General features: G+C 33.6%; 6 protein-coding genes across 11 annotated transcripts; 1 reads left to right on the top strand and 5 right to left on the bottom strand.

Moving 5' to 3' along the window:
- The first annotated feature begins 16,175 nt into the window (after positions 1-16,175).
- LOC141711949 (histone-lysine N-methyltransferase SUVR3) lies at positions 16,176-19,578 on the top strand. Of its 2 annotated transcripts, XR_012571490.1 has the most exons (4): positions 16,176-16,820; positions 18,009-18,782; positions 19,300-19,335; positions 19,440-19,578. XR_012571490.1 is itself a non-coding variant. In XM_074514682.1 (2 exons), the coding sequence occupies exons 1-2, from the start codon at positions 16,211-16,213 to the stop codon at positions 18,395-18,397; spliced, it is 999 nt and encodes a 332-aa protein (XP_074370783.1). In that variant the 5' UTR covers positions 16,176-16,210; the 3' UTR covers positions 18,398-19,029. The 2 variants fall into 2 exon arrangements, 1 of the variants encoding a protein (XP_074370783.1); XM_074514682.1 differs by lacking the exons at positions 19,300-19,335; positions 19,440-19,578 and having other exon boundaries at positions 18,009-19,029.
- Positions 19,302-21,123, bottom strand: LOC141711950 (LOB domain-containing protein 20). Its single transcript, XM_074514683.1, has 2 exons — positions 20,464-21,123; positions 19,302-19,788 (listed from the first exon to the last, which is right to left on the bottom strand). Exons 1-2 carry the CDS (start codon positions 20,818-20,820, stop codon positions 19,432-19,434), a joined length of 714 nt encoding a protein of 237 aa, XP_074370784.1. The 5' UTR covers positions 20,821-21,123; the 3' UTR covers positions 19,302-19,431.
- Positions 21,124-21,604: 481 nt separating this feature from the next.
- LOC141711947 (putative inactive leucine-rich repeat receptor-like protein kinase At3g03770) lies at positions 21,605-27,862 on the bottom strand. Of its 4 annotated transcripts, none has more exons than XM_074514681.1 (10): positions 27,449-27,862; positions 27,274-27,357; positions 25,518-26,861; positions 25,033-25,166; positions 24,620-24,860; positions 24,274-24,479; positions 24,156-24,196; positions 23,674-23,785; positions 23,052-23,316; positions 21,605-21,927 (listed from the first exon to the last, which is right to left on the bottom strand). In XM_074514681.1, the coding sequence occupies exons 3-9, from the start codon at positions 26,851-26,853 to the stop codon at positions 23,059-23,061; spliced, it is 2,328 nt and encodes a 775-aa protein (XP_074370782.1). In that variant the 5' UTR covers positions 26,854-26,861; positions 27,274-27,357; positions 27,449-27,862; the 3' UTR covers positions 21,605-21,927; positions 23,052-23,058. The 4 variants fall into 4 exon arrangements, with proteins under 4 accessions (XP_074370782.1, XP_074370780.1, XP_074370779.1 ...); XM_074514679.1 differs by lacking the exon at positions 21,605-21,927 and adding an exon at positions 22,292-22,707; XM_074514678.1 differs by lacking the exon at positions 21,605-21,927 and adding an exon at positions 22,292-22,675.
- A 5,881-nt stretch (positions 27,863-33,743) lies between these two features.
- Positions 33,744-36,108, bottom strand: LOC141710626 (plant cysteine oxidase 2-like). The gene is made up of 5 exons (XM_074513188.1): positions 35,756-36,108; positions 34,759-34,880; positions 34,455-34,614; positions 34,157-34,360; positions 33,744-34,032 (listed from the first exon to the last, which is right to left on the bottom strand). Exons 1-5 carry the CDS (start codon positions 36,003-36,005, stop codon positions 33,893-33,895), a joined length of 876 nt encoding a protein of 291 aa, XP_074369289.1. The 5' UTR covers positions 36,006-36,108; the 3' UTR covers positions 33,744-33,892.
- Positions 36,109-38,546: 2,438 nt separating this feature from the next.
- LOC141711946 (membrin-11-like) lies at positions 38,547-42,305 on the bottom strand. The gene is made up of 4 exons (XM_074514677.1): positions 41,902-42,305; positions 41,100-41,220; positions 40,872-41,021; positions 38,547-39,127 (listed from the first exon to the last, which is right to left on the bottom strand). The coding sequence occupies exons 1-4, from the start codon at positions 42,144-42,146 to the stop codon at positions 38,966-38,968; spliced, it is 678 nt and encodes a 225-aa protein (XP_074370778.1). The 5' UTR covers positions 42,147-42,305; the 3' UTR covers positions 38,547-38,965.
- A 1,064-nt stretch (positions 42,306-43,369) lies between these two features.
- On the bottom strand, positions 43,370-50,732 carry LOC141711945 (protein RRP6-like 1). Of its 2 annotated transcripts, none has more exons than XM_074514675.1 (14): positions 50,034-50,732; positions 49,451-49,606; positions 48,643-48,801; positions 48,467-48,550; positions 47,519-47,598; positions 47,376-47,426; positions 46,917-47,025; positions 46,473-46,555; positions 46,315-46,360; positions 45,869-45,956; positions 45,608-45,777; positions 44,910-45,185; positions 44,686-44,793; positions 43,370-44,401 (listed from the first exon to the last, which is right to left on the bottom strand). In XM_074514675.1, exons 1-14 carry the CDS (start codon positions 50,589-50,591, stop codon positions 43,544-43,546), a joined length of 2,826 nt encoding a protein of 941 aa, XP_074370776.1. In that variant the 5' UTR covers positions 50,592-50,732; the 3' UTR covers positions 43,370-43,543. The 2 variants fall into 2 exon arrangements, with proteins under 2 accessions (XP_074370776.1, XP_074370777.1); XM_074514676.1 differs by having other exon boundaries at positions 44,934-45,185; positions 50,034-50,730.
- Positions 50,733-71,644: the final 20,912 nt, after the last annotated feature.

Raw genomic sequence — 71,644 nt, 5'->3', positions numbered from 1 at the left:
TGAATGGGTTATGTCCTAGTGAATGTGATAAAGTCTCTTCATGCAAATCAGCTAAAGAGATATGGGATACTCTGGAATTGTATCACGAAGGATCCAAGAGCTTAAAGAAGGTGAAATTGAGCAAACTAATGAATGAGTTTGGAAACTTCAAGCTTCAAGACGGAGAAACTATTCGAGAAAGTCAAGCTAGATTCCAGATAAATCTGAATGCCTTAAAGCAGCTTGACAAACATATCCCACAAGAAGAAATCAACATGATTATACTTAGTGCTGTGCCATTTATCTATGAACCAAAGGTAACAGCTCTAGAATCCTCTCCAACTATAGATACTATGGATCAATTGGCTGTTTTTGCAGAATTGGAACAATTTGAAAGCTAAATCAAGGAAAGCCAATCAAGTTCTATGCAAGCTCCAGTTGCTCAAATGAAGCAATTAGCTCTTTACACTAATGATAGCTTACTGGAATCTGAAGATGAGTCAGACGAAGAACTAGCTTTAATATCCAGGAAGATCAGTTGGATGATCGAGAAGAAGAACAAGCTGAAAAGAGATAAAGGCAGATTTTCTAACAACAAGAAGCCCAACAAGGATTCTAAAGATCAGACATGCTTTGAATGTGGAAAGTCAGGCCATTATAAGCGGGACTGCTACAAATTGAAGTCAAAACAGCAAACTGTCTTCAAGGATAAGAAGAAAGCTAAAGCTCTAATGACTTGGAGTGATGATGACTCGGTTTCCAGTGATGATTCAAGTGGAGACATGGTCAATCTTGCCCTAGTTGGACTTGATGATGATTCTGTTCGAGGAAATTCAGAAAGTGGATACCTAGAAAGTGATTCAGAAGAAGATCAGAGTGAGGTAAACTCTTGTAAATATAATTTATCTTCTAAAAATATTGTTTTGGAACCACTAACTATGCAGGAATGTGAGAATGTATCTATGGGAGAATATTATTCTCTTGAAGCTGAAAATAGCAAGCTAAAAGAGAAGAATAATTATCTCAAGACTATGGTTCAAGATTTGATGAGCAAAGTGGATACTTGGATTGATAAGAAGGTACCTACACAAGCTGACAATGAGGCTGAAATCAAGGATCTTCAAGCTAAAGTTAGTCATGTGGAAAACTTCAACAAAATTCTCCTCAAAAGAAACAAGACTCAATTAATGGAGATCACAGAGTTAAAGAAGGAGATTGAAGCAAGGGATGAATGTTTGGAGCTGTTCAAACTCAGAGAATCAATAGATGCAACACCTTCAAAACAAGCAGAAGAACCATCTCAGCAAGCTGAAATCATAAGTCATCAAGCTGAAAAGATTGATCTGCTCACAAAGGAAGTTGAGGATCTGAAAAAGGGCATGGGATCGTTTGTTCAAGGAGAAGAAAGTTTCAAATCAATGATGAACAACACAAATATTCCATTGGACAGAGAAGGAATTGGAATGAATGCAAACAAGAAGGACAAAGCTCTAAGATATGAAGGAAAACATGGCATACCCTATGATTATGATATGCCTTGGAAGATATGCAACAGATGTGGAAAGAAAGGGCATCTTGAAAAACATTGCAAAGTTCAGAATGGACAAAAAACATACCATGGAGGAAACAAACAGAAAACAGCTTACTATGGTCACAATGGCAGAACAAAGACTGCTTATTATCATCAGGCTGGCAGAGTTAAATCACCTAGATTTATCCAAAAATGGATAAAGAAATCTGATTTACATGTTTTATATATTTTATCTGCTAACCATGTCGGACCCAACAAACTTTGAGTACCAAAATGTTGAGTTGTTTTATTTGTTTTGTAGATGTGTCTTGCCGCTCGAGTCAAATCAACTCAATGGATTTTAGATAACGGACGTACTAAACATATGAGTGGAGACAAAGCACAATTCTTGAGTCTTCAGATGAAAAAGGGTGGAAGAGTGACTATTGGCGATATCAAAACTCTTCAAATCCTTGGAAAAGGTAAAATAGGTAATAAACACATTTCAATTGATAAAGTTCAATATGTTAAAGGCCTTAAATATAATCTGCTTAGCATAAGTCAGTTATATGATGATGGTCATACTGTTAACTTTGGTATTGCTAAGTGTATTATTACTATTGGTACTAACAAAGTCCCCCTAGTTGCTAGAAGGGAAGGAAATATATATATTTTGGACTTTGAGTTGCAGAAAACAGCTTGTTGTCATGCTGCAATAGACACTGATCCTTATGTTTGGCATAGAAGATTGGGTCATGCTCACATGGACTTGCTTAACAAGCTTTCAAAGAAGAAGCTAGTCAGAGGTTTACCCAAAATCAAGTATGTCAAGACTAAGGTGTGTTCGGCATGCCAATTAGGCAAGCAAATTAGAAGTACTCACAAAGCAAAGAAAATGGTATCTACTTCTAAACCCTTAGAACTTTTACATTTAGACTTATTTGGTCCAGAAGCTTATAAAAGTATAGGAGGTAAGCAATATGGTTTTGTAATTATTGATGATTATTCTCATTTTGCATGGGTATTGTTTCTTATAACTAAAGATGCTGCTTTTAATGAGTTTGAGAAACTAATTAAATTACTTGAGAATAAGCTCAATACAAAGCTTGTAGGAATAAGGAGTGATCGAGGTGGTAAATTCCAAAAAAACTTTGTTACTTATTGTGAAGAAAGAGGAATATCACATGAATTTTCGGCTCCAAGGACTCCACAACAAAATGGTGTGGTGGAACACAAGAATAGGTCACTGCAAGAGACAATAAGGACTTTGTTGCAAGAAAGCAAGTTACCTAGAAGTTTTTGGGCAGAAGCAGTCAACACAACATGCTATGTTCTGAATAGAGTATTGATAAGACCTATTTTGGACAAGACTCCATATGAATTGCTCAAGAAAAAGAGGCCCAACATCAGTTACTTCAGAATCTTTGGCTCAAAGTGTTTTGTGCTCAAGACAATTGGAAATGATGGTAAATTCGATGTTAAATCTTATGAAGCTATTTTTCTTGGTTATTCTATGAATAGTAAAACCTATAGAGTTTATAATTTGTCTAAGCATATTGTTGAGGAATCTATAGATGTTACTTTTCAAGAACCTAACAATGATCTTCCAAGAGACGAGGAAGATGATGCAGGTGAAGCTGGACAACATCAAGCTGAAACAGAGAAGGCTTCTCCAAAACAGCAAGCTGAAATAGAGACTGATTCTGGAAAACAGCAAGCTGAAATTGAAACTGCCTCAGGAAATCAGCAAGCAGAACCTTCTACTCCAGTTGATGATGCAATTGTAAAGATGGCAAATATGACTCTTGATGGTCCTAGAGGAAATAGAGCAAATGATAAAATACCAATCTATGATGGTGAAGACTTAGCTCCTCCATCTAAGATAAGGAAGACCTCATATGAAGATATTGCAAAGCATTCATTGCCAAAAGCTACACGGACAGTGAAGAATCACCCTCCAGAACAGGTTATTGGTGATATTTCTGATGGTCTCAAGACAAGAAAAGGCACTGCAAATTTTTGTGCTTATGCTCCATTTTTAGCTCAAGAGGAACCCAAGAATGTCAAAGAATCACTTGAAGATGAAAATTGGATCACGGCTATGCAAGAAGAACTCAATCAATTCGAACGATGTGATGTTTGGAAACTGGTCAAGCCACCAAAGGGTGCTTCAATCATTGGTACAAAATGGATTTTCAAGAATAAAGTGGATGAATTTGGTACTGTTACTCGAAATAAAGCAAGGCTCGTGGCACAAGGGTACAACCAACAAGAAGGCATTGACTTTGATCAAACTTATGCTCCAGTAGCTAGATTGGAATCAATTAGGATGCTTCTTGCTTATGCATGCTCCAAGAAGATCAAGCTACATCAAATGGACGTCAAAAGTGCTTTTCTTAATGGATTTCTGGAAGAGGAAGTTTATGTTAAGCAACCCCCTGGTTTTGAACATGAACAACATCCGGACTATGTTTACAAGCTCAAGAAGGCATTATATGGCTTAAAGCAAGCACCAAGGGCTTGGTACAAGAGGCTTAGTAAGTTTTTGATCAAAAATGGCTTAAATGGCTTCATTCGAGGTAAAATTGATCCTACTTTATTTACCAAGCAAAATGGTAATGATATTTTGATTGTCCAGATATATGTAGATGATATAATCTTTGGATCCACTAATGATTCTATGTGTGAGTGGTTTTCTAAGTGTATGAGCAGTGAATTTGACATGAGCATGATGGGTGAGCTCAATTATTTCTTGGGGCTCCAAATTAAACAATCTAAAGATGGAATTTATGTGCATCAATAAAATATGTCAAGAATTTGCTGACCAGATTTGGTTTTGACAATGTCAAGCCGAAATCTACACCAATGAATCAAAACAGCAAGCTGACATCGGATGAAAAAGGTAAAGATGTTGATATCAAGAAGTATAGAGGTATGATTGGTAGTCTTTTATATCTTACTGCTTCTCGGCCAGATATTATGTATAGTGTATGTGTTTGTGCTCGTTTTCATTCTAAACCTAAGGAATCACACTTAAATGCAGTTAAAAGAATATTTCGATATTTAAGTGGGACTATTAATCTTGGGTTATTTTATCCTATTACAAGCACATTTGATCTTATGGGGTATAGTGATGCTGACTATGCAGGTTGTCAAACTGATAGAAAGAGCACAAGTGGTGTTTGTACATATTTAGGACAAAGTCTCGTATCTTGGCAGAGTAAGAAACAAACTTCAGTTGCATTATCCACAGCAGAAGGTGAGTATTTGGCAGCTAGTAGCTGTTGCTCTCAAATTTTGTGGATGATTCAGACTCTACGAGATTTTGGAATCAAGTGTGGCAAAGTTCCAATCTATTGTGACAACACTAGCACCATCAACATATCAAAAAATCCGGTTAATCACTCAAGAACAAAGCATATTGATGTTCGTCACCATTTCTTGAGAGATAATGCTGCCAAAGGTAAGATTGAATTAGTTTTTGTACCTACTGAATATCAATTGGCAGATATCTTTACAAAACCCCTTGGAGAAGCAAGATTTTCTACCATTCGAAGGGAACTTAGCATGTGCAATGTATAATGGCAAGCTATCATTAGATATTTGGTAATGTTGGCTTACAATCATTTTTCATGTTAGCTTACTATGATGGGTTATTTAAATGACATTTTTGTGTTTATTTTTTTAAATTATGATATTATCTGTTTAATTATGTTTAAATATTAGCAGGATTTGCTGATCTAATTGTTAAATGCTTAAAGTGCTAATTGTGGTGTTTTAGATAGATTTAAGATGTTATTTTGATAAGTGTTAGAATTAGGATAATTATTATTTGTTTTTAAATCTTATCCTAAATTCTTCCCTAAAAAGGCTATCAAAAACACGGGTTAGGGTTTCACTTTTTATTTTACTGCCGCTCAGTTATTTTTCTACTTACCGTCTTCTCTCCAACATCATCGCAATTTGATCTCATCATGGTTCGAGCAACAAGGAAATCAGGTCTTCTCGCCAATCGTTCTGTCTCTAAACAAGATAACACTGTGGTTGATTTGGGAAATGAAAGTGCCGATGAAGTGTCTCAAACTCCTAATTCCAAGAAGCTCAAGATCACTCTATCATTTGACTCTCCGGATTTGGAACAGAGGTTCACTGAGAATGCATTGGATTCTCGTCCCATTCTTCCTGGTATTCCAGTCGTCGGTAAGCTTCTTCAACAATCTGGTGCTTTAACTTTGTTTAAGACTGTTGGTATGGATAATTTTGTGCTTGAATTACCGAAAGTTTATTACCCTGATTTAGTTCGTGAATTTTATGCAAATTTGCATGAGGATAAGTTTGGTAATTGTGTGTCCACAGTTCGTGATAAGTGCATTCGATTGAACCCTCCTTTTCTTAGCTCATTAATTAAGTTTGAGAATCCAATTGAGATTGAGGTTTTTACTGGAAAGGGTTATGTTGTGTTACCTGATTTTTCTATAATGGATCAATTTAAGTTGCTGTTAGGGTCTGATAGCAATATGGAAGAAAATCCCCAACCTCCATCCACTACTTTAGTCACTCCAATGGCTCATTTTCTGTTTAAAATTTGTCGTGCTAATGTGTGTCCTAGAGGTGGAAACAAATCCACTTTCAGTTGTCAGGATGTTACTGTGGTTGCCATGATTTTAGCCGGTAGGGCTTTTGACTTGTCTCATTTGATTCTCAAGAATATGCTAGCTGCTGTGAATCAGAAGAAAATAGGTTTGCCTTATGGGTTGTTATTATCCAAGATTTTTGACTCGTTTAAGATTGATCTTAAGTCTGCTGATAAGTTGTCTGTCAAGGAGGTGTTGGATGCTAAAACCATAGCAATGTCCAACCTGCATATTGAAAATGGTGAGTTGGTCAGGATCATTCCTACTCTACCTACTGAAACCCCTGCTGTAGCTGAGCCCTCAGCCTTTACTCCAACTGCTGAGATGATGCAATTGCTTAAGGGTATTCAAGATGACAATACTCTGCTTTTTGGACATGTGGCTGCTACTACAGAGCAAGTGAATCAGCTGAAGACTGAGATTAAGGGATTGAAAGATATTATGGTTAACTTCATGTCTGCAGCAAAACCCTCGGCTTCTCAATCAAATGTTATTTTGGAAACTGGACTAGATGATTTGGTAAATGCTGCTGGAGATATGGAAAATGAAGATCAGCTAGATGCTTATTTTTCTCCAAAGGATGATGCTGTCAACACTTCTGATCAGCCTTCAACCTAGATCTTTTTGATGATTTAAGGGGGAGAAATTTAGGAGACTTATTTTATGCTTATGTTTATTTCTGTTTGGTTATTAAGACTATCTTCTGTTGACTTATGGTTAAAACTTTCTGTTGACTAGTTGGCTTATGAGTTGGCTTATGTTTAATCTGTGGTTTGCTACTTGGTTTGTTACTTGGTTTAAATTGACTTTTGGTTTTTTAAGACTTGATATAATGATTTATGCTGGTTGTTAGTTATGATTGGATATTTGGATATGCATATGTGTCATTTATATTAATTGCAGTAACATGTTATAAGTTTTTGAGATATGCATAGATTTAGGGGGAGTTTTTATAATTCTCCTAAATGTGTGTAATCATCAAAAAGGGGGAGATTGTAACTCCTTAGTTTTGATGATCACAACACAGCAAGCCATCATGTTGTTATTTGAGAATGGTTGCAGGTTATAACAGCTTAATATCAGTGTTGTTTAAGTATCATGACAGCAAGTTATCATTAGACAGTGATATATTTCAGCAAGCTATGATCAACAGTGTCAGAATAACAGCAAGCCAAGATGCACAGTCCAGATTCAACAAGAAAGTCGAATTTCATGGAGATTTTATAGGATCTTCATATATATCAGTTGTAAGGACTTCTCTAATATAATATACGTGCATGATATATATAGAGCTCTTTTATAAAATATTTTAATCATTCAAATTGATTTCCTAAAGAATAGGAGTTTGTTTCTCTTTCAAACTCTTTCGTCTATCTTCTGATTAAAACGTTTTATCCTCTACTAAATAGAAGAGATATTTTCTGAACGTTGGACTTCTGTATTTCTTTCAATCTAACGTACACATGAACGTTGGAAAATCATCCCAACGATCTTACACGGTAGGATTGGATTCTAGCCGTTGTAATTTGTTGAGGCTGTTTTCAAATGTTAATGTATGGTTATATATATATATGTGGTTTCTTGCAGTTTTTAAAAAGGACGACTTGGCAAGCAAGAACACATACAACTCCTGATCTTTATTGATTTCAAAATACTCTCGAGCTCCTAATTATATACACGTATTTTATTGAAGAGAATCTATAGTTTGAGTTGTAAACTTTATTATTGATTTGTATTGTTCAAATTGTATTGATTAGTTGTTGGATAAGTTGGCTAAGGGAAACAAGGGTTTAGTGGTACTTGCTAGAGGAGTTTGTACTACGGGGTAGTATAGTACTTAGAAAGCAGGTTCTTAAACAGGGTTTCAGCAAGCCATTATCAGCAGCTGGGATAAAGGGAGATATATTGTTGTATCTTGTAGTTGTAACCTTCATTGATCAATAATATATTCTCTTACCAAGTTGGTAAGGGACCAGGACGTAGACCATAGGGGCTTAGGGGTCGAACATGGCTAAAATTCTTGTGTGTTCTATTTACTTTCCTGCACATTATTTTCTGCATTGCATTTAGTCATCTCAGCTTACTATCATTGTCAGATCATAGTTCAGTTGATAAATCTCAGTAAGCTATTATCGGGTAAAATTTAAAAGTAATCATAATTAATCATAATCACCTATTCACCCCCCCCCCCTCTAGGTTCAATTTATTCAATAACTCTGCTAAAATCTTCGTGCAAATAAAATCAGTCAAAATCATCAATAATCATTCAAAATTAATAAATTGATATAAATTCTCTAAAATCTAAATTGAATACAGAGCCTTAATTTGTTTAGCCAGATGCATGTTTATCCGCTTATCCTGTATATACTCTCGTCCCAGGGATGCACAACAGTTCAAAACGGAACGAACTGAATCGGGCACGAGGGAAGATTGGAGTTTTTCATAATTACGACTGAGGACCAGATCACTTATATTCGAACCTGGGATCAGATTGGTTTAATTAATTTTTATATAAAATTTTAAATTATATAATTTACTTTTTATTATTCTTTTAAATTTATATATATAAAAAACTTATGTTACTTCGTACGAATATAAATTTTTTAAAATAACCATTTATCTTATTATAAAAATAAATATTAATTTTAGATATATGAATATTAATACTTTATTACATGGGGTATGAAATTTAGTAATTTAAATTGTATAATTAATATGTTTTATTATATTAATTTATTTTCTATTAATTTGAAATATTAAAATATGATATATATAAATATTTAATTTTTATATATGACCCATAAAGGAATGGGGACTGGTCTGGTGCTAAATTATACGTCCATACAAGAACCAGAATTTTGTGTATCAAAAGGGTTTTTTATTGTGTAATCAAGTAGATGTGTTAAGCGTGTAATCTTATAATTTTAGTTAATTTTGATTGATTTATATTTATAATTAATATTAATAGATTCATGTATACACACAAATTTTTACCTATCAATGTCCATAAAATATGGAGAGAAGAGAGAAAATAGAGTTTTATTATTATAATAAAAGAGAGACTTATATAAACACCAACCCAACGATAAAAAAAATATCTTAACAATAGGATAACACTATCCAATTATAAAAATATTATATATGTTAAGAGGAGACCCATAACTAACTAAATTATATCCTATATATAATTGGAGTAAAGGAGATAAAATGGTATGTTTTGGTAGTTAGGGGTAATATTGTAATTAAAGATGGGTGATTACATTGATAAAATACAAAGCCGCAATACAGGTGAATACAGGTGTGATGTGCTTAGCTGATACATTGATAAACCTAAACCTAATATGAAAATAATAATAAAAATAATAATGATACATTGATAAACCTAAACGTAATATGAAAATAATAATAAAAATAATAATTTTAAGTCTTCTTAACAGTATGATTAGTTATTATTCTTTTTATTTGTAATTTCAAAAATATTCTTAATTTGAGAATAACTTTGCAAAATCATTAATCTACATACTATAGACAAATATTCTTAATAATAAAACTATTACAATAAAAAATTGAAATACAAAATTAATAAATATTGTATATTATATTTATTTCATTTATTTTAATATTTTATTATAATACTTAATAATCTGTATAACAAATACAATAGATAATTATTTAATAAATTAAAATATAATTACACATTCTTAAATGATATAAATAATATTAAAAATATTATATATAATACAAACAACATTTATCATAGTAAAAATAAAACTAAGTAAGATTTAACAAATCATTTGTTAATCGGTTTAAAGTAGCTCATTTAAAAAAAGTAGAATGTGTAAGTTTGAATAAAAATATCTATAAAAAGATTATTTTTATTTTTTATTTTATAAAATAAGAAACAAATTTAGATTATATTTAGGTATAAATATTACAAGCGTTTTGTTTCATTTAAGGATTGTCTTTTAAAAATTTTAGAGTATATGAATTTTATAAAATATAAAAATTATAAAGAAATATAATAATAATCATAAAAAAACTATTACAGTACATAATTGAAAAAAAAACTAATAAAATAAATTTGAAATTACTATCATAAAATGTAAAGTACTTTTTTCAAAATCATTATCGGAACCGAAAAATTATAAAATATTGTAATAAACCCGACAAGATTAAAATTCCAAATAACTTTCCAATTTTTGATCAAACTCCACTATATAAATAAAAAAATAACTACGTAAACATATTATGTGAACTATAATTATATATTCTTAAATAATCTAGTATAATATTAAAAATATTATATTATATATATAATGAAAACAATAATTTGATTTAAAATATTTATAAATAGATTATTTTAATTTTTCTTATTAAATAAAGAATACATTTAAACTATATTTAGGTATAAGTAATACATGTGTTTTGTTTTGTAAAAAGAGAAAATTATAGTTTGTCTTTGAAAATATTTAAATCATATGAATCTTATAAAACTTTGAAAAAGGGAAGAAATATAATAATAAAAAACTATTACATTTCAAACTTTAAATATAAATCTAATAAAATACATTATTATACCTAAATATATAATTTAATTATTTAGCAAAAAAATATATATATATATATAATTTAATTATTCTATTATTGTATTACATAATATGTAAATAATTAAAAAATTGAATTATAATTATATATTCTTAAATATTATAAATATTATTAAAAGTGTTATATATATAATGCAAGTAACAATTATCTTAATAAAAATAAATACAAGTAACAACCAACAAATTACTTGTTTATTGGGTTAAGGTAGTATCATTTTCTTAAAAAAAAATTGAAATAGGTAAGTTCGATTAAAAATATTTTTGAATAGATAATTTTATGCATTTATATTGTATTTAAGGATAAATATTATATTTGTTTTGCTTCATTTGATAAAATGGAAAATTATTTTAAAAAATTTAGCGCACATTAATCCTATAAAACATAAAAATTAGGAATAATAATAATAATAATAATAATAATAATAATAAAACAATTGAAATTAAAAATTGAAATACAAATATTATAAAATAAATTTAAAAGTACTATGAAAATTAGGTGTAAAATATTTTTTTCAAAATTATTACTAGAACCGAAAAATTATAAAATATTATTACAAACGCGGTAAATACAAATCTCAAACAACTTTTCAATTCATGATTAAACTTCATAAGATTAGGAAAAGAAAATATATAAATAAAAAAATAATTACATAATCATATTATGTGATATGATTAAAATATTCTTTTTGCAAATTTGTGATGTGAAAAAAATCAAACAAATAAACTAAACTATAATGCATATGTTATGTTTTAGTTATTAATGTCAAATATAAAAATACAATAATATGATCATCATGTAAATAAAGTTATTTGAATAATTAAAATAATAGTATTTTTGATAAAAAACTATTGATATTAAAAAGTAAATAACCCAACTTATTTTGTAAAAAAAAAAATCTTATATAAAAAATAGTTATAGTTTGATCATCATGACTATAATAATATAATATTGTAATTAAGATTTAGTGATGAGGACTAATATTATAATTAGTAATTAATCATTAAAATATAATATAGGGTCACACATCACCCCTATGTAATCATTATCATTTAAATAAAGTTATTAGAATAAAAAAATAATAGTACTTTTGGTAAAAGATATTTATATCAAAAAGTAAATAAGCCAACTAATTTTGTCAAAAAATAATTCTTATGTAAAAAATTATTTATAAATTTTAATGTGCATGGCACAAGTGTAAAATTAATTTTTTATATTATTAAATAATGAAAATATTTACTATATATTTGGTTATGAATATTACAAATGCTATAAATAATAAATTTTAAAAAGAAATATAATAATTATAAAAAATTAATACAACTTAAAATAAAATACAATTTTAATAAAATAAAAAATAATACAATTACAAATTATGTTTTTTAAATGTTATTACAAAAACTGAGAATCTAAAACATATTATTAAAAACACACTTGAAAAGTAATGTACAAACTACAATCAACATTTCAATTCAGTGACCAAACTCCTTTAATTATGTGTCACAATCAAATTTAAAAATGTAATAACAACTAAATGAACAAGTTTGAAAAATATTTTTTTTTGAAAAAGAAATCATTTAAAAAGAAATATGAACAAATATATATTACATGTTATTAGAATGTTAAAATATTTAAGAATAAAATAAAATAATAATTATGCATAATTGTGAAATACAATTATACATATTATTAACACTTTAACAGCCGTAATTTTTATAAAAAATTATTAATATATTATATAAAGGTTGTACTGATAAAATATAAAAATGTAATAATAAGTAAATATATAACTAAAAAATTTAAGGAATAAAATTTTTGCATTAAAATTTAGTAAAATAAAAAATAATTTTAAATTTTAATTTTTTTATAAAAAATATTTAGAATCATCCCGTACATTGCACGGGTATAAAGTTAGTAAAAGATAAAATAGAATAAGAGAGAAGTTGCGGCTATTATTGATCAAGCGAAATTTAGGGCACGGAGAGGGCGAAGTCATCATATTTCTTGTAGCCGAGATAAACAAACTAGAGTTAAATGCAACCTGAGTATCTAAAGTTTGATCGTGATGCAATTTGTATACCTTCATTTTAATATATTGCAAATGGTGTACCTAGACTTTAGAGAAACAGAGCAAAATGTGTATATCTCTAACTTGCAACTTAACGGCGTTTCTGTAATTTTAGATCACAAACATTATTGGATATCATCTTACTGGTGGTTCAAATTTTGTAACGTACGTATTTACCTATTTGGATTAAATATGTATTATACATTCATCTCTAAATATATATACATGTTATTTTTGTTTTAATCATTTTAATTTTTTTCGTACCATAAGTCTTACTTTTTATATATCTAATAAATTATTTATATAATCAAATTTTATGATTTACTCATTTTCGATATTTTAGATCTAAGTCATAGTTTCCTAATATTAGTATAAATATCTGTATCAATTAATAATAATATTATTACTAATATCCATATTACTAAAAATTTATGATTTACCTTTTTCAACTAAAATATCAATTACCTTTTTTTGAATTAAAACATACCCCCTAGCACCCATTTCTTTACAACTTTTTCTTCAATGATTGACACACTTTTTAAAGCTAAAATAAAGTGCAGTTTTATAATTTACTTTTTTTTTGTTTAAAAATTTCAACATTATATATAATTAGAAGTAATTTTTAAAAAAAAATTAAACAGTTATATTTTATAAGAGCATTAAAGTGCGTGTCAAGTTTCGTCACTTAATATAAATCAACTTATCATCTTGATATTCTCGTAAATTTCGTTTTTACTACAATTTTTTCTTTTTCTCCTAGCATCAACTTGCTATATTCTATTTTTTTAGCCTATAAAATATTACAAATACAGGTATCTATAAATATTTATCATCATTCATAAGATTTTTAAAATCAACTCTATTATCATAATATTCTTCAAAAACTCCTACTTTCTATTTAAATCAACTTTGCATCTTCATATTTTTTTTTTAATATTATTTCTCCTCTTTTTCTTAAAATCAATTTACTATATTATATTTTTCAGAAAATTTTCTTTTAAGCCTATGAAATATCACAAAAACAAATATTTATAAATATGTTTTCTCACTATTTTTAAAATCGTTATATAATTATATTACATATTATATATGTTATAGTAAAGAAGAATACGATGACGGTTGGGTGACGCTTCTCATATATATTTCTATAATTTTCTCAAAAATTTATATTATTAAGTAAAAAAAAATATTACAGTGATAATTGACTAATAAATAATATGATTTTATGATATTAAAAGGTGGTTGCGAAGCGCGACACAATAAACTTGTTATTAATAACTAAACAATTACGTTCTTCTAGTATGACACATTACTTCTTCTTTTTTTCTAATCAAACTTCACGTCGTTTACAAAACTTACATGTTCAATGCAATTTTAAAAATAAAAATATAATAATTATTAATCAAGTAGTCTTTTCCAAAATGAAAACCTTTTTCAAATAAAATATATTATCTTTTTCATTTTTATTGTAACAAAGTCACATTCTTTTCCAAACATAACATGGATAATTTTATTTAATAAAATACAATAATTGTTAATTACCCCCTTTCAAATTTAAACACAATATAAATTTAATTCAAATTAATAATGTAATATTAAATTTTTTAAATTAAATTAAATTAAAAAATCATAAAATATTTAAAATCACATAAATACATACATATACATATATTAAAACACATTTGATAATCTAAATTATATACAGACACAAATTTAACATATAAACTCTAAATCTCAATTACAAGTCTCTAAATAAACGAGTTCGTGACACCTTAAAAAGCTATCTATAAATCATTCAATTAAAAAAGAAAAAACAAGACAGAAATGTGAATATCAGCGTGTGTTTTTGGGAGTGGGGTCACACTTATACACTTGTGACCTTAATTTTGTTAAATTGCTAAAAAGCTACTGAGTCTTAACCTCCATTGCAAAAGGAGTTAACGGAAGCAACGCATACTTTATGATTTTATATATCTGTGGGTTATCAGATATAGAAAACGATATGAATTAATCTTAGTACACAAGTTGCTATAAGTGAAATTTTAGGTACACAAGTTGCACAATTTTTAATTAATAGCTACACATGTTGCCTTTTACTCATCAAACTAGCATGCCAAATTTGATCCATTTATTAATATGTTACATATAAAAAATATGTTTATTTTTAAAAGTAAAAATTTATTTTAATTTAATTATTTATTTTAACTTTCAAACAAATTTATAATTTTAAAATAAACTCATGTATCTCTTATAATATTTTCTTCGTTAAACTCATTTTACATATTACAATAAAGTGATACAATTAATTTATCAATATTAATTTTTATTAATATATATGTCTTTTTAAAAGTGAACACTTTATATCCTTATTATATAATATGCATAAAGGATCTTATTCAAATATTTGGTAGTTATAGTCCATGTACTGTCAAAACAATTTCAATCGTTGGATCATAAAAGATGTTATCTTAGCCATTAAATTATAAAATTAGATTTAATAATTAAAATATAAATACATTCACTCCTAATCCTTTACAAAGTCTTTTACAACCAACAATAAATAAATATTTTAAATTAAATAAAATAAAAGATTTAAACTGAAAAATATGCATTCTAAAACAAATAGAATAATAAGACAAAATTTGTAATTATTATTTTCTTCAATTTCTGGATAATAATTGTTGATTTTTTTTAAACCGCCACTGTATTAAACATAACTTCATAAGTTGGGTTATCAAATCGTCAAAATCTAATTATATGCTTATATATAGTAAGCATAACCTACTTTTTATACAAAACTTTGATCATATATTGTCAAAACAATCTCAATCGTTAATTTGATATAATTATAAATAAACAATTAAAATTACATTTTACTAGAATAAGTGTATTCTTAATACAATCATAAATAAAAAAATAAATATATTGTTCTATTATTATTCAAACACTAATTGTGATACCCTGTTATAATACAATCCAAAATAGAATATGATTAGAAATTTAAAAACTAATAAATCATAAATATAAGGTAATTACATTATTTTACTACTATTCAAACACCAAAATCTGAAGATAAAATATGATTAGATATTTTACTATATATTGCTACAATAATTTAAATCTACATCTGTATATTTCTCAATATTTGTATATTTATTGCAATAATATTATAACAAATTATCAAAAATAAAAATAATAATACAACATCAAAAATTATGTGTATACTAAAAAAATTAAAAAAATAATAATTAAAAACCGTGTATCGCACGGATTATAAACTATTATTTTAAAAGTGAGGAAACCTCTGTTATTCAGAAAATAATTTATTTTGTCTAAAAATCAATGATACTCTAAGGCTAAAAAATTGCCCGAAGGCCTGGCTTATAAGACCTTAAACTCAAGTCCTCGTATGCAAAAATGAAAGAAAAGATTTGCAGGGAAAATGCAAACACACCTACTATTTTCAAGTGCGCCGATTTAATCCTCCCCTGGATGGACCCCACCGAGCTCGCCTCAATTTCAAGAACGTGCAAAACCCTAAATTCCATCGTCAAGTCCATAACCGCCGCCAGAATCTCCGACGCTTCTCGAACCTTCGAGAATCTTCCTATCCCCTTCGTCAACACAATCGACGACCAACCTTACGCCTTCTTCCTCTACACTCCCTCCCAAACCCTAGCTTCCAATCCCTCTCTTTTCAATCGCCAATCATGGGGCGGGAACCCGTTGACCCGACCCAACATGACCCGACCCGGTGTGAATGTGGATTCTGTGGTGGTGGAGGGTGTATGTGGGTGTAAATGTGATAGGTGTGATGTGGAATTGAATTGTCCGTGTAGGGAAATGAGTGCATTTGAGGTGAGTCGAGAGTGCGGACCGAGCTGCGGGTGTGAGGTGGAGTGTGGGAATAGGTTGACTCAGAGAGGAATTAATGTTAAGGTTAAGATTGTGAAAGACGAGAAGAAAGGTTGGGGCTTGTTTTCTGATCAAGTTATTAGAAAGGGGGATTTTGTATGTGAGTATGCAGGTATGTCTTTCTTCGTGTTTTCGTGTTTTGAGGATGCTAAAAGCGGGGAAAGTTACAATCTTTTTTTGTTTGTACTAGTTGTGGTGATTGTTATTGTATGTTCTTTGATCAAACAATATATGAATGCACAAGTTTAAATTTTGTGTACGCACTGTGTCGTGATTTTTTGAGATTTTGAACATATTTTATGCGATCAACAAGCTAATACGGATTAGACTCTTCAGTCTAGACTTTTTCCAAGTGAGGCTAAAGTGATTGTAGATGCACATTAATAGTAACATCCAGGAAGCTGTCATATTTTATATTCCTCATGTATATGATCGAGCCTCTGATTTACGTAGGTTTAAGTATCCAACTTAACTGACACTCTAACTTTAAAAGTGTTAGTCATATCATAAATGATGTAGGACTGGTTAAGAATGAGGAGACAATTTATCCTTGCAGAGAACCTGTACGACACATGAAAAATTCCAAATATATTTATAGAAATTACTCGATCAGTGCATGATTCAAACTCTATTAAATACTAATTAGTGAAGTTTAGAACTGTTTAAATAGGCATCATATGACGTAGAGAATAAGTAAACTTATAATTACAAGTATTGATTTCTACTTTTTAATAGTTATCTAATATTGACTAATAAAGAAAGGGTCCTGCTTCATAACAATGGTTTGTCAGGGACCATTTATAATTAAACTCACCTCTATGTAATTCATAGTTAAAATACTTGAAAGTACAATCAAAATTACGTCTAGATAATAAATAAATGACAAGAACAGGGAAGATGAGTGTGCACTATTTTTCTTTCCATATATAAGAAACAATCTTTATATCTATATATGTTAGTTTCTAGGAGATTATTTATATCGTAAACAAGAGTGGGTTTATATTAGGAGTTTAGGACATTTGTGTATTGTAGATGGGGGATCATTAGTTTGGTGGCTAAGATTATGATGTAATATTTCATTTTTAAAGACTTCTATTATCTTTTGTTACGGGTTGCGGTCTATACAAACAGTTTTCTGCAGTTAATCCACACAACAATCTATCTTTTCCTTGTTTTAATACTTGTCCTGCATCCAACATCTAAACTTTCATTGGAATCTTGTTGTTAAACATGCTTCCCCGTTAACATTTCTTTTTTGTTATAATTGGTGATCGAAACATATTATTTCCATGACAATTAGGTGAACTTCTGACAACAAAAGAGACAAGGAGGAGGCAACAAATATATGACAAACTTGTACTAGGTGGTAAGTTTGTATCTGCTCTTCTAGTTGTGAGAGAGCATCTTCCATCTGGAAATGCTTGTATGAGGATTAACATTGATGCCACAAAGGTAGGCAATTTCGCAAGGTTCATCAACCACTCTTGCGATGGTGGAAATCTGTCAACAATTTTAGTGCGAAGTTCAGGAGCGTTGCTGCCTCGACTTTGTTTTTTTGCATCTAAGGACATAGTTGAAGGTGAAGAACTTACTTTCAGTTATGGAGATATTAGACTTGGGAAAAAAGGGTTGCAGTGTTTTTGTGGTAGCTCTGGATGTTTTAAAATTCTTCCTTCTGAGCATACATGATATTAGTTATTGAAAGGTGGCAATCCTCACCTAAATGTTGTCCGTTGACATCACACAACTTTTTGTTTTGCATGATTGGTGAACATTCTGCACTGTGCTAGTTCTCAGACATTAATTATATGTTGATCCACCATCTTACTGGGTGCTAATTCAACATTGTGAGTGAAGTGGCAGTTGGTCTTTGACAATCACATTTTTCTCGTTGAGGCCTCATTGGTTTTATATGCCCTTCTATGATGAACAACTGAAACTGATAACGATTTCAGAATTATTTAATCATCTAGCAGGCGTTTCCTGGTAGTTATTAAAGTGGTAGTCATTCTCTGACCATGATAGCTGGGGGCTGTTGAAGGGACAGCTAGTCTCTGAACATGAACCGATACTTGTAAGAATTTTTCTACAGTTTCTCTCTGGGCTTCATATGTACTGCCTCTTATTTCTGACAACCGATGATAAAATCAAAGTTATTTGGTTTGTCCAAGCTTTAGAGCTGTGTGCATTTGATATTCAATCATTTTGTTTTATGGTGCATACATGTTGGCTGTTGGTCAACATATCTTTGTTATATATTTTTTTTTACTAAAAAATGAATTTTTGTTATATTTGAAGACCATGCTTCATGTTGTTGACTATTTTATGATTTATAGGATTTATTTTATGCATTTTAAACCATCTCAACTTGAGAGCATATATACTTATGTCAAATGTGGATATACATGGCCCGGATAAGTAACACATACATCCTAACATTCTGTAGACCAGAATTGACTGGTAATAGAAGAAATGGTGCCCATGTCAAGTGTGCAATTTGTTTAATAGTAGCAATGCATGTGTCCTCGACTCCTTGCGTAGTTAGCTTATAGAAAATTCTACTGATTTTAACATTATATGTCATATGATAGGCTACAGGTAACTGCTGGAAACAGGCCGCATGTTCAGTTAAGTATTCATATATAGATATGTGTTTATTATATAGTTATAAATGTATGTCGCACATTTGGAATATATTCGCATATTAAAAAGAAAGGGATAAATTATGCAGAATGAATCATCTGATTCGCAACTGCCAGTGATGGATCGTGACTTTCATCCCCGTCTTCCTCCAACTCATCGTGTGATGGTTGGGGAAGTTGAATAGGCTCAAAGCTCTGGGTGTTGGGTACAGTAGCTTCCCCTACAAGGTCCAAACCTGAGTTAAAACTCCTTAAGTTAATGAAGTTATTTGAAGCGGAGGAATTGTTAGAGTATGCTGGCTGCATAATTGAAATGTTTTGGTGGTGGTGTTGTTGCTGCTGCTGCTGCTGTGCACTTTGAAAGGCATTTGCCACCGCCACCTGACTGTTTATTAACTGTGTTTGAACCAGCGCCAGCTCAGCTTTTAAAGCCGCCACCTAGCATTAGGAACACACAAAAAAATCCACAAGTATTATTTGCAAGATACTGATATAGTTACATACATGAACTAGTAGAAGTGAATAATTTGTTTTTTGAGTGTACTATTTAGTAACTGATGTACTAAATTTTAGTACTAAAAATGATGGGTGGTAAAGGAAATAAAAATACTAGAAGCCCGTGGTAGCTCGACTACTGCCACTCAAAGAGCATTTGGCGATTTGTATGCACTAATATCGGTAAAATATCACTAAATGCATAGTGACTGTTTAATTAGTTAAAAAACAACAGCTGATAATCTCTGTCAAAATATTTTGTTAGCAGCTGCTTAATTAATTAATATTCCCTTGATGACCATTCAATATTTCCTTGTTCATGCCACCAGTAGCGATTTGGCGGTAAATTTATGTGGTTTTTATTTTCATGTCTAAAACTGTTTTGAAATGATTTGGTTAAGGAGCTATGTAATTTTTCAAGTTGAATGATATGGTTTTGATCTTGCTGATTGACAAAATTAACTGACCATTCTGTTTTGTGTGTGTGTATATGCACACAACGTAAGATGTATTCATTTCTGGAGCATCCAGAATATATAGAAGACCAAAGTAAACAAATGACAGATAAGTAAACGGAGACTCTGAGAGAGGGAGAGGGAGAGGAGGGGAAGGATGAACCTGTTGTTGCAAAGCAAGGATAGTGGAGACACAACCATATACAGGATCAGATAACCTGGCTTGAGCTTCATAAGAAATAGTGACAACTGCATCATGACGACGGTTCATTGGGATATTCAATAGCAGCTTCGACACATTGCTTGCACCAAACACCTTGTGCACTGCCGCAAACCGAGCAGCTCCCTGGTCTGTCCCAAAATGGGGAGCAAAGATACATCCACTTATACACTTCCTCCTCAAAAACTTGCATGCTCCACAAGGAGCTGCACTCCCGGTTGCTACCTCCACTACACGTTTACCCGCATTTCCACCCTTTCGACGATTGTCAGAAGGGGAGTCACCTCTTAGCTCGGCCATATATGCCTAACCAGAGAATCAAAGAAAGAGAAGAGAAGAGAGGAGGGAGGTTCTTTAAATGGAGTATAATGAAATGTAGGGAAAGACATGAAAGTCTCGTGAGCTAAATGGGAATGTAAGTATAGATCATGTAGCCTAGTAGCATACAAGGGGTTTGGTGAAAGAGTTTGGTGTGAGCTACTGCACGTGCAAAGGGAGTGTCTATATACAATGATAATACAAACAAGTAACAGAAAAACAAAAAGAATGAAGAAAGATGCAGGTTTGTTCTAACTTCTAAGGCTAGGCTTATGTTACTAGAACCAATTAAGAGGTGTAATGGGGTTTATTTCAGTTAGACTAGGGGGGGGGGGCTTGTATAGAAGGCATGGTTTCCTTAAGGGAGGCCACAAGATTGGTGCTGCCCGTGGCGTGTGATGTTGTTGGTTAGAGGGAACCAGACGTTTCATGTATGAATGTGTCTCTCTCTATGCTTTCTTTCTTTACGTGTCATTTATTTATCATGACCATTCATTACATCCAGAAGCCGCAGAGTGACAGAATCAGGGGAATGTTAGTGTCCAAATTTTGTTGTAACCCGGTGATTTTAAAAAGTTTTAATACGTGTTAAAGGAGGTGTTAGAGTGAGGCACTTTACAAATCTTATATTGGTATTCTAACAATACGAACAACAAACAGTGGCGAATCTAACTAGAAAATTTTTTCCAGCGACCTTTTTTGGTGAACATTGTTATGATAAGTAAAATACTTAAAAATAAATTAAAAAACCAAGTTTATCATAAATAACCTATATAATCTCAAAATTTTGAACTTCTCTTTGAAGCATTCTGTCAAACAATTAGAGAACATGTAACACTGGTAGCAGAAAACACTTATCACTATGCAAAAGCAGTCCCGCCATACACATATGTATATATATATGATTGTAGTAACCTAATTTTGGTGAATCCAACACTGCAACTGGTGTAAGTAAGCATATCTAAGTGTTCTTCTTAGTCCACTTTCATCACATGCTGTTTGTTTTTACCCGGCGGAAATATAATTCCTCTTTTGACATTGTATTTTTCACCCAGCGGGAGTTGGGAGCGCTCTCCCTTAGATCCGCCTCTGACAACAAAATAATTTAGTATCAAAATTTTAAAATCCTAGTTCTGCTCTGCTAATGACAACACGACGATATATGTTAAGTATCCCGTTGATCAGTTAAGTATATATACAACTTGATTTTGGTTCTTGATGGAATAACTATGCGATAGAACAATTAATTATAGCACAAGTACTTCAATAATATCTCATTTTGACGAATCAAATTAGTAGTATATTATCAAAGGGAAAGCTTGGATTTTAGAACTACAAATTTTGGATTTGAATTTGAAAAGTTTCAGCTTTTATGTATTATTGATCGGTGCACAGTATTACTTCATTCCGCTGGCTCCTTTAGGTGATCCGTGATATACTTAAAAAATTGAAATTGGAAAAATTGACCTCAGTTTCATTGATTGGTGCAAAGCATTAGTCTAATCAGCTGTTCTTGTATTATATGAGCTCCTCTAGATTTTTAATATACAAACTCACAAACAGAAAAACAAATGGTAAAAACTTCATCCCTGTCTATTCTGTTGAGTGGTGGCTGGGCAGTAATTCAGGCATGTCATTACATTTATAGACCATTCTATTCCACAAGTGGCAACAGACCAGTGAAGATTCTTGTCAATACATGTAGAGTGAAGGAATCGTCAAATCACGGGAAAGACGAAGTAGCTACCTAGCATTTTAATTTTGGAAGCTGGTCCCTGGCAAGCGTGGTTGGCAAACCATCTGTCCGCAAAAAACAATTCCACGGATAGGTGAAACCCTACAAAAAATAAATTAAACACAGATAGGGTCCTGCATTCAAATCAATTTTCAGTGTTCAATATTCGCGAAAACTTTGCACGCGGATAGATGGTTACAGGCTTACAGCCATCGCTTACCAGTGACCTGGACCCTTTGATTTTTTACATAAGGTTTTCTTCTTGTTCTAGTGATGCTGGTATTGAACCTTTTCTGTTTTAGGGTATTCAAAGACTATAAAAGTATAGAATCAAACTAAATTAAATTTAAGGATACTCATGTACATGGACATTTGAATATAATTGCAATTAGCATGACATAAAAATGAATTTACCCAGTTGAATGACCCTGAAAGAAAGTGTTCGAAGAAACCATTATTAAAAGTCTAGATCAGGTACCTGGATATTAGTGCCATGGAAGAGAAGTTCGGAAAGGTGAGTCTGGGGACCCGTCACTGCTTTGAGAAGAGTCCTGAACCTGAACAGCAAATCTCAAATTCCACAGGACATCCTCCAAGGAAGGTCTATCAGCTGGATTCTTAAGCAAACACCTGCTGGATATTTCCATCATTGTCTTCAATGATTCATCTGAATATGCATTTCGAACTGCTGGATCAATTATGCTCTTTCGAGCTGCACTGTCAGCTGTTAAGCTTGCTTGTAACTGCATGGCTCAAAGGAATTATATGTCATGACAGGGATATACTGAAATTTGCAGTCAGGTGTTAACTTCTAGCGAATTCTCTAGAGATGACTTTAAGCCTAAGTAACATTGGAGTTGTACATATTTTGAGTCTTGGAAGAGGAATCATTTACAGGTTTCTCGCATTATTATCAACCCTCACACAAGGTATCAACATGTCGCCAGGTATACACTATTCAGTTGTGACAGGATCGTGAAGAGTGTAAAGAAAACTTTTAGAGTTTTTCATGAGTAGGAACGGGTCCTAAAGTTAGTATTCATATTTAGAATTAAAATATATATGGAATTCGGTTTTAAATTGAAGTTAGATGCTCTTACCTGGTCCATCACAATTTCCACCTCATTTTGTGTGCTGATATTTCTTCCGACGATAATTTCTAGTAATATCACCCCAAGGTCTTTAATGTCAGATTTTTCCTGATATTGAATCCTGAAAAGCATACATGATACACCAAGGGATTGGTCAGTTGTTGAAACAGCATAAATTATACGAAATGGATTAGAAAGTAGTTTGTAGAATGAAAGTTGGTGATAGAGGGAGTACAATCTAATTGAATGCGTCAAGGCAACATGATTTTCTTTTATGCAGATAAACTATACATTGGACATCTTAAATATAGATGTCAAACATGTTAAGTAGAATATATACTGTATGTTGCATAAAGACGGATTATACATTTTATGCATGTAAAGTTATTTCAGCTTGCAAATTGTGTGACCCCCTGTATTTTCTCATTTTTATTAACTTATTAGTATATATTATGTTTACATGAACCCATCTAAAGCATATCATCGCAGACCTGGTGGCATCAACTTCTTTTGATCTCCTTTGACTGCCTACCTGTAAGGAGTAATTAATTCAAGTAAGAGTACCAAAAGGAAACCCACAAAAAAAGTCAGCAAATAGCCATTGTATACCTTGCCCATATTCTGTGCTATAATAGGTAGATTGTGACTGCAAATCTTTGCTACAAGGTTCCGGTCCAGCAAAATATCTGTTATTTTTATATTGTTTGTGAATACACCAGGAAGAATTTCGGTGTGAAGAAACTGGATGCCCCTGGCAACCCCTATAGCAGCTGATATGCGCCGGGACCAAGTTAGCCTTTTCCTGTTACTTCTATCTGCAAAGATTTGAAGACAATTAAGCACATTGAAAGTAGAAATAAGAAGTCTGATGCCTATCCATCTCCGTACAATAATTAGATTAAAGGGTCATCTATAAAATTTATATGAAGTTGAAAAGTAACAAAATATCATTTACCAGATAACCAGTCCCTTAGTGACCCGTTTGACACATATTCGAAGACCAGGAATATTCTGCTGACACTTGAATCATCCAAATAACACTCGAAGCAGTGCCCAAGCGCACTGACCAGATTTTGATTTCTGAGTTTAGATATTAAGTCTATGTGGTGCATGAATCTCTGGGTGCTGTGGCTTTTTTTCATTTTGAGACATCTAATGGCGATGACAGAGCCATCCTTAAGCTGACCTCTGTACATCTGAGCACATAAAGATAATGGTATTACATGCAACTCATTTAGGCAGGAGCAGATCATACATTCAGTAATAATTGCAAAAATCCATATAAGAACATTGTGGCACATTATTATGAAATGACGATAGTACTGGAACAATATACTTTACATTCGGTAAGTGCAAGGTTTGTCATACCTGAGCATAGGGACCATCATTAATGAAAGCTGATGTATCAAAGTTCTGAGTTGCATCCTCGAGTTCTTTAAGTGAATAGGTCCGATAAGCTGGAACTCCAAGTGCTCCTAGCTTCATTGCTCTACTTGTATACCCTTCATTCATGAAAGGAAATATTGTCATATTATTTGGATGGTAATGGGTAGCAAATAGGTCCAAATGTTCTCTCTTTAAGATGTGTATATTAGTGCATCATTCCTATGTCCCATATTTTATCATGATTTGGGTTTATTAGAAACCCAATCAGTTTGGCATCTATGATTACTTAGTTGTGACAATAGTTGCTAGAAAAAAGCATTTAATGCTAATGAAAATTTCCTAAAGTTTAAGAGTGACAAATGACTAAACTGCATTAGAAACCTATAATTGCAGATCTGTTATAGAGCAACTATCAGATCAATAATTATTTAGCAAAGTGGGAAAGTGAATTTGGAGGGAAAGCATACTTGCATCTGGATGCAAATTTGAGTTTAATGTCGATTCTTTTTCTATTACTGATCTTGCTGGAGGTGATTTCACTATTTTCATTCCACGAGCTCTTCTCAGTGCCAAGAAAACAAGAACAACAATTATAATTCCACCAATAACCCCTCCAGATACACTTAGGGCCAGCACCATCTTGGAGGCTTGCTTTTTCTTTTGGTGATGAGGTATGATTCCCACAGCCAGAGCTTCAGTACTACAAAAGGACATTGCGTGTTGACTTATGTCACCACTAGCTAAGCAATTATTAGCAGAAATGACAACCCTATTTTTGGGATCAGAAAGAAGACAGTTTGGCAAACTTCCAGTTAGAAGGTTCCCAGATAAATCCACTAATTGAAGAACCGCGTTGCAAGCCATATCTGCAGAAAGAATTCCAGTAAATCGGTTCCCTCCAATATTTAGATAACTAACTGATGGCAGGGATAACAAAGAAGGTTGAAAACGCCCTACAAATTTGTTGAAAGACAAATCAATTGTCTGAAGCTGATTAAAGGAGCTCACTTCTTCTGGGATTGCAGAGTGGAACTTGTTCTTCCTCAGCACAAGTGTGACTATCTTTTTGCTACCCATCTGAGGAAATTGAGGTCCAAGAGAATTATCTCCTAACTCAAGCACTTGAAGGTTTGTCAAGCTTTTAATATCAGGCACCGGACCAGTAAGTTCATTACGTGAAAGATCAAGAACTCTAAGATTCTCCAGATTTCCTAGAGAATCTGGCATCGACCCGTTCAACAAATTCTTCTTTATACTCAGAACAGCCAAAAGTGATAATGAACTTAACCCATCTGGAATTTTGCCATGGAACAAATTATCATCAAGAATAAGTGTTTGAAGGTTTGTCAAAGACGAAATCTCTTGCGGAACAACTCCTTGAAAAAAATTTGTACTGATATTGAGTATTTCCAGTGATGTTAGACCTGAAATACTACCCGGCAGTTGGCCCCTTAGACCAAGAGAAACCAGTGTAAGGACTTTTAAACTAGGAAGCCTAATAAGTGCATTCACAAACAAGGATGTGGAGAAATTTCTAGGCAATGGAGGAGCACTCTTTTCCCCAATAATATGCAGCTGAGTGATGCTATCTTCATAACATACAACAGTAACAGATGAAGTTGGTTCAATACTGCAGAAATCTGTCTTATTTTTCCAGCTACTCAGAACATTCGGATAATCAAGAAGGCTTTGAATTCTTAATAGCGCTTGCGATTGGGATGATGGTAGCAGCTCGCAATAACAGATTGAGGTTGTCAAAACGAAGAGAAGTAGAGGTGCTAAACTTCTTAAGCTTGTCACCATTTTAGCAGCTACAACATTTGAACAACATATTAAAATCTTGAAATCATAGCATGCTGTTACTTTGGAAGTGTAACAATGCAGTAAAGCATGAATCTAATACTAAGTTTGGAAGATGAAATTCTAATAACCCCTACCTTAACATGTGTACAAGACTTTATATAAGCAGCAGATTAGCAGCAAAATGCTAGGGAGCTGCTATAATTTGACAATGTGTTTAGAAAAATCAAATTTGAGCAGCATCATATTAAACAAATTGAACACAATTTTGAAGGAAATGTCATCATTTAGGATGCACCAATGTACAAACATAAAAAGATTCAATTTTAATATCTCCTACATTACAATCATTCTGCATTTTGACTATTTAAAAACAGAAATGACAGCACTCAAAAAATAAAATTGAAATCCTAAAAAGCCTACCTCTCTTGGGAGCAAAAAGCAATGGAAACCTTGGCTTGAGGGTCTATTCTGGAATGAAGTCTGAATTCCAGCTAAAGTAGTGCTCTGAAAATAGCAAGTGAAACTAAATAAACCACACAAAGTTTGTGATGTAGTCCATTATCAGAAACCTCACAGAATCAACTAAAAATGTTACCTTTATTGTTGAGGCTGGATAACCACAAGCCCTTAAAGACCAGAAACTCAATGCAAAGAAAATATCTTCAATCAAAATTTCCACTAACTCTCTTTACTGTTAAGAACAGAAATACCCAAGAAACAAATAATAGCCAATTTGGTCCCAACATGTACTAGTATGCTATATAAAAGATTGAGACCCATAATGAAGAAAGCAAAGACCCTATAATGTACTGAACATGGAAGCTTTTAAGAAAGGCTAATTTACAGTGAAGAGACCACCAATAAATTAAAGTGACAAGGGGTTAACAAAAAATGGTTTAAGTATGGAATAATAAAAATAGAGGGTGGTGAACAAAAAATCAAGAAACCGACAATCTCTTCAAACACGTTATCATTTTCAGTGCTTTTAGATTTGAGGGACTCACTTGATGACATAGGGCCTGTTTGGCAACTTACTTATAAGCCACTTATGGCTTATAAGCCCGTAACAACTTATCGACGAGTGTTTGTCGACCCAACTTATATGCTGAATTTACAACTTATAAGCTGATAAGTTGAAAGTTGGCAGTGACGTACTTTTTTCCAACTTATTTTCATTTTTTCACTTTTTTCTAAAGTTTTGATTTTAAAATATAAATTTTTAAATATTTTCTAATTTAAGATTCATGAACTAAGATAATTGTAGTTAATAATTATTTGTTTTAATTTATTTAAGTAAAAAAACTTCTGACTTATAAGTAAATTTATCCAAACACTTATAGAACTTATAAGTATTTATCAACTTATCACTTATTTCGCACTTAATCATTTTAAGTAATAAATTACTTATTTTAAGATTTCCCAAACGGGCAATACTGAAGTGAATGCAGAAAAGTAAATAAAAGCAAAAGAGTAACAAAGATTCTCACACAGAACTTATGTAACTCCAACCCCTTTATTCCCCACACCTCCACTTCATTCTTTTAAGGAGCACAGTATTTTGGAAGCTGGTCCTGAGACGATTGTTGTTACTTATAAGTCCGCTGTAATTTTTCGCAGACAAGTATGAATCCTAAAAGACCGCGTGTTAGACATGACCTTCGACATACACAAAAGTTTTCAATATTAAACTCGACACGACAAATTATAGCGCTTGGGGTTTAGTTATTCTGAGTTCTAACCACCTTTAAGGTTAGTGTTTCAATTTTTACCGTGTTACTCCATAATATGCGCGATAAGTATCTTATATTAAAATATGAGTTGTGCATACATATGTGCAATTGGGCAGTAGATTTGCAAGGGAAGATTGAAGTAGAAGGAGTTTTAGCTGTTTCCTTTTGTGGGTCTGGACAAGTTTGGCTTTTGCTTGTGTTTGTTTCTTTAGCTTAGCTGCCATATGTAGGTCCCCATGTACACTGTCACTTGATATGCTAATACTTTTTGGTATAGTTTACTTTTGCTAGTACACTTGTATTAATTGTAAATAGTAGGGGTGTACGCGGTTCGGATCAGATCGGTTTTGGAGTAAAAGTCGAACCAAACCGTGAAGAGCGGTTTTAGAAAATTATCATCCGCAACCGCATTTGCGGTTGCGGTTAACCGCGTCAATTGCGGTTGCGAATTTGCGGTTATTGCAGATCGGTTTGCGGTTCAACCACTTATTTTAAAATAATTAATAATTTGCAAAAAATTAAATTTGGAATATTAATAAATTAAATTTTAAGTTACGTGATAAATTATATTAAAAAAATAAATAAAATAATGCTTCGTGTAGAGAAAGAATATTAAAAACATGCAAAAATGTGGAGGCGAGAGAAGAGAAAAAAGAAAAAAGAAAAAGATAAAAAAAATTACATGTTGATTATATTTTTCATTTGTTTGGTTATATACCTTATAATGATTGTGAATCTTATGAATAATTTCTTAACATTAACCTAAGATTAGTTAATAAATGTGTATACTTACTAATTTATATGATATCAACTACATTTTTGAAAATATAATTTATTATAAATATATGTTGCGAGTTGCGGTTGCGGTTGCGATTTTACGATTTTCAAGAATTTAAAACCGCATCCAAATCGCGAATGAGCGGTTTTTAAAATTTGAATCCACAACCAATCCGCATTTCGCGATTATCCGCAAATGCGGTTCGGTTGCGAGCGGTTGGATGCGGTTGAGCGGTTGGTTTATCTGTACACCCCTAGTAAATAGTGAGAGTTGATATTATTCTATAGATTATGACTCATTTGATGGGTTCATACTTCATATCACATGTTATGTCTTGCTCTGAGCTTGAGAGGGGTTAACACACCCCAAATTATTAGGTTGGATTTCGAGTCGAGGTTCTGATTTAAGTACGGGTCATCCCTTTTAAGAATTAGTCCAAGTAAGCCGGCCCAAATACTTAGTTATAGGAAATGGATTCCAAGGTGTATCATGTGTTCTGCTACACAAATATGTGCGCAGATTTACCTGCTACCACAAAACTCCCCATTTAAAAAAAAAGCATTATAGTCCACAATCTTGGAAAATATTATTAGCTGAATTAATTTATTAAGAATCCACTTAACAAAGTCAGGAAACAAAATAAACTTATACTCACTATTAATTTTTTGTATAGCTAGAAGGTATGAGCTAAATTATGAGATCCAAAAAAGGTTCAGAATAAATATAACCAGTTCTGGGCCTAGAGGCCCACGACCCAATCCGATGTCTTATATTAGTCATACAAAATAGTTAGAAATAATGGCCTAGTGGGCTGGAATTGTTGGGCTGAATGGAACATATGATTTCAGCACCAAGGCTGTGCAACATGTGCATCAGTGCATGCATCATTTTATAAACATACAGATCATTTTAGAGTTAAAAGCATTTTGTGGACATGAACTATTGAATATATGCATTTTGTGTACCTGAACTATCATATCTAGCAGAATGCATGCTATACTATCAAATATCCTACAAAATGCATGCTGCCGTTAGTCTGGGGTTAACACCGTTAGCCTGTTTCTAAGCATGGGATAAGACATAGGGGTATTTAGGACATTTCATTGAGTTGCTTGTGTGTGTATATGGCGGCAAACAGATACAATAACTATACCCTAATAGATCTTCATTAATACATTCTTCATTTATTTCTCCTCATTAATGTTCTCTTTTCTTTGTCCTAATGCCTTGGATTTTGAGAGAATCACGCTTTAATGAAACTTATCTGCTGGCTCTGAAGCACCCGATTACAAGAGTAAGCTCTGTTTTAATTTTTTTGTTCAGTTTTGTATAGGCTTTGCATGATATATGTTTAAGTGATAACGTTTTTGTGCTTTGTATGTGGATCTATCAGTCATATTTTATGGGTTGTCCATTTTTTGTTTGAAATCATATTTATAGGATATGTAATCGATTGTGTGCACAGGTGACATGGACTTATTTAGCATAGGTGGTCAGTTCAGTGTAGAATCTGGATTATATGTTGGTGGCACGTATAGGTATGTTGATAATTGCGATGTTGACGAGATGTCTGTGTTAGTGCTTGGTAACATGTTAGAAGAGGCATTTGGCCATCTTGGATATTGTGAATTCTCGTATAAATTTCCAAGTGGTTTAAACTCAGCAAATAGGGATGATGATGTACTTACAATGTGTGGCAAACTTGATGAATCTCGATTAGTTTATGTGTATGCTTTGACAGTCGATGTAGAACAAACACAAGACTACTGTCCCTCTCAACAAGTAAATTTAGAATTTTTAAATCTTCCTAATCTTGATGGATATGATGAAGAGGAGATAGAAAACATTTTACTTGAGAATCTAGCTTAGAAATATGATAACAATTCACAAAATGAAAATGTTGTAGTGAGAAATGTGTCTGTTTCAAATGATGAGATTGTGGAGGTGCTTAGTGATGTTGATGGACAAAATTTTCATGATGATTCTTCTAATATAGATAGTACTGATGATGAGGTGTGTGCTTCCAAGGAAAAGAGGAAGCAAGTTAAAGAACAGAAGGAAGCTGGTTGTGACATAGGCCATGATTTTATTGAGGGATGTCTTTCAGAAATTAGTGATAATGAGTACAATAGTGAGTAGGAGAGGATGGCTGCCAATAGTACTGATGAGGAGACCATTTCTTTTCCTGTATTTGATGAGAAAACAGATATGAATGATCCAAAATTCTGCATTGGCATGTTGTTTTGCAGTGGCAATAGTCTTAGAGTAGCTGTGAAGAAACATGCCATAATGCATAGGAAACAAGTAGTTCAATGTAGAAATTTTGACAAGAGGATTAGGTTTGTTTGTAAGGGAGAGGGATGTGCATGAAAAATCTATGCAACTCCATTGAAAGACACAAAAACTTTTCAAGTAAAGACCTTTTTAGGCACCCACACATGTCCACCAACATTTAAACATAAATTTATGACTTCTAAATGGATTGCAGAGTACTATGAAAATGATATACGCATGAACCCCACCTGGCCACTTGGTGCATTTAGAAAAAAGGTTGTGAATGATTGGGGATGTGAGGTTAGCATTTATGCTATTGGCAGGGCAAAAAACAAGGCCTTAAAGGTGATAAGGGGAAATCATGAAGCACAATATGGACAACTGTGGGATTATATGGGTGCAATTAAGAAGGCAATGCTAGATAGCACAATTGAACTTATGCTAGATTCTGAAGAAGATGGACTGCAAGGCAGGAGATTCAAAAGGATATATGTATGTTTGGGCCCTTTGAAAAAAGGCTTTACAGTTGGATGTAGACCTCTTATAGGGTTAGATGGTTGCCACTTGAAAGGTCCATATGGTGGCCAACTTCTAACTGCTGTTGGATGTGATAGTAATGATGGAATGTACCCCATTAGTTTGGCTATTGTTGAAGTTAAAAACACTGAAACTTGGAATTGGTTTTTAGAATTGCTAGTACAAGATGTTAATGTAGTAAACTCTGGTGGTTGGACATTTATATCAGATAGACAAAAGGTAACAAATTATAGTTTATTTAAATATGACATATTAACCAGATTTAATAATCTTTAATATTATTTTATGCTTTTACTGCAGGGGCTTGTAAATGCTCTAACAACACAAGTACCAAATGCAGAGCATAGATTTTGTGTTATGCATCTCTACAGGAACGTGTACAAAGACCATAAGGGAGTTGATTGCAGATCATTACTATGGCTGGCAGCTAGAGCTACCACAGACTACATGTTTAACAAACACATGACTGAGCTGCAAAAGGTTAATTTATGGTTTTTAAAATGTTTTTTTATTTTGATGCAATGTATGTTCCTGGAATGTAATTTAATTTTGTGGTTTTTTGTTACTTGTCCAAGAAATGTCATAGTTGGTTAATGGAAAAACCAACATCCCAATGGACCAGATCAACTTTTAGGACATCTTCACTGTCTGATATGTTTGTGAACAACCATTGTGAGGTGTTCAACAATAGTTTAAGGGAGTATAGGGATCTTCCCATTATTGGTCTACTGCAAGGTTTGCACAAGAGTGCAATGAGAAGAATTCAAACCAGGAGAGACAAGATGGCAAGAAGTTATGCTTTAAATCCTATATGTCCAAATGCTATGAGAAAAGTGCACAAGTAAGAGAATTAGTCGTAGTTCAATTTACTAATTTTTAAGTAAATGCAAAATTGTATATACAACCCCTTCGACCATTGACACAACTAACAAACCTCCGTCCAGCATTGTTCTCCGTCCACGCAGTACGTTCTACCACCAACATACCACACACACATCTTTCATCCATGACATCAGCAACACAAGGAAGAAAATGATGAAATTAACTTTAGTACTCTGCCTTTTATCTTCAGTTTAGAGCCGTTGTATGTGTGTTATTACTTCCAAGCCCTCCACTTTATATGCTTTTCCTAAAATACCCTTACGGAGTTAAACCAAACTGACGGCAGCATGTATTTCGCAGGGAAGTTGTTAGTATAGCATTCATTCTGCTAGATATGGTAGTTCAGGTACACAAAGTGCATATATTCAGTAGTTCAGGTACACAAAATGCTTTTAACTCATCATTTTATAAACATACAGATATTGTTTGAATATGTTGGGAAGATCACCATTTCACTTGTTTCTCTTTGGATTAAATTTTACATTTTTTAACTATTAAATTTTTTGAAGTTGTATGAAGGCGCCTTCTCAAAATTCAAAAATATAAATATATTTTTTCTAAGTCAGGTGTGTCCCTAAATAAAAAATTCTAAACCCACCCTAGGTAACAATCATTTAATCGAATGACCCTTCACTGAAGGAGTCAACACACTGTAACATATTTAAACATGCTCCATTGATAACTGAAAATATAAGAGAGACTATCCAGATAATGTAGGCAAGTTTAATGTACATGCATATCAAAGTCTCAGGACTTGAAACAGGAGCAAAGAGAGTTGGATAAAGAGAACTAGAGATAATCTAATATAAATGATACCAAACTCTATGCAAAACCGAAGCTAAGGGGTAGTTTCGATGATCTGAGGTCCCATATAACACACTCCATAAATCTGCGCCTCCTTTGGCGTCTCTTTAATCTCTTCCAACCATCCATATGAATCAGCCTCTTCTTTGTTGATCAAGCTTCCTTTACCCCCAACTACACAAGTTAACAATCAACTACATTTAGATAAATTTAATCAAGAATTCCTCATAAATTACGAATCTTTCTAATTAATTAAAAGAAAGAAGCAGAAGCAGAAGCAGAAGAAGAAGTTGCATACTTGGGAATGCGGAGTAGGGAATGTCTTTGAAGTAGGAGCAATCTCGATCTTCTTCTACAGAATAGGGTGGACCGATAACATCAAGAATTGCACACGGTGTTATAGCTCTAAACTCATGGATGTTGCCTCCTGAAGTTGGGTACAGAACAGATGTGTCGCATGGAGCTGTGAAAATACTGTTTGCTTTCAACTTTGCCAATCTCACTGCAAACAAGCATCATCATGTCATTTAAGTTCAATAATCAAAGTTATTCCACATAACTTTCGTATGATCATTCCTATATAGATGACAACTTACATTTAGAGGGAGATGTAGTCGAGTCCTCGGATTCAACCTGATTAACCCAGTCATATGCTTTGACGTGCATTGTGCCAATCAAAAGCTTACTGAAAACAGTCATCCCTGGGTGGTTATGCAAAGGAATGACAGCATTTGTAGACAGGAAAAAGATGCAGAGCTGCATGCACAATGAAACAAACACATCGGTAAACTTGATCCATCCAATTAATTCCAACTACTATAAGAAGACATTAAGCTGTTCTATTATACATCACAAATTCACAATGTACCAAGTGCGCAAGTACTTGTTTGAACATCTTACCGAGTAATTCTTGCATTGGTGTATACTAGTGTATCCGACTTTTGGAACTTCCTCAGGAGCATTAGAAGGGTTAAAGAACTTAATTTCCGGACTTAGACCTACATCCTCAGGCACCATACTATCTGCAACATCATCAAAGACTTGTTAAAGCTTTGCTTGTAACTAGCTGTAGACTTTAGTACGTTATGCTTGGAATTTCTGATGTGCAAATACTATCTACCCAAAGCTGTGAAACTTAGTTCATAAAACCACAAGAAATAGCTAAAAGATTTTACTAAAAAATATTAATTATGAATATAGCACGTATACGGCTGTTGCACCAGAGCTTTTTGGTTCCTGCATCATGTAGCCAGACCTTAAGAGAAACCCGTAGAAATATCCTATATTAAAATATATAGTCGGCTTTATGTCAAAAATACAAATAATAATATAATAATAATACATACCTGGTGCCACTAAACAATGCATGGTTTCATACTATTAAATCAATAAAACATTGTAGGAACTAAAAATGGTTGCAATGCATATGTGATCATCTGACATTACTCGGATCATATATGTTTTTTAAAAAATGCGATCATATATGTTTTTTATACAACTATATTTAATTTAAAAAATCAAAATAACTTTGTTATCGATAAAAGGATTTTTAGTATGTTTTAGTTGCTTTTGATGTATATACTTGTGCTATCTAAGAACACCACATTTTTGTATCTACTCGCTGCATCAATGTATAATATTATAAATATAATATTGCTCATAAACTAGCAACATTGTGTAAAATTTCCATTAGTACCAAAAGATGAGATAAAGAAAAGAACAAAATTCACACCGCCTATTTGCAAGCTAGACAGTCACTAGTTAGGATGGTGATGCTATTTTTATTCTAACATTTTTAAAATATATAGTATAAGAAAAAAGAAATCATGACTCCAAATTTAACATTCAATGGTAAAAATAACAATAGCAACATTAATAGATTATAGAAATAACTAACCGAGGATGAGTCTGAGTGTTTGGACATCAGCGGAAGGTAAATTAGCATCTCCACTTTTAAACACATCCTCACAAGTTACATATAATCTTTGCAACAAATTGGTGGATGGTGCAGGTTGCAACTCTTTTGATCTGGTTTTTGAGTTGGTGGTTCTTTTGCATCTCTTCTCTTTCTTGTTAGTCTTATCCTTTCTTGCACATCCAAGTGGTTTAGAGATTTCTTTCCTTGATCTCGCAACTCTGGTCGTCATTCTATGATTTCAGTGTTGAAAACACAAAATTATTATGAGATACACATATTTTCCAAATGAAAACGGGGCAAGGAGAGTGAAATGATGAAATGTGATAGAGAAAAAGATTAAACGTAAATATATAAGATAAACCTAATAGTGAAAACCAGGGGCCACCTTTGGATTGTTTGGGGACAGGTTGGATCGTTTCGGGACAGGTGTCTAAAGTAGCGCTCCTGTTTTTCCCAAGAGAAGGTGCTCGCCCAAAGTTTGGGTAACTAGTTTCGTACTATAAACATGTTACTATACCTTCCCACTGTTTTCATTAGATACTGCCTTTTATATACATGGTATTCTACTGCTATGTACATTTTTAATTATCCACAGCTATTATCATTTTAATTAAAAAATATCATTTGATTATATTATAATTTGAACAAATTAACAAGTTTCACCTTCAAAGATCAAATCATATCATGTAGTTATTTATGAGGGCTCACTTGGCTTCTTTATTTAAAAATTGTTGTATGAGTTAATTAATCATACTGCCTTCATTGCATGTAATTGAAAAAAAAATATTGTAAACAATTTACCATTAAAAATTTATTTTGTGAAATTAAATTTAAAATTTAAAATAAATATTTAAAAAGGTAAGACATTTTTTATATATAATTTAAGTTATAAAATTAATCCTTACATTTCAAAATAATAATCCAACTTTAGTGAAATTACCGACATTAAATATTTAAAAAAAATATCAAAAATATATAATCATCAATAAAATATTGTTTCAGTCACCTTAAAATTGTGAAAAAATGATTTTTAATATCTAATAAAAATTTGAGCAATTTTGACTAAGAAAAGTCAACTACCATTTTAAAATGGAAGAAATAATTATAAGCCACTTTTTCTTATAAATAAATAGTTAAATGATAAATTTATTATAAGCACATAATGAATCAAATAGCAGAATTATTTTTAGTAGAGAATAAGAATCTAAGGTTAATCTTAGAACATTTTTCCTAAGATCACCACAAATACACATATACATGTAAACAAGCATTCATAATCATTTATTATTAAATATTTATTTATCATATATTTTACATGCCTTTGAAATTAGGAAAGTAAGCAAATACATAAGGAATATAATGCACCCAAATCAATCATTATATTAGGAAATTTTTCTAAGGTCACCTTAGGAACTTTATTTTATTTTTAGTAATATATATATATATAATTAAAATGTTATATTAGTAATAAAAATTATATGGACGAATGACAAATTTAGCCTATTTTTACACAAAATTGACAAAAATAACCAATTTCTGAAAAGTTGACCAACTTTAGCCGATGGGATACCCAACTGTCAGTGGAGTATCCACTTTATACAAGATACCCAACTGGCAGTGGAGTATCCCATATATGAAATACCCAACTACCAGTGGAGTATCTTATACAAATTGGAATCCCCAACTGATAATGGAGTATTCATTCGGCCAAAATTGGCCACTTTTTTCAGAATGACTATTTTTGTTCAATTTTTTCAAAAATCGGCTATTTTTATCATTTTTTCAAATTATATTAGGTGAGATTTAAGATTATTAAATAAAATTAATGTAAAATTTTTATAACAAATTATAATAATAAAATCAATAGTTAACGAGATTTCAATCAAAAAATAAAAAATAGTTTGCTTTTAAATCAAAGAACGTGACAATAGAACGACTTAATAAAAAAAATGATTAGCGTGAAAGAGCCTATAGTGGGGAAGAAGAAAAGGTGGGATTTTTATTCTTCTGTATTTTTCTCGTATTTGTAAGTAACTATTCTAGGTACGGGTGGAAGAATTGATGTGCCTGGTTTCTCTATCTCATTATAGCAAATAGGAAGGTACGTGAATGTTTATAAATAACACTTTAGTGATGTGATGTCTTTGTCAATTTAAAGGGTGACCAACAAAATGTATAGCGTAATCATACTGGATAGTCAAATTATGCATGTCTCGTGCCTGCTCCTTAATATGACATATCTTTCTCTTTTTTTTTGACAAAATATGGCATTTCGAAGGATGTTTATAGTGTATGATAAAGAAAATCACAACGGTTGTAGATCGTATGTGATCTTGGTATGATCATCTCCTCCATCGTATATGCCCAGCAGCACTCGTTCCATATGACCTCTTAAAATATAACCCGCACCATTTCTTTGGCAATATAACCTCCTAAAATATAATTCGTCCTCGGTCTATGTCTTTCGAAATGAGAAGGATATCAAATTGTCATGGGACGCAAATTAATGTGCATACCACTGACAAGGTAAGAGAATAACTATTTACTTAATGTTGGTTTAGTTGATTATACTCTAACCACTAAATTAGTCATGTACAATGTCCCCCAGGCCAGTTGGACTTTAAATATGTGATTTGAACTATACGGGGCCCGCCATAATTGGGGAACCCACTTGATTGTTCATATGGTAAAATTTATTGAATCTCTTCCCTCTATAAAATTATGCATTTCCAAAAATATTAGACTTTACTTGAATTAAATACCAAAAAACTAACAATAAACTACGCCATGATCTAAATAAACCAGTGAACCAAGGCTGCTTATGCCTTCCGAAATTTGTTATACAAGAGTTTTAGATCTTAAATGTTGAGCCAAACCACAAATATACATATATTCTCTCCGATATAATATCAGATTCCATAAAGATCAGCATTTTCCCGATATGAACAGAAAATTAACTCAACCTAAGGTAAAGATTTTTGAAGAAAACCACTTCCTCCATGCTTTATAATACATATATCCTTATAGCAAGTTGCTAGATCTGATAATCCAACCCTTCCACCAAAAGCTATGATGCAGTTTTTCAGTAAATATTGTGAAGTTGCTTACTGGTAATTCCCATTTCTAATCAATCCATTTGGACGAGTAGCTAAAAAGTCTACAGAAATTAGATACAATCTGAAACTTGAATCATCGTGTCCACCTCCAGAAAGCAATTAGGACGATGATTGTCAGGGCCATTCCTGCATATTTGATCCACTGGTCAACACGGTTTCTCCTCTCTATAAGCCTTAAAACAGAATTTGACAGCCCCAGTGTATTAAGAACATCCAATGCTTTTCGTTGAGCTTTCTGCATCAGAAAAGAGTTTGGTTGAGTGCAGATAAATATTTTTAATCGATAGCAAATACATATATAAGTTAGCATGTAATGCAAACTGTTAGAGTGCTAGTAGCCTCTCTGTAGCTGCCAAACATTCCCTCCATACTTATTGCAAGTAAAATATATGTGAGAAGTTCATTACTGAACTTTGGGCCATATTTTTATAAAATTACTTGATATAATTTACTTGTGCATATATCAAATCAATTCACTATGAAGTTTGAAGGCAACCAGGTGCCAGATTCCATTCAATAAAAGTATCTCTCGATCTTCCACCTGGCCAATACTTTGTGTGCCTAATTATCTCCCTTTGGCGTGTACGTGTATGTGTGTGTTACTAAGATATAAACACATCATTTGGGTGTTTTTAAGGTAGCATGAGTTAAGAATAAGACAATATATATAGTAAGGAGGCTCCGATATCATGTGCATATAACCATTCAAATTTTAGTGAACTAGAGCAAAAATAAATATATGATGATCAATTCATGGAAAGATGTAAAGCCAATCATTTTAATCCGGTGGCTGAAGTCAAAAAAGCCTTCATAAGTACTTAAAAGGGAAAGAGGGTTTTTGCCATCCACTCATCCGAGTAGGTAACCACTTATAATATTAGTAAAATGAAATTATTTCTCAACTCTTTTGATCGCTGTGGAGAACACTGCTAGTAGAGCCGGAAATACCATACACGACACAAAAATTATGGGTTTGGTTTTACCTTTTCGGTACACGAACACGAAAGTATACGATTAAATTTAGTGTTGGTTTTGGTTTTACCCACATATACACGACACGAAATAAATAAATAATTAATTGATATTTTAAAATTAAGTAAATACATATTATAAATAAATAATATATATATAATTTTTATACATAATAGATAAAATGTAATTTAAATTTTACTTTGACAACAATGGTGATACTTCTTTTGACAAATTGAGACCCACGTTTTGGCAAAAAAGGTTGAGACCACGCAGGCCCAATAGTCTTTTATAACTTTTAGGGTTTCTACTTTCTTTCCCCTGTTACAAATCCGCTGGTTACATACATCTTTCTTATTATTCCGTTTATCTTCGGTCTCGTCCCCCGTGGTGCTTTCCTATTAGAACTAGGTGGAAGTCGTTGCTTTAATTCTGGGCCTCATGCTTGTATACATCCTTGATTCACTCAACTCTAAGTCAGGTTCCTTCTTTGCTGTCTGGTTTACACTCGTCTCCACTCAGATCGTCTTCTTCGTATCTTCTACTTCCTCTTCATATCTCACATTTAATCAATTTGTGCCTCCTACTGTTATTGCCCTGTTTTCATTTCGTTTCGTTTACACGAGAAGTACATGAAATATTTGTGCACTTTCGTTTCGTTTCGTGTTGACACGAAACATTTATTTTTGTTTTCGATTTTGACATTCAGTACACGAATTAATTTCGTTTCGTTTTTTGTATTACCCTTCTTTGACACGAAACACGAAAGTACACCACACGACACGAATTGCCAGCTCTAACTGCTAGTGACTAGTGATGAAGCAGCAATGCAGTTAATATTTTTTTCCCCAAAAAAATTGTAATCACAAAGTTTCTCTGGGTGCAACTTATAGTCAGTCACCATAAAGGGCCTTAAAGAAAGAATTCAAGGATGAGTTGTGATTTTACACTACTTGTGGGTTGAGGGTGATTCCATGCATAAACATTTGTTTATAACCCAATGTGCATACCTTTAAACGATCCCTCTGTTCAGCATATTTCGATAGGATAGCAATTCCAGTTGCATTAGCTTCTTCCAGCATCCTTGAAGAATTTCGAGCAGACTGCATTGCTTGCGCTTCCTCATCAAAAATTCTCAAAACATGTGATGATTCCCCATTCTATGAAATTATCAACGCATTAGATATGCATATAACAGCATACATTATATAAATTAACTAGGAGAGAGAAGTACATACAGCTCTTCCCAACAACGCTTCCCTCTCTTGAGTTTCTTGCATTCGTCTCTGATGTCGTTGAAAGTATTTATCCAGACTTTCTTTCAATGAGTCTGCCTCTTCAGCCACGTGTTCGACTTTTCTATTAAAACAAACATGTAACCGAAAAGTAAGCTCTTGCTTTATCTCCCATTAACAAAGTTAACAACTAAATTTACACTACTTGGTAAAACAATCAGGAGATCCAACTCTGAAGCGACTAACAAAAAACAGTGATGAACAGTTCGAACAGACAAAAAGTGCAATGACCATATTGTTCCATTCAAAATTCTTCCGGGAGGCTTTCCGATTTTTTTTTTAAAATTAATACAAATAATTAGGAGAAAAGCATAATTTATTTGCAACTACAATTGTAAATACTCAACAAAAAAAACTATAGTAGTAAATTAAGCTCCGCAATGTAGCTGATTTCCGAAAAATTAAAGGGCACCAGGCACAGGCAGCATAAGTATTCAATAGAACACCTAGGGTTTCATCCGACTAATCATATCACTCGATTCAAATACAGCAATATAAGTGTTCAAATCAAGCAAATGCTAAAATGTCCATCTAAAAGGTACTCGAAGAATAATAACAATAATTTCGCAACGAAATCAAAAAAATATATTAAACCTAACCGCGGGCACGAAATCGAACAACAAATCTTACCAATTAACTCTAACTTATAAACATAAAACATCTTGCATAGTCAGAATAAAAGAGTAAAAGGGAGAGAGAGAGAGAGAGAGAGGGAGGGAGAGAGAGAGAGAGAGAGTTTTAGGACCTTTTCCAGAGATCACGCTGAGATTTGGCAGCGACGGAACGCCAAAGGAGATCCATATTAGAGCAGAGAGAATGGATCTGAGAGATATCTCTTTGTACGCTGTAAGAAAGCTCGGGAGAGTCTACAGTAGCTGATAATGATGAAAATTCGAGACGCTCCAGGCGCTCTAAGCCATCTCTGCACTTTATCAACAACCTCTTTGAGCTTTGATATAGTTCCGATAGACTTGTGCCTCCTCCTTCCATAGTTTCACGAGATTCAATCGAATTACAAATTTAAGCTGCAAGGGCAAATATTAATTCGGAGAATGATGATGACGGAGATTAAGATTTTGCTGTAACGCGCTTAACTTTCATTTCGATTATTTCAATTTATGTTTTATATATACAGAACAGAGACACCAGACACGTATGTAATTCAATTTTTTAGGCTCTTTTGTATCAACGGACTGGTAAGGGCTACGTTATCTTGCCAATCACAGCTAGCCACGTTGGACTCGAGAGCTTTAGCTTCACACTTGAGACCTAAAGTTTTCAAAGTACTTGGCATAAAATAAGGTTTTGAAATTAATATATTAAAAAACATTTCGTTTTTCAGATTTTTTTTCATTCTTTATAAGAAGTTTATTTCCCAATTTCTTTATAAGAAGTTATTTGAAAAGTTAAAAATTAAATCTTCTTTTTTTTTAAGAAAGAAGTATAATCCACTGGTAAAATAAATACCTCGAAATGAAAGTAGTAATAACTACTAAATAACTGTTTTAAAAAACTATTAAACTAACTATTTCTTTTAAATTTCTAAAGTAAGCACTATTATTAATGGTTAATGATGAGTGTTCTAAAAGACAGGATTAGGCATTAGTCTGTATACAAACTTTACAGTGATTAATTGAATAATTTCCAATTAATCGGAATAATTAATCGGAATACTAATCGAATTTATTTAAAAATATATAATAATATTAAAATTATTAATCTTTATATATTAATTTTAAAAAAATATACAGTAATTAATTGAATTTTAAAATTAAATCGAAAAAACACCTAAACAATTAATCAAGTGATTAATCGATAAAATCAGTAATTTTTAGAACTATAACTTAAATGATAGATGTACCGCATAGAAAACACTACTTGCTTCTAATTATATCCATGATCAATCAATAACAGTTGATAAGTTTAATTTATTTTGATTGCCTTACACTTTCTACTTTCTAATAACGATAATTTAACTCATTTTGATTGTCTTATTCTTTCTAATAATGATAATCCTCCTCTGTTCACAATGAAATGAACCAAATTCATCAATTTTAGTTCTTTGCCCAAATTCATCTATTTTAATACTCAAAATTACCCATAACACAAAAACACACAGTAAACAAACTCATATGGTTAATTATTCACCGTGTATCTCTGTTAGTTAAAAACATAATCAATTACTCTGTACATCTATCAAGTATTAACAAATATAACAGCATATAAAATCCACTTTTTCTTAAACGGAAGGGTTTAAATATAAAAAGTTTGCAGCCTGGGATTTTCATTGATGTTGCCCTTTAGTCGAACTTATATTTTACAATTTACAACAAAATAGAAATGCAACAATTTCTTGCACAGCAGCAATTATTTTCGAAACTGCTAGACTAACGGAAAGTTGCACTTCGGTTTCCAGTCACCGGAAAGGCTTGGCGCCTTCTACCCAACTGAAAGCCTCCACTCTCTTCAGTTCCCACTGACTGACCTTTAGCTGCATTCTTTTTCCTATTCCCTGTATCGCGCTTATTCTTTCCACCTTCATCGCCACCATTTCTCCTGCGATCTTCTCCAAAACGAACCTCTTTTCTTGCAGCTTCATAATCGAATGGTTTTATCTGGAGTAGACCGCTAGGTTCTTGTTCTTTGGGATTCCTAAGTAGCTTGGTTTTTTCCGTCCCATATGTGGTTTGGAGATGTCCAGAAGATGGGTCAGAGAGAGACATGGTCTCATCTTCCTCATTGGAAGACAAAGGAGTGCTTACTTTATCCTCTGGTAATTCATCACTTGTAGACTTCGGATTATCTTTAACGGTTTCCTCCCCAGAATCGTCATCCAACATTATAATATCAAGTGCAGGGGACTTATTAGATAGCACAGCATCGCCTTCAGTCTGCTCTGGTTTATTATCCATCAACTTTGGATCATCATCATTAAGTAGTTCCTTATCTGATCCGGAGTTGGTCAGTATATCAGCTTGGGTGCTGCCTTCAGTCTGCTCTAATTTATCATCCACAGACTTCGGGTCATCATTAAGCATTTCTTCATCTGAACCATCATCTATCACTAAAATATCTTGCATTTGTGAGTTAGCAGCCGACAAAGCAACAGGTTCTTTATGACACAAACTCTGTGGTGTTTTCGCAGGTTCTTTAACTGGTTGCAACGTTTCAACCTTGCCCGAGAATGCATGGAATGGAAGGCTCACGGAAGACTTAATCTGCTCCAACTTGGCCTCTTTGCTTTCCTACAAAACACAGTAAAAATAAGAGAGATGCGCAACTTTCAGTATATAATTCAACTTGCAACAAATCACCATCAATGTCTAGGGGTTGCAAAATATTGGTACAACTGTATGCTATCAATTTATTAAGTCTTGAACTAGGAAGAATCACTACTTGTCAACAGAGCAATCTAGGATGCAATAATAGAAGCTCTCAATCTGCTTAATTTAAGAACAGTACATGCAATCCAGGACGTAATATTAAAAGACAGATTCTGGTAAATCATTTAATTTTTTTTTTAACGTACCACTTTCTCAGAATCATATTTCCTCTTAGAAGTTGAATTCCCCAGTAATGCCCCAAAACCACGATTTGGTTTTTTCAACACCTGAACAGTTACTTCAGTTCCAGATCCCTACAAAAAAAGGGTAAATTGACAAAATGTTCACCAGTGAGGATCACAAAATATTTTTTTTCTTTTTTTTTTTCTAACAAATATTGTGTTACTCTTGATAAATAGTCGAAGCATACTGGATGCAAGAAATTTGTGCTTGCCTCTCTGATCTGTTGTGACATTGTATAGTTATTTCTTGGATATACAGGTACACTGCCATCTTTATCATTCTGCGGATTCAGATCATCTCTTGCATGACCAGATTTGCCCTCATGCTCATTTCTCTCCACCTCACTAGTACTAGTTGCAAGGTCCAAAATATTCTCGTGTCGCAAGGAATCCGAAGTATCAGGGACAGCTGGAAGAGATAAAGCTTCAGACCCATCAGCGCCAACCGACTTTCCATCAGATATCTGTACGGTGTGCAAGCTCTGTTACTAGAGTGTTTTCTATTAAAAAATGGGCAAGACGTACAAAAGAAGCAGAACTACAAGTTTAAATTATTGAAGACTACAAGACAAGTGGACAAGCTTTTAGGCCACATCTTGAAATGGTGGCGGCAATCAACTTCATGACATTCATTCTGAGCAATGTTAAAATCATCTCAAAACCGTGAGATGTTTCACCTTTAGACAGGGGGTAAACTCAACCAAATAAAAATATGCCAAAAATGCCAGTAAATGTTACACAAAGTATTTACAGTCAAGTACAACATCTTAAGTGAAGCTAGGATCATATTACGATAAATTTGTTAGAAAATTTTTTGACTAAAGAAGTTACCTGCACATAGATATATTAGCCTATTGAGTTGTTAACCTAGGTTCATAGGACTTACTGCCTTTTTGCGATCCTCCTTCAGTTTTTCGGCAATAGTTTCATAAGCAGCGGCATTTTGCATTGAGTTCTTAATGATGCTAACAACAGAACCAAGATTACGGTCAATATAATGGTGCCTTGACTTTACGGCACGTCTTAACATGCTGGTGGTGGTAGGCATCTGTTTAGCTTTAGAATAGAACAAAGAAGCACATGTCAATGCAATGACACCAGACCAGACACACTGAGGAAAAATTACAATGGATCAGTTTCTAAATACCAATTTCAAGAAGTGTTTTGTTTGGCAATATAAAACCAGTACTTTCATCTTCAGCACGAGCAACAACATCCCTCCATTCAGAAAGCCCCTGAAACCATTTCCAATTCGACGATCATAAACTAAATGACTGAACCATACACAAAATTTTCTATAAATGGTAGTCACTCGTATCAATCTTCAATAAAAATCATATAAGATTCTTGTGATGCATAATCATTAAAACCCAATGGAAAAGCAGAGCAGCAATCCCAAATTCCTGTAGTAACTTGACCACCACGCTACAAGTACAGGAGTTAAAGTTGCAACCTTATGTGAGTAAGACTACAACCAGTCCAATATTTTACAACATACAGATAATAGACCCATATGTTCCTTTGTATAATTTATACTACTATCAGCTTTAAGTGTCAAAAACATGATGCGCAGAGATTAAAAAAAATACTTACGGCAGCCACTGCAAGTTGCTGAGCATTTAGGTCAGCACTCTGTATCCTGTATGGACATTACAAAAAATAAATATTAACATAAATATGATCGAATAAAAAATAAATATTAACGGAATGATGACCTCAAGAAGATGACCTCAAGAAGATGACCTACGTACCCATATATGTGAAGAATTGTACTATCAGTCAGCTCATCTTTCTCGTATAGCTGCATGCAGATATCATAGCTACGCTGGTATACCTGAGTTAAAGTTGGATCACTAAAAAGAATAATATGGAATTTTTAAGCAAATGTTGCTTATAGGTATAGATGCTATTTTTCTAAATAGTTCAATCATTACAGGAAGTGGTCAGTTTTTATTTTCCTGTATTCTGTTAAACCAAAAATACAAAGGAGCTAAAATATGGGCAGAGTACGGATATCACCAAGCAACAAGTATATATCTTATTACTGCAATGTCTACGAACAGATTATTTCATATCCCGACACTAGTCATCTTTTTAATAAAATATCTATCACAATGTTATTGTCAACATTTATTACTACTGAAGAGCTCCACAGGTACAGCTTTGCACAGTTGAAATATCCAAGGACATCTTACCTCTACAAGAGAGGCATCGGGACTCTCAGATTCAGCAGACAATGAGAGCAACTCGATTTTCATCAAATCATAGATATACAGCAGATAGTGTGTATCTTCTCTAGCGTACCTGCCAAACAACAAAATAACCCATACAACTTTAGTATATCCAAGATGCATCTGACTAATATAGCAACTGTCTACTTCAAAAAGCATACAATTAATTTATTGCATTCTAGGTTAATTAAAAATTCTATCAAAATTAAATCAAAGACAATTTTAAAGGCTATTTAACTCTCGTTGGTATATTATCAGATTTCTATACAATTTGTAAAATACCTTGGATCATGTGTTATAACAAAAAAGTCCCGAATAATCCCCAAACACAAACTGATTTAAGAGATCTGACAATGTTTGCTTAAATAGTTTTTAAAAAGAAGAAGTAACGCATAACATGACAAGCTAAAAACGAAGATATACCTTAGCATGTCATCTGTAAGGGGGCGCAATCTCCAGTCAGCATTCTGGTATCTGAAGATAGTTCAGTCATCAATAAATTATTCTTCTTCAACCAATTACATTTTGTCCAGAAAAACACAGTGAATTAGTATAAATGGACATACTCTTTGTTTGCTGCAACTTCACAGTAGTGATTCAGAAGATACTCCAGACTATTTCTCTCCAACTTCAATACTCTCGAGGCCTGAAGGAATTTAGAGTAACAATATGAAGTTCATTAGGCCAAGTCCAAAATACATATCATCAATCATCATAAAATCATTTTATAGTTGGGCCAAGACTTTGAATATGTTACTAAAAAAACTCCTCGTTTTGCAGCTATGCTACTACCCTTTCAAGGACAATAAATGAAACAAAGAATCCAATATGCAGATATTTAAGTAGCAAGAGAAAACAGAATGACAACAATCATAGCATGTGACTGAAACATAGGGGTAATCAACATTCAACAGAATCAAACCGAGAAAATATCAAAGAAAAAATAAGCCAAAATGTACTTAAATCCGCCTTTTTAAACAGTAGGTTTGTATTTGCAACATCACACACGTGTGTATACATGTCATAGCATAAGCCAACTAACGATTACCAACATTCCATTCTAGACAGGCACACAGACATGAGTCAATATAAATTCATACACAAAAGATACAGTAGTAATCATACTGGGAGCACAAAATTTGACCTCATCTGTTTCCTAGGTGGAGCAAAGACAAATATACATAAAAAATCAGGTCGTGTTCCCAGGTGGAGCAAAGAGAGATATACATGAAAATCAGCCATTAAGGTAAACAACAACCCAAAAGGTGTGTTTGGAGATGTTTTTTTGGACCATTAAGACAAGGTAAACTATGATAACAAATGCTTTGTCCCATAAAACCATATGCTGTTGTCCAGAGCATCACATGTTTTCTACAAGTACCTAGTGATCTAGTATGCTATAAGCAATGTTCCAAAACATCATATGTTGTTGTCCATAGTATATCATACATAAGCGAGCTTTTATAAGTCACGTTGCCACAATCAAGCAAAGCAATTATGTGTGAGATAAGAACCTGTCCGGTGTCAAACATATTGCATACGTATACTCCAAAATCCCTTTGCAGCCACATAATATCCCGATCTGCTCCATGCATGACCTAACAAAATGGTGCGTTGATATTTATCATATATAGATATTGCCAATAAATGTTAACAAGAATGCATACAGACTTTAAAGCTGCAAGTTTACCTTTTTCTTACTAGGATCTTTGAAAAGTTCTCTTAGATGTGGACCAATGTGAATGCGAAGCTTTAGTGTGTCAACAACAAAATCCTCAGTCCTAGTAGATATTTGCATCAAGCAAGTCAGTCCTTGATAAGATCGATACTGATTATGTTCTAGATCAACCTGATTAAGAGCAACACGATTAGAAAAAACACATAATTCGAAAAATAGAAAAGGTAAATAGCATCCATAACCAGCAAAATCTTTTGAGAATAACATGGCAATTAATATCAATTTACAATTTCATATCCACGACATTAATATATTTACTTAATGTTACAAAAGGGATGACGTTAGTTCCTGTAAATGGTCCAAGTACGGGTGCATGGAACTCTCTACCCCATAAATCGGATACGAGGACCCATAAAATTGGATACCCTAGTCAAACTGAAAACCCCTGCTGATGGTTAAAAATGAATCTTACTTGGACCTAATATAGTGCCATGTTGGCTTCTTAAAGATGCTTCTATAAATACCAATTGGCATTTTTTTTTCTTTTTTCTTAGTTCTTTCAAAATTGGTTTCTTGTTCTTCCTTAAACATTTCTAATTACAAAGAATTAAGTTAACCTCGGATCTTCCCTTCTTTTCCTCTTTCAAATCACCGATAATTTAGTGCCCTTGCTTTTTTTTCTCTCTCCAAAATAGGTGGATTGTCACAGATTGTGAATTGGATCACGCAAATGGAATCGTGATCCAGGTCGGGTCAATGAATCCAGTTCACATTTCCATGGAAATAACTCACAAATGGTAGTATATAGTAAGAGAATTACCGCAAACTCATCAGCACAGCGTAATTTTGCAGCTAATTCTTTCAAATCATCGACACTTTCCACAAGAGTGTATGTCGTGAAGTCCACTGGAAGTGGTTTCACAGGCTCCGCTGTACTGACATTTTTGTCAACAAAATCCATGGGGGGAAACTTCTCCTACACGCAATACAATCGACAAAAATAATCAAAGGTTATGTACAATTTAAATTTCCAAGTTAAGAGGTGTAGAAAACTTGATACTAATCACAAAAGCAACCGATAGCAACACAAAATCTATCCAAATCCAATCCTCACAGAAACAAAAACCAGAACAGCTTATCTATAAGAGAAAACAAAAGGCATTCCTACATAATACAGACGAGATGTGACTAATACGAACAGGAAGTACTCTTCACAACATGTTTAGCAACAAACACGAGTACTATATCTTACAATATCAATATGTCAAACTGCATGTAACACTAAATACTTAATGAGTTCATAATTGTTTCATGCAACAAAAACAGCAAAACACGAACTCCATTTTTACGAAAACAGTAATACGCAATAAATTAAAAAAAAAAATCAGAAACCAAAAACTAACCAGCGGATGAATGAACCTCGAACCATCCTCACTCCTCTGCAACCAAACATGCTGAAAAGGCTCCTTAGAGTTATTAACCAGTATCCTATACTGCTTCTGCGGCTTGACAATCGACGGAATATGAAACGGAATCTTCGGCTTAGCTCCCAACACTTTCTCATCCTTTTTCGCAACCTTGACATCCGAAAACCCCAAACTCTCACCTCCTCCATTCTCCGCCCTCAAAGTCACCACCTCTCCACTCTCCCTCACTTTCTCAAACTCATCAATCGCAAAATCAAACCTCTCAAACACCTCATCATTCACATTCACCAGCCAATCATACGCGTCATCATCATCGTCATCTAATTCCAATTCTTTCCCAAACAATTGAGATGAGTTAGCTGCGATAGCGTCGAGCATCAGTTGCGAAGTTGAGGAGATTTGTGTAACGGGATGCTTGAATGCGTCGAAGTTGTTGTAGAAATGGAAGTCTTTGTTTGTGGAGATGCCACGTAATGAAGCGGAGAGTTTTGATAGTGAAGTGGAGAGAGAGGTCAGTTCTTTTTTGTCCGCCATTGTTGTTGTGATTGTGAACCGGACGGAGTAGTGAATTGAAAAGGGGGGGTTTAATTAGGGTTAGGGTTTCATTGTGAGCGGCTTGTTAATTTGTTTTCTGTCGAATTGTAGGGAAATTGTCCGGGGGAATGAACCTTAATGAGGCCCAAAGCACCGCATTTGCGTAAATCATTTTATTAAAATTAAAATCCGGAAAATATTTGAATTTGAGTCTATAAAATGGTCCAGCTCGACCTAGTCGAATAATTTATCTAGGAGCTCGAATTTTAAATTATTTGGTTTGCAAGACTCGCGAGCCTAATTGAACTTAAGTTATCATAAATTTTTATTTTTTTTATACATATTATTTATATATTATTATGTCCAACTCGAACTCAAGCCCGACTCACTCATTCAAGGTCGAAGACTCAACAGCTCGATTGAACTCATTCACCCTCCACAATTGAATTGACTCATTTAAAAATTAAAAATTGATGTTCTTTCCTAAAAAATATAAGTAAATCGAATGGTGTCGAATATTATATTTCGTATCATTTTAAAACTTAATATTATGGAAAAGTTCAATATATAATTTGGATTACAGACTTGATTATTGTATGCTCTACACTTAATATATTAAATTTTCAAATTTTCAAATTCGTACCCAAAATAAATCTTAAATATTCAAGTTTTGTGATTTAATTGGCTACAAATAAATTTATTATAATGAACCTCATCATTCACATAAATTTTGCCAACAAAAATATTTTAAATTGTTAAGGTACCAATATTATATCATTTAGGACCAAATTTTAATACCCAATTTAGTACCTCGGCCCAACTCTAAATTAGATTGAGACTTCCTTATTTTAACAATTTAAGAATATAAATACAAACTGAGCATTTTGTCATCGAATTATGTATACTGGCCGGTATGAATTTATGTTCCTTCATTATAATTTAATCTTTTCTATATATAATAAGAGAATATAGTGCTAATATTCATGGGATTAAAAAGTCTTATTAAAATTACTAATTTACCCTTATACTTTAAATTTATATAAAAGAGGTTGTTGTAAGAAATTGAACTGAATCTTTATATTTAGAAGCACATCACCTTACCAATACATTACACACTTACTTGAGGTTTTTATCATACCCATAATATGTGAGTATCATAAATAGCGACAATTTATTTAACTTTAAACATGATTACTAAAATATTTTTATAGTTAGTTTTGAACAATTGAATTTGAGATATAAAGTTAAACATAGTGCATAAATGGATCATTCATTTATTTATTAAACAACTTTTAATTTGAAAAGTATGTCTCATATATTTTTAAATAAAATAAATAAATTGTACATATAATTAATTTTTTATATGTTGAAAAGAGATACACTTATATATATAATATATATGTGTACTACATATTTTGATAAGGTATAATTAGCGTAGTTCGATTCATTTCGAACTCAAAATTAGAATTTGACCCATTTTTGAAAAAATACTCGAAATTTGACTAAATGGTCTGCCCGTAAATACCACATCACTAACTAAGTTTAATTTAAATTACGAGCTCGACTAGAAAATCTTACCAACAAAAAAAAAATTTGTGATATCTTATGTTGGTAAAAATTAATATCTTTGAGGTTTTATAAAATCAAGTCAATTGATCATATGTATCAAAATTACTAGTTTCGAAATCAGAATTTTACCCCTCGAAATTTGACTACATGACCCAGTCGAAAATACATCATCATTATCTAGGTTCAATAAATTTAAATTACGAGCTCGACGAGAAAATCTTACCAATAATGATAAATTTTATAATATCTTATATTAATAAAAATTTATATTTTTGAGATTTTTATGCAATCAAGTCAATTGATATTATGTATCAAATTTACTAACTGACTGGTTTTACATTATTACATCTGGAACTTGACCCAATATTTAAATATATTCAATATTTGACATGAGATGTCACAAGCTCCGTTAAAACTACGAAGATATACTAAATCGATTAATTTATTAATGTTTCACTTTAAAATAATTAGGTTTAAAATATTATTTAATGATGGTGAATTTATAAAGAGGTGCTCCTAAAGTCCTATTTTTTTCATTCTCTTTAGAAAAAATTAAGCTACAACTATAAAGTAAAATTAATAATTTTCATTAACATGTTATTTGAAAAATGGTAAGACATTTGATGATTCTTCATAAAAAAATAGTTTATTTATTGCATTATATAATTAAAGATATATTTATATTCAAATATTTGTGAGACAAATCCTAAATTTTATATTATTCAATTTGATATGGTTATTATAAGTAATCATATACATAAAGTCCCATTTTTTTGTGGAGATCTAGAGTCCAAAATCCTAACTGTTAGGAAATGAATAACACACAGAGGGGGGTGAATGTGTTTTACTGTTTTTAAGCTTTTCTTGAATCCTTTCGGCTTGGTTGAACAAAGTAAATTGAATCTTGTAATGAAATGTGTTACTGCAGAAATTAAAACATGCAAGAATAAGGAACACAGATCTTTTCAAAACTCACTTAATTTTGTATTAAAATTAAGAATGTTTTGCTACAAAAATTTTAGGCTCTTTGGTGTTAAAGAGCTTAGCTTCTTTCTTGAGAGTGTTACAAGATACTATCTAAATTGTTACAACTTACTAAAGGACTAGTGTTAACTTTATAACTTAGTTAACTACTGGTTTACACAGTGTACAATATGACATGCTATTAGCTTTTCTAAACTGTCACTTGTCATTTCTATTTATAGAAAAGTAGATCTTCCATTTTTGGCTTAGCATATCTTGACACCCCATGTTCACTTTGATCTTCCTTTGTCAGTTAATCTTCACCATTGATCTTACACATTCTTCAAGCTGCTTTTTGTAGACTTGTCAATCCATCTGTTTGGATTGTTTGTTGATTGTTAATCTTGGATATTGAACTGATCTGCAACTTTGTACTTTGAGATTTTACCTCGAGATCTCCAGTTTAGGTCTATAGAAAACTTGACATCTCGATAAGTATATTGGCTTATCGAGATCTCTAGTACTCTATATTTAGTTTGGCTTGTAGAGGTCTTCAGTTCTTTATAAGAGAATTTAGGCTTGTCGAGATCTCTAGTCTTCACATCTTCACTTTGACTTATCGATAACTCTTAGTTCTCTAGTGGCTTCTTAACTTGTCGATATCTCAGAGTTCTCTAGTCAAATTTAACTTGTCAATATCTCAGAGTTCTCTAGTGAATTTTAACTTATCGATATCTCTGAGTTCTCTAATAAATTTTGACTTATCGATATCTCTGAGTTCTCTAGTGGAACTTGACTTATCGATAACTCAGGGGAAGTGGTTTAGGAAAGGACTTTAGAATCGGATTCTCTAATGAATGTTGACTTATCGATAACTCTGGGTTCTCCCGTGAAAAGCTTACTTGTCGATATCTCCAATCTTCATGTCTTCAATTTGGCTTGTCGATATCTCTAAGTTCTCTATAAGCTTTCTGAGTTCTCTGTAAGCCATTCTGGAGTTCTCGAATGACTTCTCTATAACATTAAATCTGTGACTTGTAGAGATCTTGACTTAGAGTATTTTTCCTAAAACAGATTTATTCAACTACAAGCTTCTTCATAATTCTTCTGAGGCATGATCTTCTTGATCTTCTTCCAGATAGAATTCTTAGGCTTGACACTGTTTATTGAAAAATGCTTCAGTCTGCTCCTTTGACATTTTTACAGACTTTAAATGTTACAAGTAAAAAATACAAATTATGAAAACAATACAACTTACTTAGGGTTGACAAAATATCTTAGTCTTCTTAAGTACAAGCATATCTTTTACAACAATCTCCCCCAATTTGTGAGAAGATTGCTTAACACAAATTCATGCATGTTAACAAGACTAACCCTAAGTTTAAAGTGATGGAAAATAAAATTAATACAAAAAGCTTGATAGAATTACAACTTGTACAACATAAGATTCACAAGGTTCAATGGTTACAAGTATCAGGTAAAGACAATTTTTGTGTCTGCTTCTTCTCTAAGTTTATCCTTCAAGTGGTCAAGAATTTCAAGTTCTTCTATGATAAGTGTTCCACTTAGAGCTTCTACAGGTTTTTGTCTTGCTGCCTTAGGATAACCATTGTCTAGAACCTCTGTGCAGAATCTTGAGAATCCACCAGCTTTGATGTTTAGAAATCTCCCATCTTTGGAAATTCTGCTCATTCCTTTTGCTTTAAACTCTTCGGATCTTTTTATGTACATATTTGTTTCTTCATCATGCCTCCTTCATCTTTCTTCAGCTTCAGCCTCATTTCTTTTCTTTGTTTCCTCCATTTTAATCAATCATTCATCTAGAACTGATCTTCAGGCTCTTGTATCAGTATCCTTTTCCTTTAACAAACTTATCACTCTCTTAATTTTTGTTGGAGACAAAGAATCCATTAAGTCATTGCCAAGAAAAGTGAATGTCCTATCTTCAAAATAAATTCTAACTTCTCTCAGGGATACAACCCAGACTCTAACTATTTTCTGAGCTAGATGTTGGAAATGATCTTCATCTGAGGTGCGCCAATTTAGAGGTAGACAGTCAGACTCCTTAAAACAATTCCAGATGGCCCTTTCAGAGACTTCTTTTTTCTTTGTAGGATAGACTTTCTTAGGTTTGCTCCCAACAGATTTGTGCTTGAATTTTAGCGAGGGCTTGGCTAAAGGTAGGGTTGTCATTTTCTTGAGATTAGTTTGGCTTGAGGTGATTGGAATTTTTAGGAAAGAGTTGGTTGTTTGTTTATACAGAAATTTTGGCTTAGATGTTTGGGAAGGTTTGATGTTTGAGATAGTTGATGTTGTAGGTTGAGCTGAGGTTTGAGTTGGCTGTGTTTGGATTTTTAGGGTTTTTTGAGTTTCTGAATCATCATGAGACTTTATGTTCTTCCTCTCACCTCTTCTCTCCCTTTCTTCATCATTCTTGTCATCTTTCTTCTTTTTCTCTCCAACCTTGCTGCCAGATGGCTTACTGGACTGACTTGGATTTGAGCCAGAAGGATTTTGATCATCTTTCTTCTGCTCATCATCATCCAAGTCATCCCTGTTGATTTGTGTTTTAGGCAAGTTGGCTTCTGCATTGTCCAGATATCTCCTGAGTAGCTTTATAATTTCCATGTCATCATTGTTCTTGTTTTTCTTAGCTCTTAAGCTAGTTCCTAGGATCATGATAAGCTTTTTGTTGCTCATGACACACTGTTTGGGGATATTAAAATGTTTGAATTGTTTGGTGTTTGGACATATGTATGTTATACCCTTGCTTGGCTGTAGATATGCTTCAGGAAAGGCAGCCACTTGAGCATCTCTCAATTCAGTTAATAGCATGGTATCTCCACGAGTTATAACTTTAACTTTGCTGATGAAGATATCTAACTCAGATGCCCTCCTTGAGAGTTGAGACGAGGTAATTGAGGGACACATGCATACATCTGTCTGTCCCTGAGTCATTTGCATTGATCACTATCCTCTTATGCAAAAAGTTGTCCTGATTGACCATGATCACTCTTATGAAAATAATTGTCTTGTCCAGGGCCTTCTTACATGTGAAGTGATTAATATTGAGAGAAGCTTTTAAAGCTGTGAGTAGTTCATCAAACTCTCTGCTCAGACTAGGTCCTTCAGTAGCCCTAATAAGTTTCTCCATGTCAAGATCAACTTCTTTAGATTTCTTTTCAGCACCCTGGATTTGCTGTTGAGATGACCTTGATTGTGTCAACCTAGCCTCTATCTCCCCCTTAGTCTTGTTGACAGGCATTAGAAGGGGAGTAGGGATTTTTGGCCTTACTTGTTCAGGCAAAGAAGGTAGTGGTATATTGAGTTTACCCATGATGGCTCCCAAAGCTATAGAATTATGCATTTGAAGATGCTTATGAGAGTCCACGAGGGTCTGGATATCTGTTTGTTGGCTTTTGACAAGAGAAGTCAAGGCATGGACTTGTGCTGTGAGAGAAGAGTTGGAGTCTGGTAATGTTGTGACTTGAGTTTGTAGAGACTTAATTTGCATATTTGTTGAGGTGGATCCAGGATGATAAGAGCTGCTAGATGTGCCAATGTGTTCTTCTACAGCTTGTTTGATCCCTTCCATTAGCAAAGAAGAAGGCTTATATCTGCTCTGGTGGAGTTGATCCAGCTTGACTTTGGTGTCATTAGAGTGAGTAATTTGTTGTTGGACCATTTTATGGAGATTGATGAAAGATAGTTTGAGGATTTTGGCTTCCTTCTCAATAGAGTCAAGATCCATCCTAGCCATTTGCTCAGTAAAATGCTTGAATTTGGTAGAGACCTGCTCTTGAGATGGTATGATCTTGTCCATCTTCTCATTCACCAGTTTTCTGATTCTGTCTTCATGGCCAGTAAGCTTGATTTCAAGTGCCTTACCAAACAGATGAAATGCTTTAAGCTGAGTTTTGTATACATCTTTAATGGCATCATAGATAACTTCTGGACTCAAGTCTTTTGCATTGCTGCCCAAAATAGTAACAATCTCTTCTCTGAATCTGGCCAGAACTTGATTCATCTCAAAGGCAAAATCATCAGACAACCATGCATCCACATTCCCATCTTGCTTAGCATCATTGACAATTTTCTCCTTTCGCTTCTCATCCTCTTCATTGTAAGCAAGCATGATATCTTAATAGTCATGGTTGCTCATATTTGAAGTCAAGAGATGTTGTGAGATGTTGGCTAGTCCAGATATCCGCTCTACTAGTAGATCATCTACAAAAACTGGTTGAGAAGTGTTGTGTATATGTTGTGAACTTGATGATTTCATTAACAAAACACCTTAGTAGATTTAACTTAGTGAAAAATGTAGCACTCGACGGATAAACAAATATTGTCCCGACGGATGACTCAATATAGTCCTGGCGGATAAGGATTTGACATTCATCGAGTGAGTAGCTTATGTAACAATGAGTCTGTAGCACATTTCTGCATACACCTTTGTTTAGATTCTGTAGTAGCATATAAGTCATGTTGACTTTAATTAGATATGCAGAATAGGTTGATTAATTATACATAGATGATGTCTTGTAATTCTGCATAAATGAAATGAAGTCAAGTGCCAAATAGCTACCTGACGGATAATCAACAATGCTACTCGACGGATGATCAACAAGGCAACCCGACGGATGATCATGTACCCGACGGATAATCAATTCAAAGATCTGTTGACAGCGACAACACAGTCACATGCGTCAAGTGTATGAAAAAGGAATGTGGAAGCCTATTCAACTGGGTTTTTGAGAATAAAGAAGCATTGCCATTTCCATGCTATTATGAAGATATTCAAAGATGCTGGAATAGAGTAATTATCTTTAATTATCTTTGATGTTTAAGATATTCAAGAATCTTTGGTTCGGTAGACTCTTCCAGCATCTTTGATAATTCCCAAGCCAAGGCATGAATGGTCAGATCCTGATATTGAACAAGTCAGGAAGGACAAGAAGGCCATGAATATTATGTTTAATGGAGTTGATGGTGACATGTTTGACAACATCATCAATTGCAAAACTGCCAAGGAAGTTTGGGATAAAATTCAGATTATCTGTGATGGCACTGAACAAGTTAGAGAAAACAAAATGCAGCTACTAATTCAGCAATATGGGTATTTCCACTTTGAAGAAGGTGAAACTCTCACTGATATCTTTAGTAGATTTCAAAAGCTACTAAATGCTCTAAAGCTGCATGGAAGAGTCTACCAAACCAAAGATTCTAAACTCAAATTTCTAAGATCCCTACCAAAATAATGGAAACCAATGACAGTCTCCTTGAGAAATTCACAAGAATACAAGGAGTTTACACTAGAGAGACTGTATGGCATTCTAAAGACTTATGAGCTTGAAATAAAGCAAGATGAAAGAATGGAAAAAAGGAGAAAGAAAGGAGGATCCATTGCACTTGTTGCGGAGTTAGAAAAGGAGAAAGAGATGAAGATAGAAGTTGTTGAGTCTACTTCAAAGGTCTGTGAAAACAAGGGCAAGGGGCTGGTAGCAAAAAACGAAGATTCTTTGAGCCAAGATGATATGGATGACATTGATGAATATCTAGCATTTCTTTCCAGAAGATTTGTCAAGCTCAAGTTCAAGAAAAACTTTGGAGCAGCTAAGCCAAATGAGAACATGGTGGATAAATCAAAATTCAAATGTTTCAAATATGGCTTGGCAGGGCACTTTGCCAGTGAGTGTAGAAAGTCAGATTCCAGCAAGAAGAAGTTTGAGCATGTGGATTATAAACAGAAATATTTTGAGTTGCTCAAACAAAAGGAAAGGGCTTTCATTACACAAGAAAATGATTGGGCAGCAGATGGTCTGGATGAGGATGAGGATGTCAGCTATGTCAATCTAGCCCTAATGGCCAAGTCTGATGAAACAGAGACAAGTTCTTCAAGTAATCAGGTAATCACCACTAACCTTGCATATTTTTCTAAAGTTGAGTGTAATGATGCAATAAATGACATGTCTACAGAATTATATCATTTGTGTGTTACACTTAAGTCTCTTGCTAAGAAAAATACTAAAATCAAAGAAAATAATTTGTTTTTAGGTGAGAGTAATAATGTGCTAGAATCTCAGTTTATTGAATTTGAAAAAATTGAGAATTGAGTGTAAAATTGCTAAGGATGAATTAACTGAGTCCTTGAAGAAAGAAGAGATCTTGAAGAAGCAGCTTGAACGAGAACAGGAAGTGATTAAGGCATGGAAAACATCTACAGATGTTCATGCTCAAATCACCAAAGTTCAAGGTATTGAGTCCTTTCATGATGCATCCTGGAAGAAGAATAAGGAGAAGCTGGAATCCAATTTGGTTGAAGGATTGCTAACAGATGTGGACTCGATGGATGATGAGAGTCATCCATCGGATAATCAAAAGGATTATCCGTCGAGTGATATAAATCATCATCCGTCGGTTGTGAGCAAACCTGTGAGTAAAGCCAAACTTGCCAAGTTAAATGAAAAATATGGATCAGTTTCCAAAAACTTCATTATAAGAGAATCTAGTCAAGTGAAGAAGGAAAAGAAAGTGAATGTTGGTCTTCTGTCTATCAAGCAATTGAATGACAGACTGAAAAAGATTGAGGTTAAAACAAAGGTTAAAAAGAAAAACAATAGGAATGGTAAAGTAGGGATAAGAAGCATAACAACTACACACCTGATAAGTATGCTCCAAGGAAAATATGTGTTAAGTGTGGTAGTGTAAATCATCTGTCTGTTAATTACAAAACTTCCATGCCTACTTCCATATCTGTGCCACCTCCTTTTCCCAACATGAATGCCATGCCTTCTATGCTTATGAATGCTATGTCTACACAGAATATGAATGCACAATTTGCTAATATGCCATTTGCACCTAATCCTTATTATGCTGCATTTAGTATGCCTCAAATGCCATTTAGCATGCCCTACTGGAATAACATGTTTACTAATAGCATGCTATATCCTGTTAATCAAAAATGTGCATGATAATTCTGTTATAATGAATGGTTTCAAAGGTCCAACTCAAATGACTAAGGATGAATCTAATATCCTCAAGTTAAATGAGATCAAACCTAAGAAACAGAAACAGAAAGCTAATAAGGCAGGACCCAAGGAAACTTGGGTACCAAAATCAACTTGATTTGATTTTAATGTGTGCAGGGAAATAGAAAGAATCTATGGTACTTGGATAGTGGTTGTTCAAGACACATGACTGGTGATTCTACCCTTCTCACAGAGTTCAAGGAGAGAGCTGGACCAAGTATTACTTTTGGAGATGATAACAAGGGTTATACTGTGGGATATGACTTGATTTCAAAAGACAATGTCATCATTGAGGAGGTTGCCTTAGTGGACGATCTCAAGCACAATTTGTTGAGTATCAGCCAACTGTGTGATAAAGGAAATTCAGTAACCTTCAACTCAGAAACCTGTGTTGTGACAAACAAGAGGAGAAACAAAGTGGTTCTCACTGGAGTGAGAAAATGAAATATGTACCTAGCTAACTTTAACTCATCAAATTTAGAATCTGTTACTTTTCTTCTCAATAAAGCAAGTCAAGATGAAAATTGGCTTTGGCACAAGAAGTTATCCCATCTAAACTTCAAGACCATGAATGAACTTGTAAATAAAGAACTGGTTAGAGGCATTCCTCAAGTGGAGTTTTCTAAGGATGGACTGTGTGATGCTTTCCAAAAGGGAAAGCAAATTAAAGTATCAATCAGAAAGAAGCTTGATTCAATAATTGAAGAACCTTTGCAACTACTACACATGGATTTGTTTGGACCAGTCAATGTGTTGTTCATCTCAAGGAAAAGATTTTGCCTAGTAATTGTAGATAATTTCTCAAAGTTCTCTTGGACATATTTCCTTAAGTCCAAAGATGAGGCTAGTGAAATCATCATCAATCACATAAGGCAAGTCAACAATCATCCTGATTTCAAAGTTAGAAGAATCAGGAGTGACAATGGAACTGAGTTCAAGAATTCTGTTATGAGAGTATTTTATGAAAAAAAATGGGATTTCGCATGAGTTTTCAACAGCAAGAAATCCATAACAAAATGGAGTAGTAGAAAGAAAGAATAGATCACTTATTGAATATTCAAGGACAATGCTTGAAGAATCTAAATTACCAACATATTTTTGGGCTGAAACTGTAAATACTGCATGCTACACTTAAAATATTTCTCTGGTTAATCAAGCAAAATGCATGACTCCCTATCAATTGTTCAAGAACAAGAAGCCAACTCTAAATTTTCTTCATATCTTTGGATGCAAATGTTATATCTTGAGAAATCAAACTGATCAGAATGGGAAGTTTGATGCTAAAGCAGATAAAGGAATTTTTGTTGGATATGCTGTTGGTAAAGCATACAGAGTCTACAATATGAAAATCAACATTGTTGTGGAATCGATACATGTTGTGTTTGATGATACAAAGATTGAAGGACTGCGAGATGTAGATTACCATGAGAGCCTCAAATTTGACAATGTGGAGATGGTTAGTGATGACAATAATGATGAAAGTGATCAAGAAATAGTATCAAGGGATAATGCAGAAAAATTCACTACCAATGAAGCACAAAATTCAACATCTGTCGAGTTGCAAAATGCTTCATCCATCGGGAGACAATCTGCTTTATCCATCGGGAGACAACCAGCTTCATCCGTCGGTACTCAAAATTCACCATCCGTCGTGTCATCAAAAGAAGCTGAAAGTCAGAATAGATCACTTACAGAAAGTTCCCCTCTCTCAAATCAAAGATCCATTAACTCAGGGGGAATTTCTAATAATCAAAACTCTATTACACATCAAGACAACAATGAGGCCTCTTCATCTAGAGCTAATCTACCTCAATAAAGGAAATGGACAAAGGATCATCCCTTTGAGTTATCATTGGTGATGTATCTTCTAGAGTTCAAACAAGGAGAGCAACTCAAGAAGAATGTCTACATATCAGCTTTCTCTCTAAGGAAGAACCAAAGAAGGTAGAAGAAGTTTTCTTGGATCCTGATTGGATTTTAGCTATGCAGGAGGAGCTAAACCAATTTGAAAGGAATAAGGTATGGAAACTGGTACCCAAGCCTAAAGGAAAGAATCCAATAGATACCAAATGGGTATTCAGAAATAAGATGGATGCAAATGGCATAATAGTGAAGAACAAAGCTAGATTGGTTGCTAAGGGCTACTATCAACAAGAAGGAATAGATTTTGATGAAACTTTTGCTCCTGTTGCAAGACTTGAGGCCATCAGAATCTTCTTAGCCTATGCAGCTCATGCCAATTTCAAGGTCTATCAAATGAATGTCAAAAGTGCCTTTCTGAATGAAGATTTGGAGGAGGAAGTCTATGTCAGTCAGCCTCCTGGTTTTGAAGATCCAAATTTTCCAGAATATATTTACTATCTTTTGAAAGCACTTTATGGACTGAAGCAAGCACCTAGAGTCTGGTATGACACTTTGTCAAAGTTTTTTTTAGAGAATCACTTCACTAGAGGTACTGTAGACAAAACTTTATTCTTTAAAAATGTTAATGGATCTAGTATTCTTGTTTAAATTTATGTAGATGATATTATTTTTGGCTCTACAAATGAAAAACTTTGCAAAAAGTTTGCCAAATTGATGCAAAGTAAGTATGAAATGAGCATGATGGGAGAACTAACTTACTTTCTTGGTTTGCAAGTTAAGCAAGTTAGTGATGGAATATTCATTAGTCAAACTAAATACATTTATGATCTTTTAAAGAAGTTTGATCTAATGGATTGCACATCTGCAAAAACTCCCATGGCCACTGCAACTAAGCTTGAAGTAAACACTACTGAAAAGTCTGTGGATATTTCAAGTTATAGGGGCATGGTTGGCTCACTTCCGTACTTAACAGCTAGTAGGCCAGATATAATATTTTCTACATATCTTTGTGCTAGATTTCAGGCTGATCCTAGAGAATCTCACTTAGTAGCTATTAAGAGAATTTTCAGATATCTCAAGGGAACACCAAAACTTGGCATTTGGTACCCAAGAGATTCTGGTTTTGATCTATCTGGTTATTCAGATGCAGATTATGCAGGTTGTTGAATTGATAGAAAAAGTACAACAGGAACCTGTCAATTTCTAGGAAACAAGCTTGTGTCCTGGTTCAGTAAAAAAACAAAATTCAGTTTCTACTTCTACAGATGAAGCTGAGTATATTGCTGCTGGCAGTTGCTGTGCACAGATTTTGTGGATGAGAAACCAATTGCTAGACTATGGTCTGCAAGTGGAAAGAATTCCTATTTTCTGTGATAACACAAGTGCAATTGCCATCACTGAAAATCCAGTACATCATTCAAGAACAAAGCACATAGACATCAAGTAACACTTTATAAGGGAACATGTAATGAATGGTACTGTGGAACTGCATTTTGTTCCAAGTGAAAAGCAGCTTGCAGATATATTTACCAAGCCACTGGATGAATCCACCTTTTCAAGGTTGGTAAGTGAGTTAGGTATGCTAAATTACTCCTGAATCTTTATAGATATTTTGCAAGTTGTAATGAAGCCAGAAATTTAATTGATTTTTCAGTCTTGGATGAAATTTTGGTTAAGTCAAAATTTACATCTCGACGGATGATCATTATCCATCGAGTTTGATCATTCATCGGTATACATATTGTTCATAAAATCAATTATTTTTCTGGAATATTTTATGTCTCGACGGATAACTAATTTATCCTCATCCGTCGAATTGTCTGATTTTTAGCCGTTGATTCTCTGAACATTATCCATCGAGTATACTTACAGTTTGTAAGCATAACACAATAGATAATTGATGGAATTTTTACAGTTTATTTTTAAATGACTACTTTGGGCAATTCTTATTGGTCACTTTATTTTTACTTTATTATTTTTGACAGTTATTTTTGAGAGAGTATAAAAGCATAATTCTTTTTCATTGTTTTTCTTTTATCATTCTCAAATCATCTGCTCTAACTTATCTCTTTCTCAAAAGCACTTACTCTCTCTCTCTCTCTCTGCAAGTTTTTACTCTCTAACAATGGCACCAGTCGTGAAGATAATGTCTCAAACTGGATTTATCTATGAGAAAAACAACTTCACTGCTCTTGTGAACAAGGGGATTCAACAGTCTGGTGACTACCACAAGATGATGGATTTTGTGAAGAACTGCAAACTTAACTATGCCATGCTGGAATCACCCACCATATACTGTGAAGTTGTTGAAGAGATGTGGACGACTGCAACATACAACTCAGCTGATAAGACTATCACTTTCACTATTAAAGATAAGGAATTATGTGTTAATAATGACATTGTTAAAGCATGTTTCAAAATTCCTGATAATACTGTAACTTCACCACACACATACACTGACATTGTTAATATGCTTAACTCCATAGGTTATGCACTCTCTACTTCTAAATTAAGTGAAATTAGGAGGTTGGGTCTTAGGAAGGAATGGAGTTATTTATGTGATGTAGTTACTAAGGTATTTTCTTGTAAAATCGGTAATTTTGATTCAGTTAATATCTCTATGCTTAACATGCTTTACATGCTTGTAACTGATAAACTTTTCAACTTTAGTGATCTTGTTATAATTGAGTTGGGGTTTAAGTTAGGGGAGCTAAATAAGAGGGGTAAGAATATTTACTATGCTATATTTTTAATGATGATTGCTAACCACCTCTCTGAGGATATTGTGCTTGAGAACCCAACCAACAAATTAGATTATTGGGTTCAAGAAAGGAGAATCATTGCAGTTTTGAACAGGGCAAACCATCATAAAGAGGTGCCACTCTTCTATTTTCCTGTTATAGAGGCACCTCAGGTAAGTGAGGTAAGTTCACCTGTCTCTACTCTTCCAGTCTCACACACTTCTTTGCATTCTAGTATAGTTATGGCAACTGTGTCATTGACCCAACAGTTGCCTACCCAAGCTGCCAAACCCAAAATTTCAAAAACCAAAACAAAGAAAGCCCCCTCTGGTGTCTCTCAAAAGATGCCAGTTGTAAAATCCACCAAACCAAAAGAGGGGAGTGTGAAGGTGGGTAAGAAAGGTGAGGGACATGGTGAACATCAAAGAAACTCTAAGGATAAGGTTGGAGATGCGAGTATTTCCCAGCCTAGCCACATTGCAGTTTCCCAACAAACTGTAGTGCTTAATAAGGATATAAGCTCATTGCTAGTTGCATCCTCCCAAAAGGATGTAACTATTGAACAAAGCTCTCAACCAAGAGCACATGCCAAAAGGGTAAGGGACAAAAGCTCACCCCAAACCTATATTAGAAAGAAGAAACCAAAGACCCTTGGGGATACACAGGGTTCACACACTGTGCAAACTGGTGCTAAAGACACAGTCACTGCACCTTCTCAAAGTCAGTTTGATGTGGCTCCAACAAATGTGGAGTCACAGCCAAAATCTCTAACAATTGAAGCCCCTGAAACACCAAACTCTCCCACACACTCCTTGAATGTTGACATGATAAACACATCACTTCCAAATTCTCCATCTTTAACTCTCTTGGAGAAGCCAAAAATCAAGCAAGTGAGCATCATCTTTTAGATGATTTGTTGGCTCACTTGCCATTTTTTTCTAAGACTGTTGAGATATCTGTGCCAAAATTTTCATCAATCTGCACAGAGTCTACAATAGTCTCCACTCCAAACTCATTTATTTCTACTCTCTCGATGGATATTGTTCATCCATCGAGTAGTGATTGTATCCAGATGGATAAGCTTAACAGCAGTTATCCGTCAGATAGTCAAACTGCTAACCCAACAGATATCCATTATCCGTCGAGTGTCTCTGTACAACTTCAAATTTCATCAATTATCACAAGTGCAGAAGACTTAGTGGTAGTGCAATCACTCCTAGGATTGAGGGAATGGAGTGAAATGAGTGAGAGTCTGGGTTGCTCCCAGGAAAAAAGAGAGGAAAAGAGTGAACAAATGCAATCAATTTCTTCATGATTGGCAAAAGTGAGTATGAGGAGTCCCACCTTATATGGTGAAGGTGAGGGTGTAAGGGTGGGGAGCCAAGGTGAGACCTTGATGCAACAAAAGAGAGATCGGGAGAGAAATGCAGGTACAAGAGTGATAAGGATGAAAACCATTGCAAGTGAGTCAATGAGTGTCAATGATGCAGAAAGGGAAAGGCTATTTCATCAAGAATATCAAGCTGTTATAGATTCCATTTCCCTGGATGCTGAGACATTTACTCACCCTGTGACAGCTTACCAAACTCTAGCTGTACAGAGCAATGAGGAGGCTGAAAGATTGCTGAATTTGGTACATACAACACAATCTTTACAAAGAGCAAAGGATGCAATCACTGCTATGCCTTGCAACATTGGCAGTGATTTAGAACTGGATGAGACTTCTTTTGGGGATGATGGTGATGATGATAAGGAAGATAGCATGGACATAGGGGGAGATGCAGGTATTCCTGCCCGGATGCTCACAAAAGAATGCTCCTACTCACATCTCCAATCAACATTTTTCAAGCTGATTTATGACACCCAAGCAACCATTCAGGCATCTTCCAATGCTAGCACAAGGTAACTACTCAAAGCACATCTTGAAGCACTCCAGCTGCATAAGATTCAAGCCCTCCAACATAGTCAAAGTGTGGATGCCATCAAGCAGGAAATTTCTGAAGTCAAGCAGGATATTATAGAAAGGATGGATGATAGACTCCCTGCAACCACCATGACTGAAATTGCTCACAAACTAAGGAAGGAGGCTGATCTAAACAGGAAAGTTGAGGCCATGGACTCAAGACTATCTACTTTAGAGAAATCAATGGCCAAGATACTAAACAATCAAGAAGCTCAAACTGCATTACTCCAACAACTGGTGGTAGCTCAACTCCCTCCACACAACTTGATGATAACAAAAAGGGGGGAAAAGGATCTAGTGAGGGGGAGAAATAGCTTAACATTCAAGCTAGTAAAGTAATTGTGCCTACAATTGCTTTCACCAAGCCACCAACAACAAACAGTATTGATCTCATAAATGAAGCAACAGCCATATTGAGAGCAGCTGAGAAGAAGCTGTTGAGTCCAATCAACTGGGAGAAAATTGATGAGGATATACAAAAGAGATTTGGGTTAGTAAAGAAGCCAGAAAAATCAGCCATTTGATCACTCTTAAGTCAGGCAAATATCTGTGAATGAAATGAGCATGAAGAATCTTGAAAGAGGACAACCATCCTGCATCAAATCTCCAAAGGCTAAGCTAATTTTGAAGTTAAGGGTGAACTATCCAAAATCTTCACTAAAGAACCCCTTGGACACAGTGTATTAGACACTAAAGCCTGATAAAAAGAAGCTGTTGGCCAGGTCTATAACATTCTACAAGGATCCAGCTGATTCAGCATTGAAAAGAAGAATTGCTAAAGTTTTTAGGAATTGTAAAGAAATTTGTGTGGTGGCTGGACACCCTCAATTTGCTAAAGCAAAGAGAGAAGAAAAGGCAAGATTGAAACAAGAAAAGAAGCAAGCTGCTCTAGATGCTAAAAAGGTCAAACAAAAGAAGGAGCAAGCTGCTATCTTGGCCAAGCTACAAGCTGTGAATCCTACACAACAAGTTTATGCACAACCATCTGAAACAGTTGAATCTCAAGATCAAGTAATGCAAAATGAACATCCACAGACAAAGAAGCCAAGGTACAAGCAAAGAACAAAGAGAAAGTTGGATTTCAGTGATGAGAAGATGGAAGGGTACTTTCCCAAAGAGTCTATTTCTACAACAACTCAAACATTCATGCCCTCTGTGGCACATGAAGAATTCAAGATAGATCCAACCTAGAATTTCCATGGTGAACCTATCATTCCAAAGGATGAACCAATAGACTGGGATAGTCTACCAATACCTGAACTCAATCTACCTCACTTCATGAAGCCAGAGAAGACAAAGACCAGAGCAGTCAAGAAAGTGAAGCCCTCAACTCTCAGATCTAAGTCCCTAACCAAAGCTCAAACCAAAGTCAACAAGGGAGACATCATGTACATCTATGACATCAAGGAATTCTCAGATTTAAACATCTATCTAGATGAACTAGAAGAAGTTAGAGGGATTGATGCTTACAGGAATCTACCTGAAAGGTTAGTATTCAAGTACAAGGGAAGAAAAGAGATATAGTGGCCACATCACAAGATCCTTCAAGAAAGCCAATATGTGTTGATAAATGTTTATTCATCCTTCAAGAAGAACTTTGGATTCAATGTGACAGCTAGAAGACTTGTTCTAAAGAAGATTGAAGAACTGAGGAGTATTAGAGCCAAAGATGCACTCCCAAAGACTTTAACTATCCCTTACACAGGGAGTAAAGTGCATCTAAGGCCCTACTGGCTGATGAAATTCATGGATGATAAAGAAGTTAGAAGATTCTTCATATTAGAAGACCAATTGAGCATCTCTAGCAATGAGACTCTTTTGGAAATGCAAAAAAGGTTAAATATCTCAGAATCTGATGAACTAAAATTCCACAGACAGCTCCAAAATCAGATAGAAGAAAACAACAGAAAGCTTGGAAAGAGATCCAGATCTTCAAGGAAATAGATTAATCTGCTCAGGCTAGATGAGCACCTTGAAAATGATTGTGAGCAAATCTTTGTACATTTTGTTAATTGTAGCACTTTACAGTTTTCTCTACTTTCATTTAAAGTTGTATTTTTGGGGTGTTTTGTTATCATCAAGTTTCTCTTAATTTATGGCTATAATTCTAGTAAACATAAATTGGGGGAGATTGTTGTGTATATGTTGTGGACTTGATGATTTCATTAACAAAACACCTTAGTAGATTTAACTTAGTGAAAAATATAGCACTCGACGGATAAGCAAATATTATCCCGACGGATGACTCAATACAGTCCCGACGGATAAGGATTTAACATCCATCGAGTGAGTAGCTTATGTAACAATGAGTCTGTAGCATATTTCTGCATACACCTTTGTTTAGATTCTGTAGTAGCATATAAGTCATGTTGACTTTAATTAGATATGCAGAATAGGTTGATTAATTGTACATAGATGATATCTTGTAATTCTGCATAAATGAAATGAAGTCAAGTGCCAAATAGCTACCCAACGGATAATCAACAATGCTACTCGACATATGATCAACAAGGCAACCCGACGGATAATCATGTACCCGACGAATAATCAATTCAAACATCTGTTGACAGTGACAACATAGTCACATGCGTCGAGTGTATGAAAAAAGAATGTGGAAGCCTATTCAACTGGATTTTTGAGAATAAAGAAGCATTGCCATTTCCATGCTATTATGAAGATATTCAAAGATGCTGGATATTACACCCCCAAATCCGGGGTCGGGGATCCGGGTTGTCACGAGTTCCATTTCCCTTAATAACACCCAATCTTAATAAACAATCAACTACTCTGTACTGTGACCCCACAATAAATACACACACCACAAGTTATAGTCTCAGAGATGAATATCCAAAAATAACACGAGTCATTTTATTCCACAATTATTTGCCATTACACCTTAAAAGGGTTTCTGAATAAATTTACATTTTCCTTGCCATTATTACAATTCATAAATATACATAAGTCTGGTACATCAAAAGTTGAAAGCCTAGCCTATTGGTAGATCCTACCTCAGCTACAATGGCATCAACGCCTACAGGAAACTGCGGAACGTTTCCTATTCGCTCACGAATTGGGAGCTTGATCATGTTCATCTTGTATATCTGTTATTGTGTGATGAAAGAAGAAAGCAAGGGTGATCAACACGCCCACCGAAATAATATGTATAATAATTAACAATATATGAGCATTCTCATAGTACTCATGAAAGTCTTGGTCAAGAAGAAATGAACCAAGTTTGATCTCTTAACGCGACCAAGTCATAAAATATTCAGTATATATGTACATATACTTTTCAAAATCTCGGAAGTCCTCTTCCATGCATAATAAACACAGAGTTCCAGTTTATAACTGTATAAAAATATCGTTGCAAGGTGATCTCATATATCTAACCTTGTCTCAACATTTTTCTGAAAATCTTTGACATGCATAAGATAATCATTTACTAGATATAAGTTTAAAAGATGAAGTTAAAAGATACTCCAATATACTTATAAGTTTGATTATCGAAACATTATTCTTTAATAAAATAAAGAATATTATTTAATAAAATAAGCGGAGTCACAAGTCCTCGAATGAATATTCAAAATAATATTCATTAAATAAAATAAACCGAGTCATAAGTCCTCGAATGAATATTCAAAGTAATATTCATTAAATAAAATAAATCGAGTCATAAGTCCTCGAATGAATATTCAAAGTAATATTCATTAAATAAAATAAACCGAGTCATAAGTCCTCGAATGAATATTCAAAGTAATATTCATTAAATAAAATAAACCGAGTCATAAGTCCTCGAATGAATATTCAAAGTAATATTCATTAAATAAAATAAACCGAGTCATAAGTCCTCGAATGAATATTCAAAGTAATATTCATTAAATAAAATAAATCGAGTCATAAGTCCTCGAATGAATATTCAAAGTAATATTCATTAATAAAAATAAAGTTATCGAATAAACCTTATTCGATTAATAGTTTTGAAAATTATATCTATATATATATATATATATAATATACTCGGAAACATCGACTCCCGGTTTTAGAAAATGTTCGCCTTTAGGTCCCCTATACTAAGGGTATACGCAACTACTGCTTATCTCTAGCATAGGTATTATGCAATTATAAGCAATTGAATCAACAATTACATATCAAGATTACGAAACAGACATGCATATAAACCATATCAGCATGCTCCAATATATCGCAAGATTTGCTAATTAACCAACATGCATCTATCACAAGATAATGCATATACATATATACATCACAACAAAAGTATAACGGGTAGAAAACTTGCCTGAGTGTTCCCGGATAGACTTAAGCTTAGAGTGGGTCCGATACCCTATGAACAATAACATTATTCGGAATTAAACCCCGGTCGCTTAAGAAACTAGACTTTAACCAATTGAACCTTAACGTTCGCTTATGGTCACTTCTACGCTTAATGAATCACATAAGTCGTTCGAGTACCCTTGGCTCCACCATTTTTAATAAATTAACCATTAAGAATTTTAAGGCGATTCTTTTTCAAGTACCCTACCAACTGCCTAATCCACTTTACATAATTGTTTCATACTCCAATTAGTCATTTAAGGACCTTAACCAAGGTTTCAAAGTAAGGCGAGGGGTAATGGTTCGGTCGCGAAATGCCGTTACTTAAAACGGTCGTTTCTCCTAAACTGTACATCGGATTCAAGCGAACCACATATCAAAACGAAGCTCGTAACATGAAATATCTAATCATGGCAATGGTCAAAACCTAACGGTGAGTTGACGGGTCCTGATGTTAAGAACAGAACAGTTAAGGAAAATCGGGCATTATGACGTTTATATTTACGCGATTTCCAATTTAATTAACACTCTAAATTATCATCAATTCACTCACAACCACCAATACAACAATATTCAACCATCATACTACAAACT

The sequence above is a fragment of the Apium graveolens genome, chromosome 3 (genome assembly GCF_009905375.1).
Source record: "Apium graveolens cultivar Ventura chromosome 3, ASM990537v1, whole genome shotgun sequence".
Lineage (NCBI taxonomy): Eukaryota > Viridiplantae > Streptophyta > Magnoliopsida > Apiales > Apiaceae > Apium > Apium graveolens.
Note: the sequence above shows the minus strand (reverse complement) of the source record. Positions and strands in the feature narration are given on the sequence as shown.

Excerpts from the sequence above, each read along its gene's own strand:
- LOC141711949 (XM_074514682.1), top strand. The coding sequence starts at position 16,211 with ATGAAAGAAAAGATTTGCAGGGAAAATGCAAACACACCTACTATTTTC. Across the intron at positions 16,821-18,008 it reads TTTTGTATGTGAGTATGCAG|GTGAACTTCTGACAACAAAA; the intron begins GTATGTCTTTCT and ends CATGACAATTAG.
- LOC141711950 (XM_074514683.1), bottom strand. The coding sequence starts at position 20,820 with ATGGCCGAGCTAAGAGGTGACTCCCCTTCTGACAATCGTCGAAAGGGT. Across the intron at positions 19,789-20,463 it reads TCCTTGCTTTGCAACAACAG|GTGGCGGCTTTAAAAGCTGA; the intron begins GTTCATCCTTCC and ends TCCTAATGCTAG.
- LOC141711947 (XM_074514681.1), bottom strand. The coding sequence starts at position 26,853 with ATGGTGACAAGCTTAAGAAGTTTAGCACCTCTACTTCTCTTCGTTTTG. Across the intron at positions 25,167-25,517 it reads AAATTTGCATCCAGATGCAA|GGTATACAAGTAGAGCAATG; the intron begins GTATGCTTTCCC and ends TCATGAATGAAG. Across the intron at positions 23,786-24,155 it reads AAAGAAGTTGATGCCACCAG|GATTCAATATCAGGAAAAAT; the intron begins GTCTGCGATGAT and ends TATGCTTTTCAG.
- LOC141710626 (XM_074513188.1), bottom strand. The coding sequence starts at position 36,005 with ATGACGACCAGAGTTGCGAGATCAAGGAAAGAAATCTCTAAACCACTT. Across the intron at positions 34,881-35,755 it reads AACACTCAGACTCATCCTCG|ATAGTATGGTGCCTGAGGAT; the intron begins GTTAGTTATTTC and ends ATGATGTTGCAG. Across the intron at positions 34,361-34,454 it reads GACTACATCTCCCTCTAAAT|TGAGATTGGCAAAGTTGAAA; the intron begins GTAAGTTGTCAT and ends GCTTGTTTGCAG.
- LOC141711946 (XM_074514677.1), bottom strand. The coding sequence starts at position 42,146 with ATGGAAGGAGGAGGCACAAGTCTATCGGAACTATATCAAAGCTCAAAG. Across the intron at positions 41,221-41,901 it reads CAGCGTGATCTCTGGAAAAG|AAAAGTCGAACACGTGGCTG; the intron begins GTCCTAAAACTC and ends TTGTTTTAATAG. Across the intron at positions 41,022-41,099 it reads AAGCGTTGTTGGGAAGAGCT|AATGGGGAATCATCACATGT; the intron begins GTATGTACTTCT and ends ATAATTTCATAG.
- LOC141711945 (XM_074514675.1), bottom strand. The coding sequence starts at position 50,591 with ATGGCGGACAAAAAAGAACTGACCTCTCTCTCCACTTCACTATCAAAA. Across the intron at positions 46,556-46,916 it reads CCGATGCCTCTCTTGTAGAG|GTATACCAGCGTAGCTATGA; the intron begins GTAAGATGTCCT and ends ACTTTAACTCAG. Across the intron at positions 45,778-45,868 it reads CAAAACACTTCTTGAAATTG|CTAAACAGATGCCTACCACC; the intron begins GTATTTAGAAAC and ends TCTATTCTAAAG.